We start from the raw sequence: 72,089 nt of genomic DNA, 5'->3' as shown, positions 1-72,089 counted from the left end.
AACGTAGAGTTATTGTTATTTAATTAATCCAACGCTCCCTCTGGCTCAAGTCGAAAACTTAAATCAGTAGCAGTAAATGCGTTCGCTTAATTTGAAAACAAACTCACCCTCTTCATTTGTTACTATCCCGTGATCTGTTTGGTTAACAGTAAATCTAAAATTCATGGAAACCTAATAATATTTAATTTGTCTACTCGTCTGCCTATCTCTGGTGATTACAGGCCTTGACAAGATCAATATGAGATAAAATAAAAGAAGGAATCTGTGCAATGCGAGGGGTGTTCCGGTAAGAAATGATACGGTTGCAGACAGGAGTTGACTGAGATATTTGTAGGATCGTGCATACAACCCTGTTTTACTGTGCCTTAGTACACTATCGTAGCATATATCGGGAAAGTATTATTTTAGGAGTTTAATATTAGTATGTAACTTTGAGACAGTTGACTTTGAAATATAGCACAAACAACACTAGCCCACTCTAGAAATGACACTAATGCAGCGGTTAAATATTTTCTCCGTTTTAAAACTCTCACTTAGTTAAGTTTGTTGTTTTTTTCACTAAATAAAATTTATACGGTTTTTAATGAACAAAAAATTGGTTTTTTAATGCTTTGATTATGCTTCTACCAGTATCGAGTATAGAATAATAGACTTTTCAACACAAAAGGAAAGCTCTTATTCAGCAGAGCTTGTTTCAATCGTGGGACAATTACATATATTAAATTGTCAGTTGGTGTCCTGATCTAACCGATTAGCCAAAGGCGCAGCGTGACACCGTATTTAGAGAGCTTTGTGCTTTAATGAAAAGCAATGAAAGTAGTTCTCAAATCCTTTAATTGCCGGTACACTTATAAAGCGTTTTTTTAAAATAAACTTCAAACTTGTGAGAAGTATTTTTTATCTTCATACAACAAACCTTTGATGTGTAGATACATCAATACGTTATTTAGTTAGAGTTCAGTAGGTAATGACTTTTAATCGTATTAAAAGTAATACTCGTAAAACCTCCATTTTGCCAGATTTGTCTGCGAAATGCCGCAAAGATGTATAATCGCATACATCCCTTATTTGTAGGAAATGTAGTAATGTGCCAGTAATAACCATGTATTTATATTGGTAAAGAGAGGAGAAAGTAAGAACCACCATGAAATAAGAGTAAATTATATTTTAAACGAAAAAATAGTAAAAAATGAAAATCAATCGGTTAGTACAACAAATCTTCATTATAGCACTAAATTGCTGTCTAAAAGTTAAGGAAGGACTTGAAATTTGCATCCACTTATAGCTTATAAATGTGTATTAGTTTGTTTAGTAAAATCAAATTCATATCTTTATATGAAATAAAAAACTTCTTTTTATGAGTCTGAGTAGTCTCAAACAAGGATCACATTTTAAACGTATAATTTATAAAATTAATATGTTTAAAAAAGTACCTAAGATAAATGAATGTAAATAGTAACTCTAAAGCCTTCACATAGTGTGATTGTTTTTCTAAAAAAATGAAAAATATTCTACACAAATGTTTAACAAAAAATAGTGCTCACAGCAAAGTTTATTAAAAAATAGTTTTGGAATCTTATACAAATGTATAAAAAAATCCAACATTTGACTAGAGAATAAAATAATTAAACGATCCATATTCAGCGCACTATATAACAGAAGTGACAAAAAGTCTTTTCAGGTCATAGAGACTAATAACGTTTTTCATTCACAGGTGGAAAAGTATAATTAATGATAGTATATTTTATTACTAGTACCAACTAGTATTTTCTAACGTTAGTAGTAAATATATTAGTAGTAACATTATTAGATTCATAATTGTATTATACGTCCGAGGCGGTCGCTTACATGCAAATTCTACCAAGAAGAAGCATTGGTATGAATTACTAGACAATGCACATTATGACTTAAAATTTATCTAAATTAAATAAAAACTATTAAATACTTGCATATACGCTTCTAACTAACAATCATAACTGTTATTGCAACTAAATTAACTCAATGAACATCCTGTATTTTTTGGATATTGTTAGTGAACTCTTTATATTGAGCCCATTCAAAGAATAGTTTTTTGTAACTCTTCTTTTAACTCAATAAAGTATATCATTCAGCAATAGTTCATGCATTCCATTCTCGTAACTTTTAAGAGTCTGGCAGATTTCCTTCGATTAAATTGGTAGCCGTTATTCGCCTAAGAATGTGCCAGTTATACCCTGTGAAGTTTTAAGGTTTTATAACTTCACATATTCACCTATATATTTTAACAATGCATTTATTGCAAAATCCGACATTTAGAGACACATTTTTACCTTTCTTGCAGACTACTAACTGTGTATTTAGAAATTAAGTAGCAAGGACTATATGGACAGCTATCGCCAATAATCGAGAAGCTTCTTTTTTGATATCTTTTGATAGCTGTAATAAAAACGACAATGAAACTGCCCCCGTCTTGAAAAACATTCACATTAATTTTTAATATATAATAGGTGTCGACACACCATATATTCGTAAAGTTAAAGTAACTACATTTTATAATCATTCATTATGACCATTATTAGTTCTTATTTCATGCCAAGTGAACGTCTTGAATCTTTAAATATGTAGTCGGTAGGATAAAGTTCCAGAAATACAGGATTTGGCAAGTATAGGAATGGTAAAATAAAAATAACTGATGATATTGCAACTAATCTAAATGTTTTAAATAGGCTGATTCATTAGCACTGAATTATATTTGATAAACTAAATGTTTTCAGCTTTAGGGTAAATCTGAAAATTAATTAACTCTTCTTCAACTATTTTATTTGTAGATCTTTTACTTAATTTTTCAACTCTGCACTATTCAAATTTACTTTATTTCAGTCCGTATCTAAAATGTTGTTATACAAATACGTTTAATGGTATGTTTTATGCTTTATTGATAGCTAATTTGGTACGTTAGAATTAAATGTAGTGCTCCGTGTTTGTATCAACAACACCGGTTTCCCAATCTGTAGGGAATTACCAATTGCAATATACATATACATTGAAAGGTTTACCGGTCCTGTATCAAAATGACTCTCAGATTATAGCACCTATATTGCTAATTGAAATATACATATTCATTGAAAGGTTTACCTGTTTTGTATCAAAATAACTTAGATTTTAAGACCTATATACCTAATTGCAATATACATATTCATTGAAAGGTTTATCTGTTCCTGTATAAAAATAACTCTCAGATTTTAACACCTATATTCCCAATTGCAATATACATATTCATTGAAAGGTTTACCGGTCCTGTATCAAAATAACTATCAGATTTTAACACCTATATTTCCAATTGCAATATACATATTCATTGAAAGGATTATCGTTCCTATATATATATAAAATAACTCTCAGATTTTAACACCTATATTTCCAATTGCAATATACATATTCATTGAAAGGTTTATCTGCTCTGTATCAAAATAACTCTCAGATTTTAACACGTATATTTCCAATTGCAATATACATATTCATTGAAAGGTTTATCTGCTCTGTATCAAAATAACTCTCAGATTTTAACACGTATATTTCCAATTGCAATATACATATTCATTGAAAGGTTTATCTGCTCTGTATCAAAATAACTCTCAGATTTTAACACCTATATTTCCAATTGCAATATACATATTCATTGAAAGGTTTATCTGCTCTGTATCAAAATAACTCTCAGATTTTAACACCTATATTCCCAATTGCAATATACATATTCATTGTAAGGGATACTGGTCCTGTATCAAAATAAATTAGATTTTAACACCTCTATTGGCCGTTAGATTATTCTCATTCATTACCAATCTTATTCGCTCGTCACGGCTATAGAATTATATATTTTAAAACGATATAGCACATCTAATTGCAGATGAAGGCTTTATATAGTATATATATAATATGTAATAATAATAATACTAAATAATTGAATCGTAAAAAAGGGCTCTGTTGTGTACCACAAAAAAGGTGTAGTGGTAGCACACTCACCCGGCAAGTGAGAGATGGGGGTTCGAGTCGAGGAGAAAGTAATTTTTGTGATTCAATGTTTATTGAAAAATTAAATTATTATTTTATATTATACTAGCTGTTTCCCGCGGCTTCGCACGCGTCTCTTAAGCTTTGCCCGTATATTTCTTTGCCTTCAAATAGTGTTTGGCTATTTAATATACGTAACTGTGTCGTAATTGCAGTTTATAATGTGCAGGTGCTTTGATAACTTTTATATCTTGCAGTACAGCCTGGTGGTGAGTTACATCAATGGACATTGCATATAAACCTTCTACATAGAAAAATACAAATAAATACACATTTTCATAGTGATCGGTCCAATAGTTTCTGAGTCTATAAAGGACAAACACACAAACATTCATTTATATATATTATTATTGATCATTGGTGCAATCTGAATTTAAAATTAGGCAATGACGTCTTCTGTGCAACCTGCATTACACTACTGATCAAGCACTTTACAATAAACATTTTCTAAATTTTAAATGTAAACAAATGTTTCTGCCTCTTTGATGAACTTCAGCTGAAAGTATTAACAGCTGTTAAGTATCAGTTCCTTTGTATTATGTGTCGTAGCGCAGTCTGTCGGATCCAATATAAAACACTCTAACATCAACAACGATTTATAATTAAAAAAATAATTAAATAAACTATTTAAATTGGACCAATTTACTCTAGTATGTATGCCTATGTTACTTCCAGGAACGTGTAGAATCACTGTACAAAATTTCACGATGTTTCGTGCATTGATTTCAGAGTTATAACGGAACATACAAACAAACATTCGCATTATTTATTTTATATTATATATTATAATGTTAATCTAGTGGTTATATACCTCATTGTGTCTAAATCATTTAAGCATTCAAACAATAATGGCACTGTAACTATACTCTTTAAAATCTGTAACAATAAAGCTTTTATTTAATAGAAGGTGATTAAATATTACTAAATGTTAATGAAAACACTACTTTTCCAAATTATTTATTTTTTTTAGTTATTTGTGGAGTTACCTGAAGATGAAACCTTTGGTTTCGAATGGCCTCGTCCAAAAAATAAACAATTTGGAAAAGTAGTGTTTTTATTAAAATTTCGTAATACTTAAAGAATTGTCCAATTGCTCCAAGAGTCTTCAAGAAGGTGATTAGTTGATTTTAAAGTGTTACCAAAATTTAACACTAGAATTGTAAATTGAGACCGGCATAAATTAATTAGAACATAATGTAAAATAAATTAGACGTACTCGTAATATAAGGAACATTATTATTACCATTTAAGAATAAATAAAACATTTAATTTTAATTTTGTAAATTTGAATCTTAGATGTGCTAAAGTTTATTTCTCATTTCAACACTGAGAAAGAATGTCATTTCGTTGTTACGCATATATTTGGTAACATATTTGATAACGAGAACGAATAATGTCCTGTAACTACCGAATAAGATGTCCTTGTCAGTGTTACTGTGACGCACGAGCTCCTGATGTACCAATTACTGACTCTGTTATCATATCCTGTGTCAACACAGCTCTTGAGCCGATCGCAATTGATCCTGAGTCCTTCATACAGTAACTCTATTATCCTTTACAACATAGCATTTACACTAGGAGAGTCCTACTTATATTTTATATACCTTAAAGATATATTTTTCAATCACAAACATTTAAAGAATTATATAAGATTTAGAAGTGTTCTACTCTCCATATTAGAAGCATATATATGCCTTCAGAACATTTTCTAACCGGTACCATTTGGAATGTTTTAAGATGGAAATTTTAATTTAAAAAGTCATAATCCAAACGATTTGTGATGAAATTCGGCAGATTTGTCAATTATATTGAAGTTATAGTGTTCTCAATAAGAACTGTATATTTCAAGAAGTTTATAAATAATAAAAATCACACACAGAAATGTGACTTTTGAGAATAAATATTTATTGAAATTGGATTAGGTTTTAGCAAAATGTACAAATGCATTAGCAAAGCATATTAGCTTTCTCCATTCTGTTTACTTAGAATTGTAAAACTGTTTCCAAATCTCTTATTATGGATCGTGACAAGTTTTACGTATATAATTTTTAATGGATTATACTGGGGTTTCTTTTTATTTTTAAATTCTCCCTGTTTTCCATGTTTTTCTTTTCCATTTGTCCTTTTATTATTAAATGTTTTTAGTATACGTAATGCTTCTTATTCGTACATTTAAAATATATACCATAAAAAGAGCTAATTAACCTTTTTGTAAATTTTTATGAAAATGCAAGTATTAAAAATTTACTTTCATCATCCTTATTTCTCAGTAATTTTTATGAGAAATTTATACGAGCGTATGATACTATATTATAAATGTTATTATGGATTTAAAAAAATTCTTACATTGCGATCCTTATATTAATACATTAAATTAATATACGAGGCCGTTTTTTCACACTCAGATCTCAAGTGACCTCCAAACACGTTACAGGTCCTCAGTGTGCGCAGTAGACGATCGCGGCAAGTTCATGAAAAAAGTGATGTTGTGGATGTTGTGTAGTAGGTGTAAAGATGGCCGAACTGACGTGCACGGTGAAGGAGGTCAAGGACGCAAGTATGTCACTACAGACGGCCTTGAGAAACTAATTGACAAAGTTACGAGAGCAAACTGTATATTTACAATAAGGTCTTTATATTTTAAATTTTAAAGTGTCTATATCTTCTCTTTACTCCATTGTTATAGAAAATTTAAGTTACAAACATGTTTGTTCTCGCTAGGTGCCAAAGATGTTGACTAACACCCACAAAAATCACCAAATGGCTTCAGCTTTGACGTTCCTTGAATTTGACATTCAGCCATCTTGAAACCCTTGACACGATTCGCACTCAACGCATTCACTTATGACGTTTTCTCAGTAAACACAACACACTCTCAGATGGATCTCTACCGTACTATTCCCTTCTGCTTGCAGAAAATGAATAACAGTCATCAGTTTATAAATATAAACTGATGACTGTTCCACCAAATGGCGGAAGAATCGGAAAAGGCGGCTGTGTTTATGCGACTGCAACTCAGCACAAACTAGTTACAAACTCAGCAATGAAAAATGTTGTAGTGGGAAAGATTCATGACCGACTAATAAGCACACCACTGCTTCGTGTCTGGGCCACCAACAGATTTTAGACCAAGTGAGGCAATACTAGAATATTAGTAGAGGCACCAAAAATATGGGAATGTCTTACTTTTCCAATTTACTTCCGTAAATATGTAGAGAAAGACTATCCAAACAATTAAAATATTTCCCTTTGATCCCTAGCAATGTTATAACGTTTTTTACAACTATTTGTGATTTTTTATACAAGAAATGTTACACAATACTTTAGTTATAGCAATACAATAAAGATAAAAACTCCCTCCCGAGTTAATACACATATTGGTAATTTATTCTCATTTATGCGATGAAAACTTAAAGATGGCATAGAAAATACTTTATTTTTTTCAACTTTGTTTATTTTTATTTTTTGTCTATTAATATATTTTTAAACGTCACAAATTCGTTATTGGTTAATTAATATAACTTATATATAGAGACTAGATAGGTAACCAGTGTATTATTGTTACAATAAACTGTTAAATGATCCTTAGAAAGTCATTAATTCTAGTGATTTGAGAAGGTAAATGTCTTACAGTTGAATATGACTGAAGGGAATTACCAACATACTAATCTGGTTTGATTAATTTTGTGATTGACAAATTCGAATGTCAATTCTCACTTTTGCCAAGGTTCTATTGGCTCCTCCATTCAGTTCTGAAAAATAAGACCACGTAACTGAGAGTAGCAGGTGGACATAGAGACTATTTGAGTATAGAGTAATTAGGAATGCTCGTCATCTGAAACCACATATCTTAACCAACAACTATCTGGTTGTATTATTATTGATCCAAAGATAATAAATGCGTTAAAATAAAATAAACTGGTATATTTTGAAATAAAAAAGTAAAAATTACCTCTGGTTTAATTTTCCACAGTATTTTCACAGTTGTTTTAATTACGATGATTTACACCTCGACTCTTGTGAAAACAGTAAATTGTTACTGTCCGATACACAATGGTGCGTTGTACCAATATAAACGAATGTCCTGTTATGAAGTTGGCGTTAGTTTTATAACCGTTACTCGGAACTGACAACTGATGTGTTTAGTTATTTTGTTTTACGAATATGTCAAATGTGAAATTTTTAAATGTTGTCGTAGAAAAGCTTAGTTTCCATACAAATGTGGTAATAATAAAGTACTTCCAACGTGTTTGGCTCGTTTTATTTCATACCTTTAATCAGCTATCATCAGCAATTGATTGGAATATTGTCCTCTTGATTTCACAGAGTATTTTAACGAAAGCATCAATCTAGTTTATCAATATACGGTTAATAATACTCTTAAAATTTTCTCTAAAATAAGAACCAGACTTTTATGGAGGTTTGTCAAGTTTAAGTTTATTAACTCAATTAATTTATTTGAACATAAAATATTTCAAATAATCAAGCGGCAACAACACATTTCTAACACAGGACTCTAAAGCCGAAACCAGAAAACGTTAACAATTTGTGATTTGTCCTCGACATCTAACATAAGTTGTGCAGTTGGATGAAAAATACATCCAGAGTCATAATTGCTCGTTTAGTAACACCTTCACTGCGGCTCAATCTTGAGTGATAATACAGCAAGACCACTAGGGCGCCTGTGTCGACGTGTTAATGTAAGCAATACTATCGAATTTGTTGCTTTCTATTTGGTTTTCACGACCTTGAATCTGCATTTTCTTTTAACTCATTCACTTTACAAGTTTTGTAGAGTTTTACCTACTATCCACGACGGTGTTTTAATAATTTTTTCTTAAAAAGAAATAGTTTATCTATACTTATTAGGTAAATACTCATATTTTTAATACTTTTGTATATATATATATATATATATATATATATATATATATATATATATATATACTAAGCATGTATAAACTAAACTGGTATATTTGTTTACAAATAAAAAGTATAACAATTTCTTACAAACAGCTAATGACACTCAATATTTGAATATACTTTTTTATTACAGGAAAGAAATAGAAACTTTTCGCTTATCTTTTTAAATCAATGTATTTCAATTAGTTTAATTTTTTATCCGATTAAATTAGATCTATAAAGTCTGAAATAGACATCCCTAATAATGTTTTATATATTAATCAACAATGTAATCACATCTTTTATTATAATTATGAACATTACAATTAAAATGTCTAATAATATTTCTTCTTTGTTAAGTTGTTGTGCAATCAAGGAAGTGCAAGTGGAAGTGTTACGTTTAAACTGTTTACCATCTCTTCTTTGTTAGGCTCACTTTCTCGTCTCCAATCATATAATTTTATGAACTACTTATAAATGTTTACTTGAGTCACCTTGTTTATTAGCACTGGTTTCAACTAGTCATAAGGGGGTAGGCCTATATAACCAAATGGTAAATTTAATGGTAATATATCACGTACAATATAAATAATGTATCTGTAGTGCAAAACAACTATTTAGTGAATTACGACAACATTGCGCTTTATTACCAAGGTTAGCATTTACATTCCAAACCTTATATATTATCAATTAATAAATGAGACTAAAAAATAAATAGTTTAGTTGTGTATAACACTAGAAAAATGGAAGAGATAAAAACATTAGGGAATTATTTTCAGGAAAGTTTCTTTCCTCCTAGCCTGAGCTCAAGAGTCACATTGTGGAAATACTTTATAATTGGTTCATGTGTGAACACAGCCATTCTACCACCTGGGATAACATACCTCCTCTTTATGATATAGTTTCATTAGAGATACTATTTTTTCCAACTCTGTTGTTCTTGCAGAGATTGTGATATTGTTTCATGCACAGTAAACTAAATTAATTTAAATTATAATGAATATTAACATGACATAGGCCTTTAATTACATAATGTATTTTACAATTCCAGACGACAAAACAAAACACAACAATGCCAAATAACAAAGTGTACACGTTATAATAACTAATCGTAAAATGTTTGTACTAATTTCGATTTTATTTGAATTTGTCCACAGGTATAGAAGGCTCCTGATATGAAAAGTTTCCTACATGTTAATTTTATTATTCTTTGCTCTTATATATTTTTGTAGGGTATACTGAGGAATATGTTTTTTCTTCTGAAGGTTTTCTGAATGAATATAACTTTAATTAATGTCTGCCTACTTTATCACAGTAACTTTCCGTTATTCCGGCACAGTCAGGACTGGAGGCATGCCGATCTATCAAATATAACGGAATATGTATCAGAGAAATAATGTAGACATAATAAATAAGTACACAATCACAGTAAAGTAGGTCCTTAATGTAGGTGGATCTGTAAGAACTATTTTTTAAACGGTCTACTTAAACTGCGTAATCTACGCATCACATTGCGCGGAACAATTGTGTGTGTGTGTGTTTTGTTCAACGTCTCAATGGTTCACAGATCACCTAAATCTTTACAAATAATATATAAAAGTTAAGGTAAGGTATCAACATAATAACATGTTAAATAAGCATATAGTTTATTTAACAATTATTAGTGTATTAAAATAAACCTTTGATATTATCAACGCAAAGTACATTCACAATTATTTGTGACAAGCCATTAATTAAGCACTGTAATCTGACGTTGTGACAGTTCGACTTCTACATTATTTATCATACTTCTGCCTTAGTGTATGAGACTTCTCTGATAGCGTTTTTGGTGTAAATATTGCATCTGCTACTAACAAAAGTGTTTATTATTAAAACCAAAAGTTTAAAATATACTAGAGTGTTATACCTCAGTTAGAATGTAATAGGTCACATTCTATACTCGACAGTGTAGGTGTTACATTTAACATATTACATAGTATTCTCGGTTTCAAGTTCACATTCTATGTGCCAAGGATTGCATGAGTTAAGTAAATTCAACACGTACCAAACTAAATAAATATTATTTTTTCATTAGAAACATTCAAACCTTCATCTCTGTGTATCGTATAATGTTCCATAGATGATGTAGTATAAATATAGTAGTAATAACAAGATCACTGGATATCAATATAAAGTAGTAGAGTTTCTGTGTGGGACCAACATAACATATGAGTTCCTACTACCTGTTATTAGTGCCAAGAGAGAAGACGATGTGATGTATTTGGGAGATAAATGAACGACTCGTTCCCTCAGGACAACATAATTTCCGGGACTCAGATCTTTTAGAAATTAACGATCTTGCACCAGACTAATGTATTGATTACTAATTGTAGGAGTAAGCAAGTACTGAGCAAATGGTTCTGTTCTCATACTGAACATTCTGTGCGTCACTCACAATTATATTAATAAATTACGGAATAGTGGATATAGGAACAGTATTATTTATCACTACAGTCCTCTTTTGTTATTTTGATTGCAAAATATTATTTAACAGAAACCTTTACTTATTTTGAAAAATTCTAAAAACCTCATATCAGATTAGATGCATTTTGATGTCTATGGTGTTCTTTCCGCAGAGCTTTGAGGAATTTCCTATATTTCGATAGAATGTGTCCAGAGATGCATCTTTATTCCATGGCCAATACGGACCAATGTCGATTACGGTACAAGAAGTTTGAGTCCTTTTTCAACGAACATTGAAAAATAACGCAAATAAGTCTGGTATGAAGGAAATAATATTTTTTCCGGAAATTTTCCATCGTTCTATAATACAAACGTAACCAATAAGGGGTCATATTTTACCTATAAGATTCCGAGGTTTCTCTTGACCCTTGACACGTTATCAAATTTTACTACTTGTTTCCTCACGGAATATTAATTAATTTTAAAAACACATTTAAACCATATTTTCTGAGTTAATCAATGTAAAATCATTTGCTTAAATTTCAAGATTATAATATATTCGATTTTAATTCTATTCAAATAATTCAGATTCAAATTCAGATTTCAGTATAATTAATCAAAAATACAAAAAAAAACATTAAATTTGTAAAAGGACGACGGATGTTAAAGATGTGAAGTGTTCCCAGTCATCACGTATTTATTGTCCAAGTGAGTTATGAAATTTTTATACCTTAAATTTGTATCACACATCTTTAAAATTACGGTATCATTTTTGTCACATTATACAAAGGGACATTCATCCTTATATCTTTCCGTATTACTTAAGTTGAAGATATAAATTAATTATTTCAGCAATACTTATATACAAGTATATTACGTTATCTAATACGAGTATGAGAAAAGAGAAATCTACTTATCAGTAGGTTTGTATTATGTTTACTATTTATATTCCTTTTGATAGCGAGATCGGACTTCCTGTATTTAGTTTACGTATGTAACGTATAAGGTTTATATCCGTTACACTCCGTTACTGCTACTTGACTTAATGATTCTAAATTAACTTTTCACGTATTAATTTACATGTTTTACATATATTTGTACCGATTCCATAATAATATACTAACCAATTAAAACCTTGTTTCTTGTAGTATGGATTTGTTTATATTAATTTAATTATTGAATTTGTATTTCAATATCAGCTTCAAATATACTATTTATTACTCCTTTTAATAAAAGGTATCTTACTATTTTTTAAAGTTATACTGGTAACGTATCATGGCAATGCAGTTTACATAATATTCTTTTATAGATGCATAAAAAATATATTTTCACATTTAGTCTGCAACTATAGTTTTACTGAATTAATCAACCATAAATTACCATTTTATCGAAGTACCGATTTGTCATTAATGCATATGTTATTAGATCAGATTGCAGCATTTAATAACTTTACAAAATCATTTGCCTCTGTAAAATCCTCTTAGTAAACGTATTGTTTGAAAAAATAAAAATATGAATTCGTGACAGAATAAGCAAAACAATATTCTGATCGCAAATTTTTATTTGCGGTCTTCATTATTTGTTTCATTTATTTACAACACTTTTAGTTCTCTCTGCATACTTTTGTACCCTAATTTGTAAGATGTGGAAACATTGTTTGGTTGATTTTATTTTGATGAAGGGGATAAGGGACTTTCCACTGAGTTACTTTACTCAAATATAATATTTTTTGACAATTCCATTAAGAACTATACGCAATTAAACTATAAAACTAGCAATTATTTAATTTGGTTAATCCGTAACAGCTCAGTATATCCATATAGGCATAGTCATATGTGAAATATTTACAAGGAGTTTCCCATGGGACCACACCCTATCACCAGGTTCCTATATCCATATAAATCACAGGGCAAACCTATTCTGGATATCTCCCATACAATCCTTTAATTCAATGATGATGTAAAGGACATCACCATTGGCTTAAGGGTTAACTGAGTGTATCTTGAAGTCAGGCCTATAGAGGAATTACTGAAGATAAGGATTCGTTTTTACATAATTTATAAGAAAGAATACTTAAGAGATTTAGCAGGAGGATTTCGTATTCCTCTGAAAAAAAAAAAAAAAAATGGTTTGCTTCTGAGATATTTTGATAAGGGTCCCATGTTATGAGAATTATAACATGTTTTTCATGTATTAAAGTGTTGTTTTTTTTAATAAAATTGTATTTAAAATATGTAATATTCCTAAATTGTACTTTATGAAATGTAAAATCATAATTCATTTATATGAATGTAAAAAAAGCCAAACCCTAACCTGAAACCATTATTCGTTAGGGCTGGTAACAAAATTGCTTAATCTGCTGATGTTAGGAAAATGTAAGTACTAATAATGCCTTAGTGTTGAGTGGTTATATTTGTTATGGTGAGAAAGAGCTTTTGATTTCCAAGGACGATTTAGTTGTGGAAAAATTTTGCCTTTCAGTTAATCCCACACTAGGTGCAGCAAAACCGATATGTCTCTTAAATCTGGACAAAACCCACGATGTCCAGTGAGGCACGTCCCTAACCGCAAATATTGAGATATGGGGGTAAAGGGTGATCGATAAGTCTAATTTACAGCGCAGTATGACTGATGGAGTGGGTTTCGCTCCCTTAGTATTAAAGGCCTTTATTAGCCTAAACGTGAATAGCCCTTCACCTACCCACTTTGACTGAAGAAGGCTGGAACAAAGCTAGCCTTTTCCACAATGACATGACGTGACATTAGTGCCTCTTATCTCTAATCATAGGAAAAGACCAGAAAAGTGAAGAAACTTGTTTTTCTTCGCTTAGACATTTTTTTTATTGAGTGCAAAGTTTAAACGTTTTACTATATCCTAGGTATTTCAACATAAATGTCTCCTGTTTGACGTAGAACTTGTTGACTAAACAAATATGGTGGTGGTGGCTGGCGAGTTTAAATCACCACAGTAAATTTTGGTAAATTAAAATTTTCTTTATTAAAAGTAAATTAAAAGTTCCAACATTTATAATGCAACTCAAAACTCACTAAAGAAAAGGAAAAAAAGAAACAGTAAGCCTTGTGGACTAAATCAAGAACACATCACCATTATTCAAACCATTGTAAATATGTAGTGTTCACATAATATTGACCTCTTCTTTATGTGTATTAACACTTAAAATAACAATTACTCTTAAAAAATCTTGGAAAAATAGTACTTCAAAGTACTGTTGGGATTGAAAGGTAAATGTTCATCACTCATTATTTATTAAAAAATAACAGACAAAGTATAAGATGCTTCGCTTGAAAGTTTATCAGAGGGCAATTACTCTGTAACATTACGGGTCTCGTTGTCTCTGCTAGAAGAGTTAATTGGTGGCCAAGCAATTACTACGTCTTAACAACCTCTTGCTACCGTAAAGTACACACTTATTACTTAGTTAAGGATTTACCATATCAAAAGCATTGTTAAAGTGTTTATCTCTTTATTTTATGTTAGCATACTGAATAAATGGGGCTCTTCAAATAATGGCGCTTAAAACAGGTGTGTACATATTACACGTATTACAAAACTTGAATAAGGCGTACCTAGGCTTCATTACGTGAATTAGAATAAATTATTCTTAAGAAGTTGGTTTTCTAAAGGCTTTATTTTCGACGTGTAAACGGATGTTTTTATTAGAAGTGTAACTAGTTATAATTTATTAAGTAGTTTTATTCACAACAACTGGTTTGAGAGAACTGGAATCTCAAAAACAAACTTAATGTTGTTTTTTTTATATGCGACAGGTCTGCAGCTACGTAACCAAGAGATCACTAGTTCGATTCTCTGAGAGGCATATATAGATTTTCAAACGCATTTAGGCCGTTTTGCTTACAAAATTTGAGTACAATCGATTTCAAATACTAAAGTCGCTAATGAACCCTCTACAAAAAAAATGAAAAGAAATTTTGTTCATTTTGTTCATCTTAGTCAGTTTTACCATTATACATTATTCTGTTTCTGTAATACTTGAAGTAAGCAGTATTTATTTAGAAAATCTTAGAGGTAGTACTATAAAACAAGCAATGCAACTGCGTTTCTCTGAAATTAAAATTATTTATGGAATTGATGAGAATAATAGAAGCAAACTCAATACTAAAAATATTATATTACAAAGATGAGCCGTCATAGTGCAATACGAGTATAATAAGATTTTCACTGAACAGAGAGGAAGCCAACCCAGTAATCTTTTCTTTCTCCAACTATTTTCTCAGGATATCCAGCTCAGACTATTGTGTAATAGAGCATGATCCTTCTCTCGGGCGTACCATTAGCTTGTGGCCTGTTGTATTCTCATATGTACTTTATCCTGATCCAATAATAGCAAATTACAATATTATACTCTACAAAAGTGTCTGTACCCGATTACCTGCATTTTACTGTGAATTTAATGGTACAACATAAATATGCATTATATGCAAATATGCATCTATATTTCCTCGGAAAGTTCAAGTTCTCCTTTTTGAATATTAGGGTTTCGTATAGGATTATAGAATAGGACATATCGTTGCATGATCGCTTAGATTTATTATTTATTAATAATGTAAAGATGTGTTAATTATTGATGGGTTTCTATACCATGCGAAGATTAACCAATATCAGGTCTAAATGCATTAAACAACAGTTTGATGATACAGTAATGATATATTTCGTACTGTAGTGTTATTATATATCTCCAGTATCCAAAATATAGGTGTCAATATTATATAGCACTTATAGGAATATTTTAATAGAAACATCACCAACTTTTCAGAGATCATTACAATATATTAATTTAAACTTCAAACGTAAGCTAGTTTCTATTATGATGGCGAAAATTCTAATAAAATACGTCACATTTAATTAATATTTTGACTTTTAAATGAAAATTTTAAGCTTTTTTCCTTGACTTGTTGCTTAACTTGCTCAGCCAAATATAAATTAATGTTGAAACAATAAGCATCATGTATTATACTCTACTGCAGCTGCTCGCTTATAAACTTTTAGAATGAGCTTGGATTTAATATAAAATATTTGTGAGCCCCTAAAGATCAATATTCAAACTATTAGTAAAAAGCTATTTAAATAGTTTTTAGTTTGTGATGGATAAAATAAACACGATCAGAAACAATATACATTTTGAAGTCTGGTGGCAACACTGTAAAATACGGAATGGGCCTCTAGAGGCTTATGTCGGACAGGTGTCATAATTCCTATTCAACTGTAAATGTTTGTTGAGGTCTACGACATAAAATAATTCATAAAACACCTTTTTCAGATTATATTCATTATACATTATAAAGAATATAATTTTTTTCAGTTCTAAAATCAAAGTTTAATTTGAAAAATTTCATAGAGTTAAAAATATTATATGTGAAAAAAAAACAACCATCTAGTGTACGAAACTTTTACTTCTCTTCCTAATGGAGATATTAGATAATTGTGAATGAAGACTATGAAGACCAACTTCTCATAAGGAGTTTACAGCATCTAAGCTATAAATGTGTTAAACTTTTTAGTGAAATGTTCTAAAAAAATAATCGTCTAGATTATATTAATATTAAGTATTCTAAAGAAAATCACACAAGGTAAACTTACTGTTAGTATTTTCCAGAATAAGAAACGAACTTTAACGGCCCATATACTATTTAGTTTTTCTAAATTTGTAAAGAAATTAAAGCGACTAGTTACAAAATAATTATTATTGATAGAACGTAAGTGTTTATTAGAAATTTTATTGTGTAACGAAAGTTAACTAAAAAATACATTATTCTTTCATATTTTCAGCTTCATTTGGCACAATGAGTCAACTATTATTGGAAAAATGTTCGTAAAAAGAATTCTTTTTAGAATTTAAGAAGAATACGTTACATTTCTATAGCGTGATCGATTTCAACAAAAGAATTATGTTGTGTACTATGAATTGCTTACTTGAAATGTTATTGTTTATAAAAAACGGATCTATCGAAGCTGGTTGAAGCCAGTGTTCACCGACTAAATTGAATATTACTATGTTAGGAGTACGCCTCGCCACTTGTCGCTCAATTCATTCTTGAGTGTCCTGCAGACGTATAAGCAGGCAATCATAAATAAATTAAATATTTACATACCGCCGCTAGGAAATTAAACAAATTGTGTATGTCTGCTGACGCATATTCGATGACTATCAGCCAAGTTCAATAGTAGGGCATATATAGAACTCATTATTGTGTATATAGAATTGAAAGTTTATGGACAATTAAAAATCTAGAGATGAAGAATCTACTCAAGATATCTTGCCACATTCATATTTTGTTCATTGGGTTAGGTTTTAGCAGTTGTTTTGAATTCATACTTAATTAGGTGGGATAGGGAATGTAATAGAACGTAAGATTGCGCTCAAATCAAATCTTGCCACCAACTGTTTAAAATTGAATTTCTACTCATACACTCTGTGAATACAATTTTAATATGTTAAAACCTTATATGGTTGTATCCAGTTTGCAAAGTTATTTATTCTGCTATTTCCTAGGTTACCCATAAGACCAATGTAAAAATATTCGGCAACACTCAGCCAAATCTCACAGTATGGCAAGCACTATTCAGTGTTTTCTATATACAAGTGATGGTTCGTGTATGATTTTAAGTCTATAAATAACCTTTTCCAGTTCATCGAGTGACAGGCTTCACTAACACTCAGCCAAATCTCACAGTACGGCAAGCACTATTCAGTGTTTTCTATATACAAGTGATGGTTCGTGTATGATTTTAAGTCTATAAATAACCTTTTCCAGTTCATCGAGTGACAGGCTTCACTAACACTCAGCCAAATCTCACAGTACGGCAAGCACTATTCAGTGTTTTCTATATACAAGTGATGGTTCGTGTATGATTTTAAGTCTATAAATAACCTTTTCCAGTTCATCGAGTGACAGGCTTCACTCTCAGCCAAATCTCACAGTACGGCAAGCACTATTCAGTGTTTTCTATATACAAGTGATGGTTCGTGTATGATTTTAAGTCTATAAATAACCTTTTCCAGTTCATCGAGTGACAGGCTTCACTCTCAGCCAAATCTCACAGTATGGCAAGCACTATTCAGTGTTTTCTATATACAAGTGATGGTTCGTGTATGATTTTAAGTCTATAAATAACCTTTTCCAGTTCATCGAGTGACAGGCTTCACTCTCAGCCAAATCTCACAGTATGGCAAGCACTATTCAGTGTTTTCTATATACAAGTGATGGTTCGTGTATGATTTTAAGTCTATAAATAACCTTTTCCAGTTCATCGAGTGACAGGCTTCACTCTCAGCCAAATCTCACAGTACGGCAAGCACTATTCAGTGTTTTCTATATACAAGTGATGGTTCGTGTATGATTTTAAGTCTATAAATGAACCTTTTCCAGTTCATCGAGTGACAGGCTTCACTCTCAGCCAAATCTCACAGTATGGCAAGCACTATTCAGTGTTTTCTATATACAAGTGATGGTTCGTGTATGATTTTAAGTCTATAAATAACCTTTTCCAGTTCATCGAGTGACAGGCTTTACTAACACTCAGCCAAATCTCACAGTACGGCAAGCACTATTCAGTGTTTTCTATATACAAGTGATGGTTCGTGTATGATTTTAAGTCTATAAATAACCTTTTCCAGTTCATCGAGTGACAGGCTTCACTCTCAGCCAAATCTCACAGTACGGCAAGCACTATTCAGTGTTTTCTATATACAAGTGATGGTTCGTGTATGATTTTAAGTCTATAAATAACCTTTTCCAGTTCATCGAGTGACAGGCTTCACTAACTCAGCCAAATCTCACAGTACGGCAAGCACTATTCAGTGTTTTCTATATACAAGTGATGGTTCGTGTATGATTTTAAGTCTATAAATAACCTTTTCCAGTTCATCGAGTGACAGGCTTCACTCTCAGCCAAATCTCACAGTACGGCAAGCACTATTCAGTGTTTTCTATATACAAGTGATGGTTCGTGTATGATTTTAAGTCTATAAATAACTAGTGACTTTTCCAGTTCATGACAGGCTTTCTCACAGTACGGCAAGCACTATTCATCTATATACAAGTGATGGTTCGTGTATGATTTTAAGTCTACGCATCGAGTGACAGGCTTCACTCTCAGCCAAATCTCACAGTACGGCAAGCACTATTCAGTGTTTTCTATATACAAGTGATGGTTCGTGTATGATTTTAAGTCTATAAATAACCTTTTCCAGTTCATCGAGTGACAGGCTTCACTCTCAGCCAAATCTCACAGTACGGCAAGCACTATTCAGTGTTTTCTATATACAAGTGATGGTTCGTGTATGATTTTAAGTCTATAAATAACCTTTTCCAGTTCATCGAGTGACAGGCTTCACTCTCAGCCAAATCTCACAGTACGGCAAGCACTATTCAGTGTTTTCTATATACAAGTGATGGTTCGTGTATGATTTTAAGTCTATAAATAACCTTTTCCAGTTCATCGAGTGACAGGCTTCACTCTCAGCCAAATCTCACAGTACGGCAAGCACTATTCAGTGTTTTCTATATACAAGTGATGGTTCGTGTATGATTTTAAGTCTATAAATAACCTTTTCCAGTTCATCGAGTGACAGGCTTCACTAACACTCAGCCAAATCTCACAGTACGGCAAGCACTATTCAGTGTTTTCTATATACAAGTGATGGTTCGTGTATGATTTTAAGTCTATAAATAACCTTTTCCAGTTCATCGAGTGACAGGCTTCACTAACGCTCAGCCAGCAATAGATAATATCGTTATATTTTGATATATTAATTTTTTAGTGAACGTATCAATGATTTATATCACCTGAGCTCATTTAAAGTTGGAAGAATAGAACTTCTGCGGTTTCCTTCTGTGACATGGCTTACAATTCAATATACTCCCAAAAATCTTTTTCGATATGTCCGGCTTTAGTCGGTATAGAATGTGGAGATATATTTTGGTCTCTTATTACAGAATAGAGCATTCTTAAAACTAAATATTGGTTTCCCAATAATTAGTTTAGTACTCATAAAAAGTATAATTAATTATCCGGTGGTTTTCTCGTACTGTATATATTTTTCTACATGTAACGATCATACTTTACATAACGTAACTATGGATATCCGCATAATGTATTATTGTAGAGGTGTAAAATCTCGAGCGGTAGCCACTTATTTTCACAGAACAACGAATTATCCTTATTTTAAGAAACGAACTTACTATTTTTTTCGATTTACGGAAAGTAGGCATAGACTTCCCTTTACAAAGAGAGAAAGTACAAAAATTTAATAGCAACTTTTAATAACAATAAAATTAGGAGATGAAACCCATCATATTCTATACTTGTAGAACGAGGGAGTAGAACGAATACTATTAAATACTCAAAGTAATTAAAGCAGGCTCGGGTAAAATTGATATGCCGTTACATGTACTCGTAGCCTGTGAGTTATTTACAGGGAAATAATTGCACAGAAAGTTATACTATGAGTCAACTGTAACACACTACGCACTCAAGGGAGGGTTCACATTTTCGTAAATTATTAACATAGTTACAATTTGCTACCTCAAAATTATAGTATAATTTTAGTCCCGTCGCTTTTATTACACGCATTACTCATTATGCCAATTAGCTAAATCACTAAAAAAACTTGTCTTGTCTTGTACAAGTCATCTTTATAGAAGAATGTGTCTCATTAGATTGTGTTTTTATATCATATTCAAATAAACAAAGTGATTTACAGAATTGTTTTTAAATATTCATTAATAAGTGCAAACACAGTATTACACAACATGAAAGTAAATGAAAAAGAACTTCATTAACAGGCGAAATTAGGAATATAAAGTCCACTTACTCACTTAGCCAGGATAAGATAATTTATAGGAATGATTACAAGGGATCAGTGAATTTGATAGTCAAGTTCAGTGGAGTGCTTAAGTTCAATAATATTTATTCGTAAAGTAACCTCTCGACCAAGTTATAAGGTCAGGTTCTGACTTTAAGAACAATATTAGGATTCACATCGTCTTGTCCTGCAAGATCACATGTTCTGGATCCAGTTATCTGAGAGTGTGGATATTTTGTTAAGTCGATCCTTACATTTTGGTCGCTAAGAGAACCATGATTAGTATAGAGTTTTTCAGAGGCATTCATTTAAAATGCAATAGAACGATTAAGATTACACTTATTTGACCGTACCTACAACCTATCGTTGAAGGGGTTACGCGGAGTAAATTACTTCAGGCCTTTCCCACCCCCAAATTTACGTCTAAAGGTTGGATGGATGGAAAATGCTAGTATACTATTTAGTGCCATTAAAATATGATTTTTCCACTCATTTGAATAATTATTTTATGAGATGAAATCTACCGTTTGTTGGCGTGTCATTTTTTATTTGTTTTTCCTTTTTTGGAGTATAAAAGATTTTAAAAAATTAGACGAAACCTGACACATCCAATTATATGATTAACACGTGACTCAGAAGTGGTATGGTTTCAGCCTTAGTTACTGATTAATATCAGCATGTGTAACCTCTGGGAATGTACGTGTGAAATGATACTTCAATTAGAGTATTACAAACTTTCATAGTAACATGTGAAGAATAATTATCAATACCAAGAATAAATAAACCATAAGGATTATAAATCATACATTTTGGAGTATTGTAAATTATTTTTACACAGAATTCAAATCCAACCCTCGTTGATGACCTTAATAACAGTGTATACCAAACAAAACAAAACAATACTGTATGAAAATACGTTACTGGAAAATACGTCTGAGGAATATTTTAAAATCAGATTCATTTTTCACTGTGTGCTGTTGTGTAAATATTTTATCAATATGTTGTCGTGACAAAACATCATGAATATATGATATAGTTTTGTATTATTTTAATTTAGTAAATCCGTTTCTGCTGGCAATTTAAGAACATATTAAGTACATGAATTATAGCAAAATACCTAATACAAGAGAGCTATTATAATAAATAATATTTCGTTGTAACAAACTTGATGATTTGAAACTCTTCCTAAATATATCACAGTGGCAACAAAATGGTCAGTAGATATTTTGTACAGACTGATATATGATCGAGGAATGTACACAATATATGAGCCCATCGATCGTTCATCAAACGACAGCTCCAAGCCTGCAGCTCTCTGGACCCAACGTGTACGATATTTTGTTACTATCAGTTATAAAACTGGAAAACATTCGTTTTCTGTGGTATGTTTGGATATGAAAACATTAATAAGATAATATTTTCTTTTATACCTCATTTATGATAGTATAGATTTCAATATAGTTTTTATGATTTAAATACAAAACAAATAGTAGATATTACTAGTGAGATAGATAGACAATTGAGAAAGTTTAAAATGATTGTAAACAAGTCTAATTCCCTTATTACATACACTTTAGCCGTCTAGCATGTAACGATCTAGAGTATTAAATACATATCTAGAGTATTAAATACATTTAATTTGTAGAGTACTAAACAGTACTCTACAAATTAAATGTACGTTCTTCAATAAGTGTTTGATACAACATAATAAGTTCATAATAACAATTAAAATTGAGTAAGTCAGATATATTTATCGTCACCAAAGTAAACAATCCATATAGGTTTTGTTTTTCTGTAGTCACGTCACAATAATAATTTTCATTTTTTTAACCAACAAAAACGTTTGCTTCTCAAGAGAGTTAATCCACTCCTCTTTTCTCTCAGCTTCAAACGAATCTGTATTTCAATTTGGTCACGAGACAATTTTAGGATGAAGGACATACTCGTACAAACAAACGCAGAAAAGGGAAGTTTTCTCAGCCCTCTGAGTGATAAGCTTCGCTAATGCTCCGCCAATAACAGTACAACTTTCTCAATTTACATATCCTGACCGTAAATGAATGCAGTGGTTTAATTAATTTTTTAATATACTGGGCTTAACTTAAAATATCTATAAACGTATTTTAAATTTATGTTAATTTTTATACTACACGTATTATTTTTAATCGAAAATAATATTTATGAACCATAGTATCAATTAAATAACCATTTCTTTATAATGTATTTAGTAAATGGTATTAGTTTTAAACGAACTGGAATTGAAGAAAATTTAAGTACCATAACGTATAACTTTGCACTATCTGTTATTTCATTCACCTTTTTAAGCACTGCAGAAATATTTATCAGAATATTATGGTTTTGTATATAATTAATTAAAATACATCCTTAGTTTTATTACATATAAAATATGAATTATTGACGAAAAATATTCTTTGAATCAATAGATCACATTTTTCAAGACTATATCATCAAAATAATAATATATTTTCAATAATGTTATTAAAATAATACATAATGTAATTTTAACATAGTAACAATTAAATGTAAAATTTTATATTGGTTACTCTGTAATGAAGTACAATTTATAATTGTTAACTATTCCATTAGATAAAAAGAACTGTGGTAGTGGCGGTTAAAGCCCAGTATGCCATTTATCGCCAGAACCGAGCGTAGATATCCAATCTGTATGTAAATACTCTGAACCGTTTTGTTTACGAAACGAAATAGACCAATTGATAGTAAGTACTTGCTGAGCAATATATAGAGGGGTAGAAGTGTATTAGGTAGGTGAACTTTATTTTTCATCGCTTGTTTGGAGACTTTCCACTTTAAGTTTTATTAAAAATAGCATCCTTGTGTAAAATGTTTAATAATTCAAAATTGCAGAAATACTAGCTTTAATGGAAGTATTTCTTATAATTTGCCACACTTTGGCTCTTAAGCTATACGCAAGGAGCCTACATGTACTCGTAGTAGCATATCAAGGATCTACTGACAGTTTTTGAACATGTTTGGACATCACACCTGACTCACTTCTGTGTAAGAGTAACGTAAATCGAATAACTGGATATTACGTAGTGAATTCGATTGAGTGGACCTTTTAGGATATTTTCCACCAAAAAAGTTTATTGTGTATATAAAATCCTTAAACTAAGTCTTTCAATGCACAATTCTATGTGTTTAATAATGAATAACAAGAGTTTGTTTTTATATTTTTTTTGAAATAGGAAGAAGCGTCATATTTTTATTTAACGCCTACAAAATGCAAAGTTTTAAAACATTTACGCCGAATTTTGGCCACTGTTCATAAAATTATACACAACTGACTGGTTAATTAGAATTCCGTAGTTTAAAAGAAAACCGATATGCAGCTTGAACAAAACAAACATGTTTCTAACTATGTAATTACTATCGTTGTACGAATGTACAATATATTAATAATAAGATATCCAATGGACTGCACAAGAATGAAGTTTTCATAAGAATTCTTGGGTAATGGTTTCACTAGAATAAAATTCTGAGCCTATTCCTATTAATTATTTTGTGATATATTAATGCAATACGTAAATGCATAATATAAACTTTGAAATTAGAATATTATACTACGTTACGTCACTATCACTGGATTTATTGAAGGTCAGATTAGGTTTTTAGATTACGTGATCGCAGAACCCAACCTTCTGTATGTATAAACAAAATATACTTTCTCAAGTATTCCTAACTGAAATAAAAGTAAAGGTTATACCACCTATATTGTAGTGAACAAGACAGATTTGGCATCTTACGTTCTGTTTGTTATCTTATCTGCTGTGAGCGAGTTCAGTGGGTCGGAAACGGGGATTGACAGTGATACATCCTGGAGCATATTTCCCACAGTGACACAGGGTGGTCTTTAAGACGAAAATTCTGTTCTAAATCGAATAAACATTATTAAATGGAAAGTAATCGTAAATACTTATGTAAAGAAAGACTTTACATAAATACTCGATTGTAGTATCACTCGATCTTTTACTGAAAACAAATCTGAACAACGATCTTAAATTCTGTGAAATACTGTTTCAGTTATCTCTTTATCTACATTAAACATATATTTCCCAATTACCCCAGTAAATATTTGAAGATTACTTGATTGCCTCAGATAATCAGGTAAATGGTTTAACATATTATATAGTAACAACGGAATCTAACTATTGCAGGTAGAATACAGGTTTCACAGGTGTAACTGCCAGCATTCCTATCGATCTTCTGCAAACTTACTGGTTATTGTGAATAAGAGTGAGACATGTTAATGGGTGTTTTTCTGTTTTTGTATACTTTATAACTATAAAGAGCACTCTGATAAGGTAATAAAACTCCTTTTGATTTAAAAATTGTATTTTATATTGTTTATTTACTTCTAAACTATAATTTATACTTGCACTCGCATCTATAACAGTTTTATCCAATTTCTTTATTAGGAATTCATAAAATATCAAACAAATTTTGAATTTAGGCAGCTCCAGGATCGTAGCATCCAAATTTAAACTTTAGACTACCTTAATCCTGAGAATCATGTTAATGTACGAAATCCATACTTAAAAATTATAAAAATTGTTTATGCTTACTTGCTGATCTGATTTTCATCCATAAATTTCTCTGATTAGCATCTATTCTACAGAATGTTTATCTCAACAAGGATGTATTCCGTGTATCTATAAGATGATTAGAGTAGTTGTGTTGATATAAATTGTATACAAAAACACGCCTCTATTAGCATCAAAAAGCACTAAAAATAGCAATTGCCGGGTATTGGTTTTGCTAGAATCCATTCTTGGATCTTGAGCTATAATGTTCTTTAAATTTTCTTTTCGATTCAAATTTCATGGAAATTTGAAATATGAATACGATAATGTATGGATTAATAAGCAGTCCATGGTAGTTGTATTGAAAAATATATTTTTCTTGTGGCTATGCCTCCAGCATTTTGTTATAAACCTTTTCCTCACTACACTCATATCAATTTGGTTCAAATCCATGCATCGATTTGTTCAGAAAATATTTATGACCCTATGTCTCCAACCCCTTGTGAAAAAGTTCACTTGTGATGTGTTATTATATATTCCGCTGAAATGACCATGACAGTTTTAAGTAGAAACCACGCACATCCAGAATATGTATGAGGAAAAGTTATTCATTTGGATACTTGGAACCCATGGCTCCAAAGACGATTTTAATTTAAAGAGATCCATTCAAACGTTGCTTCATGTAGTGGCAAGGAGTCATTTTAAGCTCTGGAGCTCATCTACTGTACCTGATTAAATAAAGAGATATAACAGACTTTAATCATCATTAATTGTGAAAAATATATGGCAAAAATTTAATCATAATTTTAATACAACAACAACAATTAACATTAATTTTATACAATTTTCTAGGCAATTTTGGTTAAAACCCAAGGATCTCTAAAACGCTTAAGATTGTTTTATAAAAACGGCTAATGCCCTAGGATTCCGCGTATTAGTACAAATCTCTCTGACATCTGTTAACATTTATACAGAGAACATATTCGTACTTACCTATTTCGATTAAAATATATGTAATAAAAAGTGGCGTACAGTAGCCGTATAGATAAGTACATTAGTTTCACCACTTCCAACACTTCTCCTCCAACAAGATCTACCACGTTAATTTTATAAAAAAAAATAATCTGAAGCTAATTTTGAAGCTTCGTCTTTGTACTTTGTCGTTTTCTCTCAGAGCGCCAGCATATTGTAGTCGGAGATAAATCAGTTATCTGAATCTGGCGAAGGAAATGAGAAGTACCATAATACGATCAGTCTAAGATACAAATATATAACAACAGCAAATCTCGTAACAAAATGTAGACCAAATGAATATATTTTATGAAAATGTTGATAGAATTTTGAAGTTTTAATTTTCACCCAACCTACGGTATTACCGTCCAACGTAGTCCTAGGTATTCAACAAAGAATATAATAAAAGATAAAATTCTAAAATAACTATTTCTATTTAATAACCGTAAATATTTAATTTAATTTGAAAGTATAATGTATTGTAAAAATAATCCAGACAATTTTAAATGAAATAAAAGAAAATAATTATCCTCCAAAATATCCCTAGATTACATTACACGTAGTTTCTTAAATAATTTTAATTTGGATTTACAGATTGATAAAACTACTTATTTAAAACCTTGTTGTAATTGTATTTTCACAAAGTTAATGGATGATTGTAATAGGCTAATAATGGACTAAATTAGGAGTTTCCAAAATATATGAGTCGGCACGATATATTTGTAGTGTCCTTGCAGAAAGGTCTTTGACAAATAATGAACCAGGCAGGAACCACTACGATAGAGCTAAACTGTGTCTTTAACCGATTTGCTACAATAAAATAATAATTAAATTATACAATACATTACACATTACATTGTAATCAGTCTAAAATGTCAGTCGTATGTGTCGAATAATGGTTAAATTACTGTTACTTTTATGTTGGACAAAGCCACAGTGATAAACGATGCGGATAGAAGTACTGGGGATGTGGTGACACAATTAGAAGCCGAGTGATAAATCAATCACCACAGGAACCATTACGAGTGGCTTAAATATTAGTGGGTCTTTTATTCTACAAAATTTCAAAATGTTCTTCTAACATGAAAAACAGGCATTAGATTCCCCCATTAATCAAACAAGAAAGCTATTTGTTTCGTTTGAATTATAATTAAATGTTCATTTTACTTATTACCTAGAAACATTAATTGTTTGTCTAGGGTAGTAAAATAAGGCAATTTTATACTGTTCTTTATATTTACATAGCATTATTGCCACATGTAAATCCAATTAACATAATCCAGTCACTATATTGAAATATCAAAAATTACCAGTATTAATAACTTTATCAACTTTTTTAAGTTTCCGAAGAAAATAGCTTTGCTAGCGTTTAAACCCCAAACTCAAGGGCGTTTAAAACTCTTAGGCAGATACGTGAAAATAACAGTAACATAAAAGTTATATAAAATAAGTATACAAATAGCAGCTGTAATAAATATATAACGATGAAACGAATAATAATAAATTGTGATAACGAATACCTAGTTACAACAAGGTAAGAGTATCCCACACCACGTTTCTATAGCTCATTTCATTACTGACAGATTAACGATATAAAATCACACAAAAAAGAAGTTTTTACATCCCCCGACATAGAAAAGAGAAATTGCATCAGCCAATTGAGTGGCAGGTTTTAACGGCGACGGCCATCGTTGGAAATGCACCATCACAAATAAATAAAAATATGGGTAGCTCTCAGGCTGAGGCACGTCAGCCTTGCGACTCATTTTTCCAACCCAATATGAGTTCTAGATTGGAAAGTTTGTGACTTCAATATTATCAAAATGGTGACTTCTTGTCTGGTTGATTTTACATCCTCCAGAGGTTGAGCTTCCACCAGTCTCCTTCTCTTATATGCCAGCACTACACAATCAATTAAGATATGTTCAGCAGGTCCAGGATCCTGGCTGCAAAATCAATCCAGTTGATGTTTTATGATTGCAGGACTTTGGTTGCATTATTTGTTTATTTCGTTAATTTGTCGTATCGCATTCCAGTATGAACGGAATACAGTTTTATGAAGGCAAAATCAGTCTGCATGGCATCTGGTGTCATGTCCGAGATTGAATTTGGAAGAACTTTATTGACCATGGTAAGTAACAGACCAAATCAAGTACAGATCCTCTTCAAAAGCCGGCAGAAATCAATCTTTAAGATTCCTTCCTAGCCATAAAGGTGGATATCTAAGCGAAATAGGTCCAAATAAACATTTAGTGCGTTGGTTGACGTAGTAGTAAACGCCCTTGAAATGCTGATGAATGCCATTCTCCGAAGGCCTGCGTCTTTTTGGTATGACCTTGACCACAATAGCAGAGCTCCGTAAGTGATTTGTGGCGTAGTGATGCAGTGTAGATCCATCTGACTGCACTTGGCTTCAGACCGTGCTATGATGGTGCGAATTCATTATTGTTGTATGAATGAAATTTCAAAAACATTTAAGTCTGCCGATGAAAAATAGTTCTTAAAATAATCTGCCACATGATACATTCCCATTTTTGTTCATAAAATCAAGTTTCATATCAGCGTTTAAATAATAAAAGCCTACACACCAAGTCAACATAAAATTATGTTGCATGTGTTGAGATAGTTAAGCTACATTTGTTAATATGTAACATGTGAAAATTCTTATGAGTGTACTGAGTGTTTTTACAAATTATTCTATTTTGCCGTTTATTCGGTGCCATTATAGTTACGCCTTAGACCAAGTTAAAAATATTTAGTAACCTTTCAGCCGAATCCTATGGCGTGACATGCAGCATCATCGAAGTCAGTGTTCCTCGTAACTAAATTAAGGTTCATGCACAAGTCTATAGGTCAGTTCGTTTTCGATATTTCGTGTAGATGGTTAGCCATATAGATATACAGACAGGTACCAATAAATTTTTCCTACTGAAATGAGTTTAGATTGTTGCTTGTTATTATCTTTTAGTTAGACATAACAAAGCAATCACTATTCAAATTTAATTTAGTTTCAAAGTAAATCAATCTGTGAATGGATTCGTCTTTCTTTTGTGGTAATACCTAACGTGTTAGAATTTATGAAAAATATATTACATAATAAGTTAATTAACAATGAAATAATAACAAACAGTAATATGTTTCAATTTTGTATATACTATTAACAATTTTTATGTTTCCTTACATTCGGTAAAACTAAAGAATCAATTATAATACATACTGGAAGTCTTATTTCCACGGAAATATAATTATTCAGATTAAAAGTATAATATAATATAACTCAAGATAAATAATTAAGAAGAAAATAAATTGTCCCCTAATAATAAATATAAATCTTAGATAATAACTCAACAAGGTTAAAAATTACTAACCCAGTTGTTGGATGAAATAATTCATCAATTAATGCATAACATTGATTTATAGATTTAGTTTTCATCATAAATTACCAACCGTTGTTCAAGTTTCCATTTACCATGCATGAGATTCTCTTTCAAGTTGGTTTAAAGTGGACTTTTTTGGTCAATACTACAATATACTTAAAAAGTCACTGATTTAAATACAAAATACTGTGGATAAATTGTAATATAAATTAATTTGTAAGAGTTTGTCCAAACTGAAAATATAAAACCATTAGCCAGTTTGCCCAACCAACTGTTAACACCTACAACATTGGAGAAATACTGAGGGGAATGTACAAGCAAAGCGGATGCTCAAGGGACCATCAAGGAACATTGCAGCAGATGCCCTTAGAATGAGTAGAACGGAGATCCGAAAGGTGACTGGTTTTATTACAGGTCATTGGATATTCCGAAGTCACCTGAACAGAATAGGTATTCCAGTTCAGGAAACACTGTGCAGGAAATGTGGCGAGGCTGACGAAACAGCCAAGCACGTCATATTTGAATGTCCGGCATTACAGAGCAAACGCTCAAGATCCCTAGGTGTTCTTATGGATACGGAAGAGGAGTTGGAACAGGAAAGCATTGTTCAGAAGATCTCATGGTTTTGTAAAGGCCTGGGATTTGATACAGCTTAAACCTGGGAGAGGGTGCACAATAAGCCGGATGGCTGAGAGGCAACTACCAGGCCTAGAAAACCTGGCCCTCTGTTACAAAAAAAAAAAAAAAAAAAAAAAAAAAAAAACCAACTGGTCGTTAAGCATCAACTTATCACGACACAGCTCCGCCAAATGACTATTTATTATTGGCAGTTTCGGTTTTACATGTCTGTGGACTGAAGATGGAGAAGGTATCTACAGCGAGGACAAAATATGTCAAGAAGATAATTGTGTAAGCAATGCTTCGATGTTGCTTGAACCGGAAGACTTTAATGTTGGTTATGTGTGAAGAAAGCTCAGTAAGCCTAAGAACTAACCTCAGATAATGTCTCTATAAAGTTATAAAATATATCTATAAAGTTGATTAGAACTGTGCTTTAGATGGATGGGAGCTCAGCACGGTATAACATCAATTTTAGTGCTAGTTTGAGACAATCCAATAAATTGGAATTTGCACCAGTTCGTTTTTGGATCAGAGAGAAGTGCATAATGTATAAAACTCAGTCTGTTTCACTCTAGGGGAGAGTTAATAGGCACGTTAATTCAAATAACTCATAACTTATGGTGGCTTTAATTTATTTCAAACGTACGGTCAGTTCTTATTATAAAATGTGCGATAAGTTAATATCTTATTAGAAGACAATAATTGACTTTGTATTTTTCATTTACTGATGGAAAATACATAATATAAGCGTTTGATCGATTACTTTATAAAACCAATAATCCCTGTCAATACCATAGAGTAATAACAATGAATAAATATTAACCACTGACAAAATTTAAATTGCTGGTATTATTTGCTTGGTATAAATTACTATGCCGCAAGTACTGAAAGACGCAAGTATAAAAGGTTAAATTTTAACATAGCAATAATAGTTAACCTTTCTGCCAATTATTGTATGAAAATAAATTTAATTTAAGTTACTTTGTACTTTTGTGAAGTGTTGTTGATATTCCATGGCGATTGTGTTATTTCCAAGAAAACAAAAAAGCTAAGTATTCAATGTTTTCAATGTGGAATTCGTCACGTGTTACCTTTCATCCTATAAATGCTTCATAACATACGTGTACATAGTGTGGTGTAATAGAGATTGTCGATGTCAGTTTTTACATATTCATTAAATTGATTGTGCTCAAATTTATTTACGAAAACCTCTCTGTATATCGAGTACTAGGCAGCTCTTGAAAATGGGCATATGTTTATTCCTTAATTGAAAAGTTTCATAACTTTAAAAACGAAATTCATAAGCCAAAAACATAATCTGGAAACCGACAAAAAAGTACCCGCTTTTAGACGGGTTGTGGTTGCATTGGCTCCAAATATGTGCATGTGGTAAAAACCGACTGTCTTCCAACACCAACATTCTTGTTGTGACCTGTCGTAATGTGTGTTTCAAATATTTTTTAAGCGTATGTGGTATGGAAGAAGGCAATTCGGTAACATTTCGTAAGCTGCCCACAAAAAAAGGAATGATACCTTAACCACTAAAACTAGTAGTATAAAAAAAGGATTCAACCAATAAATGTCTTGGAAACTCTACCTGTTGAAGTTTCCTGAAACTCGAGTAATTTAATAAAACATCGTTTATGACCCGTTCTATTGACTTTGTAAACTCAAGCGATGCAGTCATTTTACTTGGCTCTCACTTACATCTCAGTAAACAAAACTTTGATTCGTTTGGCGATGGAAAGCGTTCTCCCGCTCCACTAAAACGTTCCCAAACAAAGTCGCTCAGAACAACGACGTCACAATAAAACTTTACGCTGAATTAATCTAACGGCTTCAAACCTTGTTTACACTTCACTCTATGTGTCTTCTGAGTTGCCGGTAAGCTTGTCTTAATAATTCAAAAGTTTGTTTTGAATCAAAACACTCTTTAGACAGAATTTCCATTAGCCAATCTTAAATGTTATTATATTCCTAACAGTATTTATTCTATAAGATATTAAACTTTATTACGTATGCTTTCTTAGCTCCAGCATAAGAGAAAGGGATAAATTTACTTTGATAAATATTACATAGCGTTAAAAATCTATTGCCCCCAATTTATTATCGTTTTTATCTACCATCTAAATTGATTTTTTTTAGTTTCTTGTACTCTATCAATAATAAACTATGTTTATTGTTGAACAGGTACCATACACCTGAGGTATACTAATATAGATTTGTCAGGGAAATATGATGTCATCCATTTGACATAGTTGACATTCCTCTCTCTCGGAGGTTGCAAATGCTGTCTCAAGCCTCAGAGAGTATCCCGGCGGGTTCGAATATGACCAATATTGGTTTTATGTTACTTGTAGAATAAGTTTGAGTTGTACGTAAAAAAACTTTTCTTGGCTTTTGAACACTTAACTTGAGACGTCCACTTTGAAAATTAATATAATATTTTAAAAACAAATTTAAATTTACGCATTCTTAATTTTATTAATGTTTTTCCTGTTACTTTAGTGCTCTTGTAATATACTACATTAATATTTTCATGGATAAAGGTAAGTTTATTTCAATTTTATAGAGCTGTGCGAGAGTGACAAGTTTATTATTTGTAAAAGCCAGGAACGTGTCTCGCCTCCGTATTTCACTACTGCAGTCAGACGCGAGGTGGACATAAGGGTTTTATGTCCCGACAACGATTGTTTATGGACTGACCTTGTGCCTTGCTGATGTTATGTGAGCTTGTTCTACCTCCATTCTTACAGGTTACTGTTATAGTAACATTCTTTTATGTGTCCTCATATCATGCAGCTCTTTCCATGAAGAAAATGTGTATTAGAATCAAATATAAACCTAATAAAAATGTATCAAGTCAATTTTATAATATTTTGCTTTCTACCAACATTTAAAACTATTCAAATAAGATATTACCTTACAATCTATAATAACACCAAGATCGTGCAAGTTTGTCCAGATAAAATAACGATATGCACGTATTGAGAAGCATTGATTTGCATCATTTTGGTATATAAAGTAAATAAGTTGTTTAAACTCAAGTAAATTGTACAAAATAAAAATTTATTGCATTATACTGGAAGACTACTGTATGATTAAAGAAATTCTTACCAAAGGATACTGCACTAAGTCTAAGTATATAATAAAATTTAAGTCCTTAGGGTAATCTAACGTACTTTCGGTTGGATTTATATATTTTTTAAAAGTATTTCAAACGCATTCCTTTGTGATATGTTTTCTGAAGATAAGAAACTTTTTTAGTGTTTTGGTCTTTCATGCCATATTGTAAGCATTACGTTATAATTTAAAGGCATCTTATAACTATGCCAATTAAAATGTTTAAATGACAATTGTGCTTTTTTGTGTATGAAATTCTTACTGTTTAAATTCACATTTTTCCTCAATAGTTTTATTTGGATTTGGTAAAAAAGCAAATTTATTATTTTAACATTTAAAACTATAACCAGTCAGTCAACGTTATAAAAATCTTTAAGTACCAAATATTTATCTTATCCAAATAATACAAATAAAAGTGAACTTTCTACAATATATTTTCTAAAAAGACGTATAAGCTGCAAAAACAGTATATTAAATAGTTTTTGTATACCTTAATATAAAGGTAAATATTTTTGTATTTTTGACAGTGTATCCTATTATGAAATAAGAATAAATGTAACAAAAGCTGTAATAGTATAATTTTTAGAGGCAAAAAATATCGTAGAAACGCAAATTTTGGTCTTGACGATGGCTTAGAGGACTGCTCACTTTCCCACCTGACACTCAAACAGTTAAAATTGACAACTATACCCAGTCTGACAACGTTATACAAAACTGTAAGTGCCGAATAATTATCTTGAGTCTTGATGGTGGCTCTGAGGACTGCTCACTCTCCCACCTGACACTCACAGTTAAAATTGATAACCATACCCAGTCAGACAACGTTATACAAAACTGTAAGTGCCGAATAATTATCTTGAGTCTTGATGGTGGCTCTGAGGATTGCTCACTTTCCATCTGATACTAAAAGAGTTCACAGCCTATAATTTTTCATAGAGAGATCAAAACAAATTTTTGAATGCAGTGAAGTTATTCCCTACTATTGTGGCCATGTAAAAAGCAGTTTATAACTAATGAAATGAAGACCATTGCTATTATACGACTAATTTTGAAAAGCATACAGTACAATTCAAATTGTAAAAATCGTTTAGAACTTCTTTGATGTTTATAAATGTTTATAGATAAAATAATGTTTATTAAGACTAATAATTTCAATGTACAGTAGAATAGGTTAGAACTTTGCTATTGTATGAATAATCTGAAAAATGCATAAAATACAATCTAAATAATAAGAAAAATAAAACAAATCATAAAATTACGTTTCTATCTAAATAAATATTGTAAATGAATATTCCATTTTGTGAGAAATAGGCCTTGAGCCCACAAAGAAATATTCACTTTGTTGTGCAAATAAATAATAGTTTTAACACTAAAAAATACCACCTCATTAACTATTTATATATAAAACACATTACAATACTACTCTAAGTAATTCTTAGTAGTATATTAAGTAAACAAATACATTACTGAACTTCAAAAATGATTATAACTGGCGTTACCAAGATGTCTAGAACGGCAAAGTATTTGAACTCCCTTTGAGGGAGAAATTACTTTCAATTTCGTTTAGAAACTGTTGCCAACCACACAGCACAAATGTCTTCTTGACAATGTTTTTCCTAATAACATACTCCTAAACCTTTTACTAAATATCAATAAGATATGACCCAGCAGCGTCTCGGTGGTTAACGATGTTGGGACGGATGTATTATTTTCCTAAATCCAAGATAAACATTGCCTTATACTGAACCGGCATGTCTCTCTTTTATTCATATATTTTACTGAGCCACTACTTACTTATTGTAAATACTTTCTTAATTGTAAGAAACACCATTACAGTTGTAGGCTTTCTTTCCATAAATACAATTGAACAACTTTACAACTATGTTTGTAAATTGTATGCAAAATACGATTTGTTGATACAATACAATATAGTATGTTGATAACATTCTAAACGAAGTGTAAATTTCATTTTGATAATATTTGGTAGAATTTACCATTAATACTTATATTGATGGAATAATTCAATAAGTGAATAAAGATAGGGAGGTTCTATGTTTATAAAAGTGGGGCTCCGTCAATACCTGAAAATATTGGCAAGTCAGAGTCCACCTGAGAGACATTTCCCTCCGTCGCAATCTATTTAGTACAAGGCAGAGAACATCCAGCTATCCTTGTTGTGTATAAATAACGCCCTCACGTATGATTGTTCTGTGAAATTCCACCAGGAGACGGCTACATTCTCCTCATACCCATTCTGTGTTGTCACTTCTGAAGTATCGTAGAATACCTTTCGACTACAATATCTGAAAAGCTTATTTAAAAAATCATTATATCAATCTCAACTAATAATCTTGTAACCGGCACATTTTACACTAAATTCTGTCATCTTTTATCGGCTTCGACTCAATTTCGTAAGTTTTGGACGTGTATGAGCACTTCTGGTTTGAGTAAATTATATTTTCAACGCCAATTTGAGCTAGGCTTGTTGCTACGATAAAAAATTTTTAAATTTATGGTACGTGTAATGTATTCCAGTCTTAATAATATTGTCTCAAGTTGGTTTTACCTTGCTTTCCCGATGAATAAAATACGTTAAAAAGTATTTGTTATTCCCATTGTATTTTATTTCGGTATCAGTATAGATTTTCCATTGTTTCATTTATAAAAAAAAATATATATTTATATATATATATATATGTATATAATATATATACAGGTCTGAAAAGTCTTGTGTCAAAAGACAACTAAGATTGGTTATATAAGTTTTTATATTTACAGTAAGTATTTGTACTATATTTAAAAAAATACCATCATTTCATAAATATTCCATCATTACAATACGTAAATATTAACAATAAAATAACAATTTTGAATAACATGAAGCTTATAGCCAAATAAATTAACTATAAATAAGCGAATGTTAAATTACAATAACAATAAGAATAATAATGAATTCAAATAAATATTTCAACGTTATCAGTAATCAACGTATTATAACGTATTATTGTTTAAATAAATAACATCATATACTATAGTCCTGTGTAGCACTTATTACGTGGCAAATGAAGTAGGTGTATACAAAATCAAGATAGTATTGTATTAAAACAGATATAAAAATTATACACACGACATTGATGTGGCACCTTCAGATAATATGTCATGGTCCGTTCGATCTTCTTCAGCTTTGTTTCTACTTTTTGGTGAACGACTGAAGTAACAGTAGTAAGATATCAGGAGATCAACAGTTTATACTGGAAGAACAGAGTGAAGACCTCTCCGAAAATAGACAGACAGAAGTAAAAGTTTAGGTGATGAGAACAATTTAGGCGTTAACTATAACAATTAAACCCGTACTTGGGTCCTACCGACCTTAAGACTCTCTTGAATAGTCAGTTGTTTGGTTCTGAAATAAGCCTGATCTCATGATCAAAGAACTAAGAAACACTTCAAATAATACGCTTTTGGAAGTACATGACCACAATCAAGAAAACCATAAGTAGAACAATGATCGTCCTTGGTGACTCGATGTAGGATACCCAAACTCATGTAAGCTTAAACACAAATCTATTAAATTGATTGAACAGTTTCAACTTCCAAGAAATTAATTAAGTTTTGGCCATCAATATTATTTTGTTGGAAATAATGAAGTAATCTTTTGAATAGAACAATAAGACCATTTTTATTGCTGATGTTTATTTACTGTTAACAATAATAACCACGGAATAGATAGAAGCTTGTACAACATTTACTATTATAGTGTATTTATGGAAGCAAACAAACGTACTTTCTATTTTATACACAATGGGTATATATATATATATATGCATTATATATATATATATATATATATATATATTATATATATATATATAACTAGCTGAATAGTTTTTTTATATTGCCTGGAGCTTAAAACTGAAATTGCTACAGTAGCAGTCTTATACAACTAAATTAAATCTAAAAACTATAAACATCAATATTATTTATTAATAATAAAAAAAGAAAAATTAATGGTTATCATAGCTAATATTGTCTACTCTGAAATATTACTAAAGTATTTCTTAAAAAATAACTATGAACACAATAATTTGACACTCTATTTATCTATTTACACTAAGTTTTACACTAAGATTTCTGCACCCCGTGTGTTGTATCAAGTAGTCTTTGGGTATCTAAATAACAGTGCTCTAAAAAGAGTAATCTGGCAATATGTTCTACTAAAGAGTGTAACAAGTCACTAACGTCCAATACCGTTTTCGTGTCCTGAAGTACTTAAAACTAAATTCAGCTAGATCAAAGTTACATCAGAGACACATTATTAAAAATTATATCTAAATGCTTCTTAAGTTCCGAAATAACTGCATTTGATTATATACAATTTCATTAATTCGGTTTAATCAGTGATATAGATCTATGTAGACCCATTATAAGGAGTTCGATATCCATATACGTTATCCGTAACAATAGCTCTGCAAGTCATCAGGATTACAGTTATAGGATTTCTTGTGTCATGCGTGAATTTTAAGAAAAGTTTTTAAATATTTTATAAAACATACGTTACCCAAGAAAATTTGCAGTTTTAGAGATGCAGAAGTGAAGTTTCAGGGTTTAATTTATTTTCCATGGACTTGTCCTGAATTATACAGATTTTTACCAAAATTCGCACAAACATAAAAGCATTAAAAAAATACTCGTATTGGAGTAAAATGACGAATACATATTAAAATTATGCTGAGGATAAAAATGAAAATTTTGTTTCCAAAGTTAACACGTATAGTTACAAAAGTTTTAATGCAAGTTAATGAGCTTGGATATTTCCACCGAATGGCGTCTATAGCTTCTGACGGCTGGTTAAACCCACCCCCCGCCCTAGACCGCGCCATAACGTTAATCTTGACGAGGCATTGTTCAGAGCTAAACGTCTGAGGTAATCAGTGCTTCCGGCAAACAACCCCTCCTTCTATAAACCAATTATAGTGTGCGAACCGTTTAATTATGTTAGGAGAAGAAGCAGAACTCTACTGTCAAACTTTCTGAATAATGTCTGCCTTAGAAGTGAATTTTTTACTCCAGCAGAAATGCACAGATTTTACATATGAACTATTATGTTATATTTGTATATACGACTATTGATTGCCATGTAGGATAAGAGTGGGCAATACTAATACTGTTATAGTTGTTAGCCTATGTTCAATTACATAATAGCTAACCCATATTATCTACAGCTTCGTTTTCTTGGTATTATAATCTGTAAACCATCGAAAATAATTAATGATCTGTAAATTTATTACTGAGGTGAAAATATTAAACGAAACGAGATATTTTTGTATGCATAATGACAGCTGTAGAACAAAAACCACTGCTATATTTTGGGTGGAAATGTTACAGGTCGGATTTGCGGAATTATGTTCTCCTATTGGAGATATTTAATTCAAATTTCAAGAAAAAGATATACTGCTGTTTCCATATTAGCACTTAAGATAACTTTATTCCAATCATTCACATTTTATACTCATGTTGGTAATTTATAATAGCATTATTATTTACTGATTTTGACATGATATTAATAGTTCACTTAACAATAACGTTATTTGATTTTTTTATAGGTTTGAGATTATTTAAAAGACGTCAAACGTATAATTTGAAAAAATAGTACACTGTGACTCTAAAACAAGTAAACCATAAATCCATGATTGCAACAAAACACAAGGTGTCCTATAAAACGTTCTTCAGTTAGCCACGATATTCGAAATTGTCGGTAAAATGATCAGATTGTAAACTCGTGATTTCAATGAACACTAAAAATATATGAAATCCATTATTTAAACTTTCTTGAAAACTTTTTTAGTTTGTGATATAACTATGGTATTACAGTTAACATGAACACCCTGTATTCAATATAAGTAAGTATTTATACACACATATTCTATACATATGTATTTTTGGGTATTCCATTTTAAAACGAGACATAACAAAACCGTACAATGCACATCTTTGTCACATTAACACATTTTAGTTGCAACCCGTGTTAATATTTACCATTTATAAGTTTGTATGTGTCCTTACTAGGTAAAATATGTTTTTTTTCGAATAAAGACGCGTAAAGAAACGCACACAAATTTGTGTAGGAAAGTATAAATTTTAAATTATTGTCCCAGAATAATTAAAAAAAATTTTTTTCCCAGAATAATTATATTTATAGCCTCCTCAAGTTCACCTTTATTTTCAACTTAATGCCAGTAAAATTATGAGTCTATTGACTAATATCAAAATTTTTTTAATGATGATTAAAATAAAAGTGTAATAATTGTGTTTTATAGTTCTTTCTGCCTCTAAAATGCATCTCAAAAATATTTTATAGGGATATGACTATAAATTACCAGACGGATTTCTATGAATAAATTTCACGCCAGAAGTGCGGATGTTCAGAACCTAGGAACTCATTTTTGACAAATATTATGCATGATATTCACATATGCATCAACTGCTTCAGTATCGTGAATTCCCTGGTGGTTTTAACTAGTTACAAAATCATTAGTGGTATATTTCCATTACGTTTGTAGAACACTCGCAAAAACTGTTGTCACTTTTTCATTTATTTATTATATTGTATCCCACCGGTACAAATATTGTAATATCACATATTATACATACATTATACATCGACAATTATAAAATATGTAGCTATACGGAGCAATAGGTTAATTCACAATTCACTTCTAAATCTGTAACAGAACCTATAAGATAATGTAAAGGTAAATAATATATGTCATGTCTGTATAACAACATCCTATGCAATGTAACTAAGAAAATTTCCCAACTTATATATTGCCAACAAATGGAGCCATCGACAGATAGATTGCCTTAAAGTTGGCAACGTTCCTGAGCCTTGGGTTGGCATAAGATTAGACATTTTTTGTGAGTTAAACATATATGAACACTGTAATAATTAATTATTATTTATGACTACAAAAATAATTAAATTGTAAACTATTTAATTTGTTTATTTATATCATATAATTTCATAATAATAGATGTATTGTTTTCTTTGTAATTTTAGTCTTAACATGGATTTGGATTCACTTAAGTTACTAGCTAAAACTGATAAAATTTTACTCCAGTTGGACCACTTCAGAAAGTACGTATCTTTAAACCTCATGCCATACTTTGGACCTAGTTTTGAAGACTTGGACTCCTTAAACAATGTCAACTGTAAGAGGCTTCTTAAATATGCTTCAAAGGGAGTGATATTAAATACTTCTTTTTAGAAGGTACTCTGTTGTTGTAAAAACAGTAACAAGCACATTTGCATTTGAATGGTTAGAACGAAACTTAAACATGAGAGTTTAAAGGAACTTATAAATGAAATTAATAACTGTGGAAATATTTTCTATACCCATAACTTTCAAGTTAATGAGGAAAAGATATTGGTGTTAAAATTGTGGTTCATACATTTTTTTTATCTAAAATTATGTGTCATTATACATATACAGCTGTTAAGATATAAAACCATGAAACGTTAAATATTTAATGTACAGCCCTAAACAATCTAAGACCCTCATGAGTATTGTGGGTCATGCTATTTATGCTAGTAGCAGGGTAATATAGACTGCTGGGACTGAAAGTGTTATATTAACATTTTATATGAATCCTTAATTTTGAAAGCATGTCAGAACATAAATTTATTAGTGATTGGTGAAACATTTTACAATGAAATGAAAATTGTATATAAAACAAAATGAGATTTTACTGATATTAGTTATAAAAGTTATTGAATTTACTTCACGTACACAATGGTAATGTAGAAAATCAATTTTGAAATGGTGGGGTACCCTCAATAGGATGAAAAGGGTTTTTTGTAAAAGTCCTTTAGTTTATTTTTGTATATATCTGTCACTATTAGATTTCAATTCATTATTCATTTTAATAAAATATAGAATGTAATAACGTAATGTGTAAACATTATAATGGCTATTCACGTAATACTTATTATTAAAGTCAGAAATTTATGTAAATAATTAAAAAGTTAGTGATATATTTCGTGGTACAGAGTGTTTTTGAAACGGAGGGGTGGGAAAATAGCAATATAAACGTAAAGGGTTTTATCAGTGTACCAGAAATAAAGGCTTCTGAGAATGGTGTCACGTCCCCCATTCAAACACAAAGCTCTCTAATTTCCACACCACGCTGAGTCTTTGGCTAATGGGTTATATCAGGATATCACTTAATAATTGAAACCGAGCTATAATTAAATATCTACAATCAGTCATGATTAAAATAGACATATCCTAAATAGAACTTATCCTAATTGTAGTATCACTAGATAAAGAAATACAACATTTTCCAATATATAATTTTTTATTTTGTGCAAGGCCTTTCTGAATCAAAGATTCCATCATCAGGCACTTCATAAATTATCAAATGTTTACATTTTTGTAATAATAATTAATTTTATAGTAACATATGGTAAACAATTTGGATGTACAGTTAGCCAGTATAAAATATTTAATCAGAATTAAATTTTAATTTTTTAATATGACATTTAACGGTTACACCACACAACTTATTGACAACATACTTCAAAAATCAATCAAAAGAAAATTAAGAAAATCTAGAACAACATAACTACCACTTCAAGACAATAAACAAGAATTCATCTGTACAACATACAGTAACATTTCAAATCAATTGCAGAAAATCTTTAAAAAGCATACAAACAAATCTATCACTTATAAAAGAAACAACAAATTATCACAAATATTAGGAAATCCCAAGGACAAAACCACATTCGAAAACAAATCAGGAATTTATGAAATTAAATTCAACGATTGTGATAAATTGTACATTAGCCAAACTAAAAGAAACATTAAGACACGATTCAAAGAACACTTTGCACATATAAAATATGGAAGAAATGAAAAATCTGCTGTGGCGAATCACTGTATTGAATCTGGACACACAATCTCTAATAAAAATTTACGATTATTAAAAGAAGTTACAAACACAATACACTTAAATGCTTGGGAAACATTTTACATTAACACAAATCAAGAAAAACTTATCAATAACGAAGACGGACCAATTCAAAATTCAGTTTTACTCTCATCACAATTTATTAAAAAATTAAAATTTAATTCTGATTAAATATTTTATACTGGCTAACCGTACATCCAAATTGTTTACCATATGTTACTATAAAATTAATTATTATTACAAAAATGTAAACATTTGATAATTTGTGAAGTGCCTGATGATGGAATCTTTGATTCAGAAAGGCCTTGCACAAAATAAAAAAATATATATGTTGGAAAAATATATATTCCTTTATCTAGTGATACTACAATTACTCGTTTTTCCAATGCTCCAAGATTCTACATTCTACAGAACTTATCCTGTTACATCTACAAGGATATTGTCCTACAATCTTATGTAGTAGGAGAGTAATCAAAACATTTGGAAATACACGAGATCTTTTGTTTACGGAAAACCCCCGGGAAATACAAACATTAATAATATTTCTTGTTTTAATTTAGTAGGAAGTTTTATAAAAAAAGTATTTTTGTACATTTATATTCAGTCGGTTCTCATGGGACTGGAATAACCCATAGTCCCACATGCTGGTTGGCAGAGCGTTATCAAAGCCTATCTCATGTTGAGCTGTAAAACTTATATTTCTGTGTATCTATTTGTCTCTCTATATGTCTGACTGTTCAAAAGATATCTAAAAATGATCTGTCATATATGAGTGTGATAACTATTTGAATAAGAGTTTTGTATGTCAGTATAGTAAGTGAACAACAAACCAACTTTGCAGCGAGTATTAAGCGATAATAAAATATATCCTGTGATAAGAAGAGAAGGGGCTATGACCTCTGTTAGCGTAAACAACAAAATCAATATCAAGCTTATAAGATCAGTATTGACGGTGCGTTGAAACTGTGAGTGATATATGGATCTTTGTAACGTTCAACGACAAACTAGTATAGAAAATCAACCTCTGCTAGATGTCAAATGAAAAATTAATTAGTAAGTGAAGGTTAAAACATCTAAACACTACATTAAGAACTGCCCACTAGTCGTACAGATCCACGACTATGTACAGTATTGCCTACAAAATCATGAGAAGCTAACAATAGCTTTAGATATAAATGTGAATCTTAATGTAAATTTAGTGCTATTGTAATTTACAATATTTATTGTTTATTCCATATAATCTTTAAAGGATTAATTTACTTCATCAATATTTAATTTTTTTAAACTAAGTGAGTCATTTAAAAATATGCTTATTGTTAAATGATTTGACTTTTATCTAATTATCTAATTTCTAATATCTTCAATATTCTTAGCGTCTGGTCAGTCGTTGGTTGTTATTTGAGGAGTGCAGACCTATTACGAACTGTATTATGTAGTTATCTTTACTTCTCATCTATCTTCCTGAATCCTTTACTTTCACGATTAAAATTAACACGTGTTTACACAGAGAGTGAGCAAATGTAATTATACAATAAAAACATGCAGAGTAATATAACGCCAACAAAGCGGATGTAACTGGAATGAAAAGAGACAGTCGCGTCTGCTCATACTGAGAGTCAGCTGACTCGACAATGTGGCAACGCTGCATGTTGAGGGGGGAAGTTGGGTGCGGTAACTGCCTATACGGTCAGGCTTGCAATTATGTGTCTCGTACCATAAAAACATTTTAAGAAAGGATTACGGCACATTTCTTTGTATTAAACAATTTAAAGCCATTTTTTTCAATACTTTTATGGGTAGACGAGCTAGGATAAAAATGAAAATAATAAACATGTACAATATACAAGAAATGGTTTCTATAAAACACTTAATTATGCAACAAACACAAAACAATAATAGGGCTAGTAAATTGTAGCAAAAATAACGAAAACTGTTTGATCCTCACGACTGAAAACGTAAAAATTAAAATTAAATCTTAAAAAACAATCCTTTCTACGTAGTTTTGTTAAATATAAAGAGTAATGACATATTATTTTCGTATTTGATACGGCTATTACAATGAATGAAATTACCAAGATACAATTAAATAAATCAGAAAAGACACGTTATTGTTGTTTTAAATGTTAAAACAATGTAACTAATTGTGTTGTTCTTGATTTGTGGCAACCAAAAACAATCTTGTTCTTTAGCATAACTAACTCTGGTCATCTGTAATCGTCTGAGCGTTAGTTAACCTATTACTCGAGGCTCTGTGACAATGAACTATTTGCGTCGAGAAATGTTATTTACATCCACTCTACAGTCATGTTACTCCATACTATTGTATAATACACTGGTCATATTGTTCTTTATAATATTTATTGAATGAGAATATACAAGGAGTCGACTGGTTTGTGTCACGGCAGTAGGATTTCTGTGTTAAGGAACGCTATTTTACCTCTACATCTACTTACTCTTTCTCTTACAAACTACTCACTCTTATTGTATACTGCTCTCACATTTCAGTAAGTACTAGGACAGAATTAATAAAAATCGGCTGCTTAGTTTTATGATTCTATCATAAATGGTCATAAACTGCTATTTTCATAAATAACTATCGTTTTGTTATTTCATATTACTGATAACCTTTTACGATTGTTTGGTCCCTGTATTAATTCTAGCGAAATAACCATCCTGCAATATTCTATTTCCCTAGCACTATGTTGGAAATGTTCACATGGCTATTATGAATCAATCACAAAACCTTTTTATAGGTAAACCGCTAACAAAAAAACCTTGGTTGATTTGAGTTCACGCAGGGTGGGGTAAATATCCCTCCGCCGCCCCTCCAAGCATCCCCACCACTGCTCGGCGCTCACTCTAATTCAATATAATAAAATCAGCTGACTAATCCGGCTCAGTCGGTATCGTTCACTGCTGCGAACCGTTCAGTTGAACCGGTCAGTACAGAGTTACTAAGCCTTCCCGCTAGAGCGTGTTTTACCGGTCATCGTGTTGACTGAACAAAATGAACGAATGACTGGATGTAATGACCAAGTGAACGAAAGGATCTACTTGCAAAAATGTGTTCGGATAGAGGAAGAAACAACATATTTTACAGTGAATGGATAGATATATAACAATAAATGTATTGTTTCAGGAATCTAGTAAAATGTAAATATATATTATTAATAGAAATGATTAACAAAAATTAACTGTATGTATTAACGTGGGTTACTGTTGTTAGATGTATATATACTTATAGTCCCTTGTTATCGCTGAACTTCTAACCCTTCCTCTCTATGTATTGTTATTCGGTCTGTCCTTCATTATAATTACCATAACTAATACTTCGTACGACAGTGCAGCAAAACTAGATTTATACTCGGTTACGTATATCAATGTGACTCATCAATTGCCTGCGTGGTCACTGTTGTCATTGCCATCCAGCCGGATTAAAAATAAATTCTAAAACCATTAACAATATCAAAAATTACTAAACTACTATTTTTTACTTATAAAATCATTTGTTCTATTATTAGTTTTGAGTTCCAATATTCACGACCAGAGCCTATGCACAGGTCCTAGGCCCATGTAGGCTCATCCCGGTTATACTACTCTTCTCATTTCAAATTTTAATTGAATTAAATAGAATTAATGCAAGGTTTATTATAATAAGAAATAATTAACTGCGTATAGGCCTAAGTACCGTATTTTTACACTCTGATACATGATTTTAGACATTGTATATATTTGCTTACGTTTGTTGCAAAACGTGTATATGTGTTTTATTGTACTATTTTTAAGAAAATAAACCATTATCATTTCATTTTTCATTTCACCTGATTTGGAAAAAAGTATCAAATTTATTCAGTTGCCCGGCCAAATTGAACAAAACTTTCAAAGTGAATAGGTCTTTTGGAACACTCCGATCCGGATCACTCGTTCACCTGACTGACTCGTTCGAATTGAACGGTCCAAGTAGCCTAAGTAACTGCAGTATAAACAATATGGCGCGAGCAAGACAAGATTTAAACAGCTGACAAGAAGATGCTCCGCCCACTCGCCACTCCCTCCCGCCGGAGGGGGGCCCCTCCTGCGCTGTGCTGCTAAAATATTTGCTTCTGCGCAGGTTTCTTTATTAGCGGTTCACCTATAGTATCAAATTTGATTAGATGCATTATACAGCGCCTGTTTTAAGCTTAATCAACTCCACTACAGCAATCGTTGATTTAACTGTCAATGATACCGTTAAGATCCTTGTGTCTATGTTGTTTTTTCGGAACAATTTTTACAGGTTGATTGTTAAGTTAAATAAATTAACATGTAATTATAATAAAAATACAACATTAATTTCTTAAACGTATTATATTTTAGACACGTGTTTCTGCAATAAGTTAGTCATCTTCAATTTCCAATTTAATAAACTCTAAAATAAATAAATAAACAAACAAGTAAATATAGACATATGGAACATTTCTTTTTATATTAATTATAAACATAACTCTTCATTGTACAGTTAATAATATGACATAGTATTATTTGGATAATTTACAAAATCGTAGTTTCTAATACATAGGTTCACAAAAGGGTGTGAATTTGTATAACAATAACAACGGTACCTTTCTACGAAATTCGTCAAAAAATAAGAGAAGACTGCTACGTTTAAACCTATGCTAAGTTTAGTAACTGAAGCTTTAATAATTCTAGAGATATTACGTTTTTTATAAAAAATACAAAATGCAGCTAGCGCCTAAACGACACTTTTCTCGACCTATGTTTATACGAGTACATTAGTATTACAGTATTACATTTTTTGTTTTTAATAACTATCAGACACAGATATATGTGATACCCTTTTGTGAACACTCTGTATATACTAGTACAGGGAGGGGGAGGGTTCATAATATAGTAATATTTTGGTTTGATTGTTCTGTAAACACGATATATTCTTAAACTGAATGTAAAATTAAAAACGGAATTCAAAAATAATAATTATTTTAATAAGTATTCATAAGTGATGCATCAAACTGTTCTATGATATTTTGGGGGATTAAGTGACATTTAATTTACTTATAAGTGAAACAGCTCAATTAAATTAAACTTACGATTTATCAGTTCACTAAAATAGTCTCTGCTCGTAAATGTATAGAGTAAATTGGCAAGGCTTCAAATTGCCGCCAAGCAATGTTGTGTGCAGCTGTGTCTCGGCTAAAAGCTTTTAGTTGTTGCTCACTCTGTTATCCACGTTCCGCACCTTCACTAAGGAGGCGCTTAGATTATTTGCACTTTTGCTCATGTCATCCCGCTATCCTGGATAGCAAGAAAACATCCTAAAGCTTACATTAAACTTCTAAAACTTGTCGAAGGTCCAATTATTTCCTGTAATTTTGATACATGTTTTATGTATTTCTAAGGGATATAACAAAAACGTAATAAAGAGGGCGTCTATGAAATATTTAAAAATCCATTCATTAAGTTATTATTAAATAGATAATATCTGTGATAGATTAATATGCTAAATACTAATCAGCACATTGAACGTAATCACGCACTTTATATGTATACATAAATAGGTCCATATATACATGCTTGAATAATATATATAAATATGTAAATTTAGAAAATATTTATACATTCTCGAGTGATATGAATTGTAAGAGACTTTTTATTGAGGTAGGAACTAATGTTTTACAAAGTAAAAGTACTGAATTCTAAAAATGATAGAACTTACTCTCGTATATTTTGACGAATCGTATGATATTTTCACGTCTCACATATAGTTACTTAGTGAAATGAACAGATAGGTGCACCGATATGTTGCACACAGTCTCCGAAAAGACATGCAAAATAAAGAATTTTTTCAATATCGAAGGATGACAATTTGTTATGAGTCTGAGCTTGGTTTCATACATTATATAATAGCTGTTATAATATTATTAAAAGTTATATAGTATGATTGAATTAAAAAAATTTGGACATATTTTTTTCTGTAATCATTATTTCCTAAGATTTTTATGAGTACATGTAATTAAGTTTAAATTGTTCTGTATTGTTATTGTTTTCAACGCATAAGATTGCGTATAAACACACACTAAGGCGATTGATTGGAACCTAAGTGTTATAGAATATACCTGTATAATTGCTTTTACTTTCCCTTATATACAAGAATAATCAAATATGTAATGTTAGAAATATTTTGATCAAAACTTTTCGTCCTTGTAAGCAAAGGAGGTATTTTAATAGAGATTGTTATCGACATACAAAAAACTTCTTTGGCTAAATAAAGTTTTTCATGAGAATCGAGAATTCTGAGATAACACATAAAATAATTTAGTATCACAGTTTTACTGGTAAAGTGGGATAGAACCAGGCAAATGACAACAAGGACAAAAACCAGTCATTAAAGTGCTGCTTCATTCATTAGCATGCCTCAAATATTACAATACCCAAGAAAACGAGCTTTCTATTAATGATAGACATTTCTCCCTTCTCCTGACCATATTATTATCTTCTTGTTGTCATTACCATGCTGTTCTGGCTTTCATCATGTTTACATTTTCATAACATAGCGCACGCGCGCGCGCGCGCACGCACACACACACACACACACACACACACACACACACACAACAACATAAATAGATTTATATACTACTAGCTGTTTCCCGCGGCTTCGCACGCGTCTCTTAAGCTTTGCCCGTATATTTCTTTGCCTTCAAATAGTGTTTGGATATTTTAATATACGTAACTACTGTGTTGTAATTGCAGTTTATAATGTGCAGGCGCTTTGATAACTTTTATATCTTGCAGTACAGCCTGGTGGTTAGTTACATCAATGGGCATTGCGTATAAACCTTCTACATAGAAAAATACAAATTTTCATAGTGATCGGTCCAATAGTTTCTGAGTCTATAAAGGACAAACACACAAACATTCATTTTTATATATTATGATTGCAGAAACAGTTTAAACAAAATTTGTCGTTTCTCTTAAGCTTACTCTATGCTTTAAAACTATAAGTGTAAAGAAATTTATATATAAATATATTTTTTGTCGCATTATATATGTTTACAAAGAACAGCTGATTAAAAATTTGAAAAGACTCTTTCACTTAATAACATATGTTTGCTGCAATGCATTTCTTACGGGTATTTCTGTAACCAGTGGGGCGGAATCCTGAATCGGGAAAGGGATAAAAAGTATCCTATAACCTTCTACAGATCAAGACGAACAAATTAAAAAAAAATTAGGCGAATCCGTCCAGCCGTTTGTGAGTGATGCTGTTACACACGAACAGTTTCATTTTTATGTATATAGATTCATATATAAAATTAAATCCAATACAATAGCTATAGATTTTACTACATACTTGTATATTAAGCTTTTTGATGGTGATTGATGATTTAAACGATAATAGGATTTCGTGTATTCTCCATCATTATGTATTTATGTAGATAACCACGACATCTGTTGGAAATCCTTTCATAAAATGTTAACCCGTGTTTGAGGAATCCTAACATACTAGTAAAAGTTATTAGTAATATTAATTTGTTACTCTTTCTACACTTGAAATTTGAAAATCATAAACATTTTGACCTCCTATTATCTAGTTATTGGCCAATTTCAGTCCTTAGAATTACAATAAACTATTTATGATTACTATTTGAAACATTTGTACCAAACGTAAGTATAAAACGTTCCATTAAATTGAAAAAGACACAAAATGTTGTTATTGTAACAATCAGGATTCAATGTGTGGAACACACATCGTTTCAGGTCCAGGTAATGTTCTAGGTCCAGGAACATTAATGTCTGGAAGCTCGGTGTCTCGGAAATTAGTGTCCCTAGGGAACGAATCGACTATTTATCTCCCTAAACGTCGCATTGTCTTCTTCTCTCTGCTGAAACTAATAACATGCGGTGGCTCTTTACAGGAAGTAATACATTTCTCTTGTGAGTTGGTTTAACTTTAGAATTTGGTCAAGGCCAAATAACTTTCGTGTTATACCTTCCGTACCAGTTTTGCATACGTTAATTCGTACAAATTATGAACTCAAAAGTATAAGCAAGAGGCCAATTCGAATACTGTTCTGGTTCATGTTAAATCAAATACAGTATGGTTCTTATTACTTTGTAAGGAATATTGTACCCGTTGAAATGGTAGAACTAGGAATTATAGTCCTGCCAAGACCCAATTTTCACCGCATAAACATGCAACCTGAAATAAACAGAGAGATTCTTCCTAAAACATAAATAGATTGCCAGCCACGCTAATTTTGGTGAAGGCCGAAGTGGGAAGCCATCAAAAGTGTTAAATATAAGACACGATGTCTCAGATTATACTTTCCCTATCTTGATTAACTTAAACGCGATTATCACACGCTATATAATTGTTATATCACCTTCAGATAACTAGGTAAGGAGATTGAAGGTCTCTATTTAAGGGCATGTATAGGATTCACTGACGCATAATTAATATTTATTTACGTGTGTAAATTTCAATACAACATAATTACCTGCTGTCTAAAGTGAGTTGTAAAGCCTAAATTACAAAATCAGGTTGCTGAATATAGTCCTACACTATATCAACTGAACAGAAAATTATATTTAAAAAAATAGCATAAGATTTTAAGTATTCAACAGTATATCAAGTGTGTCATTCAGTAGTTTACGGGAGTTCTCGAGGTATCGATATATCAAGTCAGCGTGATTAATATGTCAAGAGCAATCCGTTGTTAAATGATGGGTCCGGATATTATGGTACGAAGTGCCAAAACATTGACATATTACATGACAAGTTATATGGTTAGAATATTAATAAGGCTGAGTACATCACATCCATTAACGTAATTACATATATACTTTATTGTAGCAAAGATAAATATTTATTTGTTTCTGTAAAATATTGATTGTATGTTGCACGTTGCAATCTCTACCAACAAACAAAACTGTAATAGCTTTTGCCCGTTTAGGTATAATATATTTCTCTAAATATATCCTACCTCTAAGAAAGAAAGCCATCTCTCAGGATTTAAGAATCGCTGTGTTCACACAAGAACCAATTATAAAAGTACTTCCACTAAGCCAGTCTTTAGCTCACCAACGTAGAAACGTATTTTCTCTTTGAAAATTACTTCGTATTGCCTCTAACTTTATTTAATTTAAAACCAAAATAAGCTTCTGTGTACTTTTAACAATGACACCAACATTTTCAATGAATTTTTTTTATCATTTGATTTTGTCAGTATGCACTTTATATTACTCCTATTTTTAAACGCCCCCGTCCTTTTACTTGAGATAAACAATAGTATTTCACATTATATTTTCAGAGCATGTCATAAATATGTCGTAATTAATTCAAATGTATATTATTCACAGAGTTATTATTTCATTTTGTAACGAGGCAGAATTCTATCCCCGTTAAAGGATTGCCGAGTAAAATTTGTATCACACGCAAAAAATAAAATCATAAATATTATTAAGGAATGATGAATTTTAAAAACAATATTCAGATATATATGGCAATAGCCTTACTTAATTTTTCAATAAACATGAAATCACAAAAAGTACTTGCTCCACCGGGACTCGAATCCGAATATCTCACTTGCCGGGTGAATGTGGTAACATTACACCACAGAGCTCTTAATTTTTACGATTCAATTATTTTGTATTTTGTTATTTTGCTTACGAGTCATTAAGAGAAATAAACAAATTTGTCATTCAGTTATACTTAGTGAAAAGTCAAAAAATGTTTAAAACTTAGAGAAAGTGTGAGGAAATGCATTGAGATCGATTCAAGTTACAAAGAGGCAAAAATTAGATTTGTGTTCGCTAGTGATCAAAGTGTCTTTGCTTTACTCGCTGGTTCTCTGACACCTCTTTAATAGCAAATACTGTGGTGAAAGAAAAACACTTGCAAAACTCTTTCATTTATCTCAAGTGGTTTATTATTCAGTTATTTTTTTACATCAAAAGTTTAATAATAATTTAGGGTGAATATTCAACTGCAAAAAACTAACTGAGGTATTATCTATGTTATTTGCGAGCTACAAAAATTAACAATTTTATAGATAATTTATCATATGATTTTATAGATATGTTTAATTTAGACAGTATTTTCATTTGAATTGTGAACGGTTCTGAAATTAGACCTGCAATGACAATAATTTCCTGGATTATCTACTTAATATATATGATTATGTATAAATAGTGCGTATGAATAGTGATTCTGAATAATAAATATGATCTTGTTTGAGTATTATTATCTACTTAAACATATTTTCTTTAATGGGATAACATCTTGAAAACCTAACGAGATTTATTAAATCCGTTTTAGGAAATTTAATATCTTGTTATAACATTGGTTTAAAATTAATATTAAAATGTTTGTTACATTATGCCCTTTTGTAAGAAATTGTATGTACTGTAGTGTATATTTATATTCATTTTACATATGCACAAAAACGCAGTATTACCTTTTTTATACGCTTCGCACGACATACGGGTTATATTTAGCTAGACATACGAAATAGGAAAAAGTGGGATTATAGCTAAATCTATCTTTTGACAATAAATAGCTCTGTAGTGTAATCAACAAACCACTGTTTAATTCACGTCCATTAGGTAGATTATAGTTGGAAGTTTTTAGATAGAGGGTTTATAAGTATAAAAGTATTGAATTATTAAAGAAAATCCCTAAAATATCGCAGTTGAAATAGCCTGAAAAGCATTAAATTCTTGCCTTTATAACCATTCTCTACCCACATTATATTACTTCTAAGTACGGTCTAATCCATTGTAAAACCAACCTAGTTTGCTGTGGGTGTTAAGATGGCGACTGAAAGTGGAGACTATATGTCTATTCTTGTGAAATGTTTACCCAATTTAATGTTTGTGTGCTTTAGATAATAATCCATAATTACCAACTCAATTGCGGTTATTTAAAACCTTTGATATACCTTTGAATACAAGTTATAGTGTAAACATAATCTGAACTACAGCAATTGGTATAGTATATATATTTAAGTTCTTGCTATATTCCTACACGAGTAAAAAAAAAAAAAACAATAATCTAAACAAACAAACATAGCAACAGACAGAAAATAAATTCCTAAGACGTCCTCCTAAAAAACTTTCTTCAATTCATGATTATGTCAATGTAAATATTAAAAATGCCTACATTATGGATTTAATGAACATAGTTATTTATACTTACACGTGTAATTGAATTATAAAAATCATAAATCAACATATCACTTTAAGGTTAAAAAATAGTAAATATATTCTTTTACTCTTGTAAATAATCACAACTTGCATGTTGTACTTGTGTAGTGGCGTAGAAAACACATATTTAAATTTTCTTTGCAAATACTATCTGAATACTTTGTGCACAATATCATGGCAATTCACAACAGAGCTCATACTTAAAATATTATACTATGAGGATACTAATGGTTTAGAAGAGATGAATTCGAAGACAATAATAATAGCCTTCCTTTCCCCCAGGCTTACTAACGGCAACTCAATCTGACACTATTAGATTTGAGGTACATGTACTGTGTGACACTGACAAGTTAAACCTTTGGTTGGACTGAGGTGCAAGTTTTGTTTGGCACTGAGATATATGCCTATGGTTGGGCTAATGTACATGTACTCTGTGACACTTACAGATAAGCCTTTGATTGGACTGAGGTACATGTACTGTTCGAAAATTAAGAGGTTATTTTGATGAGGATAATAAATTCATCATAAACATTACCAATCATGAGTGATACGAGTGTTTTTTTTGTGTGATTATATTGACTCATTTACAGTTATTCCCCAGAATCTGATTTTAACATTGTACGAAGCTCTAACGACACACACGTCTCAGTCTCACATTTTGAGCTTAGTTCCTACAAAATGTAGCCTTTCAATTTAAGTATATGGAAGAAATAAACGGAACCGATTCATGCAGTTTGTCTATAAATCCCTCCGAGAGTTGGCTGAATTTCAAAAGGTATTGTGTATTTCAGAGCTCCTTTGGTCCTTTTTCTTTTGCACGTCTATATTGTATTCAGTTGTTGTGTATGTTTGTTGTAATGCACTCGTATAAAATAGACAAAGCAGGTATCTTTTTCTTGTAAGTATAATTTTAAAAACTATTTATCAATACAGAAACTGGTCTTGGTTTGGAGCCTGGTCATGTTTGCTCGAATGGAAATTTGTATGTTATACTCATAACTGATTTAAATGTAAGTAAACTATAATTGGGCCTTCGAATGATTGTCAAATAAAAAACACAAATTCAATATCCAATTCTAATTGTAACATTAATTTTCGATTGAAGAGCTGTTGAGGGAAACAGTGGGTTTTAAAACCATACCTGATTTCTATTATATAAAAATTTATTAACAGTACAGTGTTATAGTTTATAGTCCATTCAGTCGATGTAAAGATATGTAGGTCACATTGATGAATAATGTACACTAGGTAAGGGATGGCGTCATCACATTATTGTTGTGTTAGCTTTATTGAAATCCCCGTGAATATTTTACCATCTGTTCGTGTCGCTAATGTGTCATTGCAACAGGACAAAAACAATTGTATACTATTAAATTTGCAGTAGCATAGTGTAATCTGCTAATGTGTGAATATCTGTTCATATCTTTATTCCTAACAGTTTTTATCGTCACATTCACAATGTCACAGTTTTCATAATATATTAAATTAACGCAGTTTAGAAACCAATATAAGTTTAAGTAAACAAAAACAGGAATCAGAGGTTATGCGTTTCAAAATATCTTAAATACTTCCTTTGTATGTACTTTATTTGATTTAATAAAGAATTGGTATAGGAATCTTGCCTTGTTGTGATTGTGTACATTCTGTAAAAGAATATTTGCAACTGAGCTTGTTAAAATCTGGAAAAACATTTTGAATGATCTTAAACATATATCTGGTAAATTATGTTAAAAAACACGAATTTATGAAACTTTTTGCTTACGAGTATTTGAATTCTAACTTTGTTACTGATTAAAAACCTATTATTTTTCATCTCCAAAAAGATATTAATTCTTAAAAGAAGTTCTCATTAGTAATAAAAATTGATTTTAATTTAGTTCCGATGGAAAGTGAACAGGGAGTTTATTAATTCCATGACTTGCACAAGTATTTCATAAAATTTGCAAATATTTAAATCATTAAACCAATTAATTTATTAAAATTTCATAATCAATAACGTAATGAAAAAAACAAAAAAATGTAATTACTAGTTAACAATAAATTCTTTTTGTATTTCACGCATTGCTCATAAATATTAATAAATTATTCTACATGAATAAACGCGTTAGAACTTCATAGTTGTGAATAAAAGGTTTTGGAAGTATTTAATGTATGTGGATATTTCTATAGTGATACTTAACCAAATAAAAATATAATTAACAAATAACAATAAACAATAACAATATACATCATGGAGTGTGGAGTATGCTCAATTGATGTGATAGTAGTCATTTTGTTTCTTTATTTGGTTGTCTGATAATATGACTATTATTTATGTGCCTGACGGTAATTTTTAAGTCTATGAACCTAGTATTATTACACATATACATAAAACCAGGATCATCGTGACACAATTGGATAAATAGACTAAAAATCACAACGTTATGGGTGGTGAAATAATATTTAGCTGATTTAGCATTTGCCTACATTTTTGACGATTAGTGTTATGTGACTCAAGCTGAAACTAATAAGGTTTGAAAAATTATATTTTATATTTTAAACCTTTTGATATCCTCGACCTCCATAATTAGTGGGGTTTACTAACGATTCAGTATTTTAAAAGTTCCTTTATCGATTTAAATAAAAACCAGGTTGTGTTCTTAACCAATACAAATTAGGTCTCGGACCATGAACTATAACGAAGCAAGTATATGTGTGCACGAATGTAGTGTTTTTCTCTGGTGAGTTGACCTTCAGAAGTTAATCTGCGCATGATATGCACGCAAGTCCCACGCTAATCCAGGTTTGTGTGTTCCTACCGTCTTGTAATAATATATATAATCTTATGTTCAGTACTAGGGTACCATCAATATTTTTCCTGGTATCCGATCTTGTTTCCCGTACGAGGTGACATGACAACTGAGCACAGGAATTCGATCAAGGATCGACAAAATTACTTGAGATACGAGCTATCAATTTTCCTTACTGCACGCTCTAATCAGCTGTAATAAAACAAGTATAATTTATAAACATAATTTATTTTATCAAAATAAATTTTGTTCGAACTTACTGGAATAGTTTATTATTTGTTGTTAAAGTATACTTTACCAACCTATTTAATAATTATAATGGGATATTTAAATTTCCATGAATAATATCACGATTGTACACTAATATCTGTTATAAAACATTAATATAAATTTGTTTCACATACTTTTCCCTTTTTACTATCACCTAAATTTATAATAACAGCTGATTTTACTTATTTTAAGGGGGTTCACGGGTGTCTATACTAACAATGTTAAATATAGGTAAAGACATGACCCGTTATCTCATAAACATTAATAGGTAAAAACTTGATTTTTTCCTGTATGGAGACTACATGATGCCTAACATTTTCTAGCACTTTATAGAATATGGCCTTTATAATTTTTTTTATTAAATTTTCTAGATTTTCGTAATTTTTTTCTAACAAATTGTAACAAAACATTTTTACTAGGCTTAATTATTTCTTTAAATGCTTCAAATTGCTAATATGCAAAGCAGTATAGGTACATAATATATGCTTAAATTTTCAAGTAAATTGATATTAAGGTTCCTGAGATAATGGGTCATATGTACTTGAAAATTGAGTTTTCGGAAAATTGCTATTAAACACAAAACTATTAATATAAATATATAATTTAATAAACTTTACAATATTACTCCCTTAGAACATTCCTGCTCCATACTCTGGGTTGTCAGGATCCTCTAGCCTTTCCTCTTCTCTCAACTCGGCACCTCTTCGAGCCTGTCGAGCTTTTTTGGTAACTTCGGTCACCGCTTTTTCTGCCCTCTTAATTCTCAAAGCATCAAGTTTTTTCATTGTTGATGTCATATTGTAGCCTGGACTTATACCTAATTTAGCCACCACTTTACATTTTCCAATGTTTCCCTCATTGAACGAGATCACAGCATCCTGAACACCTAAATTGAGAGTATCTAATCCTATAAAATCTCTCTTAGGAATCCTATTCCAAACGACACTATTAAAATACTCGTTAGGATTCTGAGTAAGTCCATGTAAACATTTCTTCAATAAATCTGGAGATGACAGATCCCTAAAGATTGGTTTTACAGCATCAAGAAATGGCTTTGGAGGTGAGTGTTTATTTGCACCAGGACTTGATACCTTTGAGGCAAAGACCGTGATGTGGATCCTCACTTGTTGAGAGCTTGTGAAAGAAAATAGCCCATATGTTCTGCCTCATGTTTTCAAGATTTCCTTTGTTTCTTCTTATAGCCTCCCCATAGTAATTTTGAAGGGTATCTATTTCTATTTTGGAAAGTCTACCCTTACCATATAACAATTTATTGTCCTCAAGTCGAACGTCTTTCATAGTTTTTGTCAGACCTCGCAATCGTGTACCTAAGCGGTTCTGAACATGAGCAACACATTCCCACTTAGGTATGATCACATCTTCACCATATGGTTTATATTCAAGAACACTCATGAAGCCTTTACTATCGCCATCACCCAAGTAAGTGAAGTAACGCACTCCTCGATCTTCCACCGATCGTTCAAATATTTTTTTTACTCCTGCAACTTCCATGCTGCCACTAGATCCTACAGAGTGTTTTTACAGTCATGGGCCTTGTTCTTATTTTTCTTGCAGGCAAATCAGAACTTTGTTAGTATTTCTACATCAATAATTTTTCCAGTATCTATGCTACTAGCACTTATGACTCCATTCAAAGAAGTATGTCCTCTTCTTTGCCAACTTCCATCACAAGCTATGGCCAAATCTGTGCATCCATTGTTTTTAAGAACGGCTTCTGAAGCTGCTAACTTCATACTGTCTTGACTAACCTGAATTATTGCTGGTAATAAATATTTATAGATTGGAATAAATTCTGTAAAAGGTTCAGGTAAATTCAAAACACCGCATAACATTCGACCTGCGGTTACCCCTTTTCCTACTACACGCAATCCATAAGCCATTCTGGTGTTGATCTCATATGGTTTTAATGGGCTAGGCCTATTAGAAGTCATAAAAGAAGTAGTGAACAATCATATTTTACATCTCACAGTAGTTTGCAAGCTAGACCATTTCTCTTTGTAACATCTTCTTAGATAACAATGCTTTCGGTGGAATCGCAGTTTTTACATTTTACAAAAGAACTAATTGCTACAGATGAAATATTTACACTTACAAATATATTTCCATCATTGCCAGTATTTATATAGTTGTCATAGTTTCCTAACCCAGGTCACAGTTTCTTTGTTGAAGCACTAGTACTTGTAGTAGGGATAGACTTGCTGGAATTAGGAGTATTAGACCTAAGCGTTGATGTTGTTGGTTGTAGACCTACACTAGTCAAATCAATATTTTGAACAGTTTTCTTAATATATTGATTACCCCTAAACTTAAACTTTTTAAATACACCTTTGGATTTAGTCATTATTTTATCACAAAACCAACATATTCTAATGAATTAATTTTAAAAAGAAAATTATGTCACTAACTTTAAATATGTGCACAATATTGTAGCAGAACTGACTAACAAATAATCAAAAGCACAACATAAACAAACTATAGTTGTCTGCTGAACATTTGGCTGCATATTATTTGCCTTATAGCCTACATAGAGTAAGGTAAAAACACAACACTAAACAATGATGTACTGTAACTGATGTTTTGGTGCACAAATCGGGACAAAATGTTGTGTAGCAACTTTTTTTTTAAATCATAGAAAAAAACGTATATTAATAGGTATATACATGAGTGTTTTTTATTTTATTAAGGAAGAAAAAAATAATTGTTTACACTAATAATAAAAAAAAATCTAAATTTTAAATTTGTCAACCCGTGAACCCCCTTGTAAGTACTTTACAGTGCGGTCCACGAGTTTCCACCCTACAAATCACTTTCCCCCTCCAAACGGCAAGGTACAACTATTTTATAAAATCAACATCTAGTATAAAATATAACCATTATATATTTGTTTTAATCTAAAACGTGTTTTGATTACTCTTGCAGCGCTTACATTTTCCTGTGATGATGAAAGTGAATATAAAAGTTAGATTTTGAACATACTGTGATGTAGGGGAATTATGGTGGGCATATTCTCTATCTCTCTTAGACTACCTCTCCTACTCGCCGAGCACCGTGGCCACACTGAACTAGTCTACTGATATAAGCAAGAACTGGTGTACACAGCACAACTATAAGTTAAAATCTCTGGATATTGAGTGCCATCTGGACCGGAAAAATGCCATTTTCGGTACTCACTACTACACTCCTCCGTTATTTTGAAAATTTTCCTAGTACTGGAGCTTTGTTATTAGTACTGTGCGTTTACTTTTCACTCATCATTTTGGAGTAGAACTCCACTCACCTTTGGCATCGTCTGTAGCAGTGGGGCTTGAAAGGAAATCGACCAACTTTAAGTGTAATTAGTTAAGATTTATAAACTAATTTAGTCTTGAATTTACATTCTAGGAGCATTAGAAATATTTTCATTTTATACCAAGTGAATTACAACACATTTTATATATTGTTTTAAATACATTAATATTGGAAAAAGTGTTGTTATTATATCAGTGATATTAAATAATTTAGTCTAGTAAAAAAATGAAAACATTAAAAACATTGCAAGTAAATGTTTAAACGATTAAAGTGGTTCACCAAATACAGAAGTCAATCAATGGACGTATAGGATGTATAAAAAAGATATATATATATATATATATATATATATATATATATATATATATATATATATATCATTCTAATTACACTAATTAGACTTATTAGACACTTATTTTTAATTAGACAATTATATATATATAAATAATTGGAAACTAGTTCTATATAGTATTGAGCTACTCAAGATTGAGCGTTTCACACAAATTATGAACTAAAATGCTTAGTAAAATTCATTTGATCATGAAATCAATATAGCTTATATTATTGGTTTATCAATAGCAGAGCCTATCACTTGAGAGGCCTGAAAAAAAATTAATTTCTGGCTGTCTATCCACACGATATGATGAAAATTAAAAGATCTGAAGACTAGAAGTATTGTGCGAAGCTTATTTTTAATAATACGTACATAGAGGTTTATGATGATCATGCATTTCACTCCATCAGATTGGGCAGTGTATCAGCGAACATTTTTATGTTGGTCTTATGTGTAACCATGATGACAATGAAAAAAATCATAGAACACACACACACACACACACACACACACACACACACACACACACACACACACACACACACACATATATATATATATATATATATATATATATATATATATATATGTATATATGTATACAGTATGTATATAAGCAGTAGTAATGTAAACACGTATCGTTGTTTAAATTATGTTGCCTTGGAAGGTAGATTTAGGTATTACCGTATCTGAGTATTAAAGTACTTAATTATAGAAGAAAATCCTTTCAAAGTTTCGCTCCCTATGTTATTCAACAAGGAAGCCCCAAAACTCACCTTTGAATGCTTTTAACCCAAGTTCTCGCTTTAATAATATTCTCTGTCCGCATGTTTACCTGAAAGTGCGGTCTTATTTACGCTCCTATTACTCAGGATAATGTCTCGAAGATCAATTAAATCTGAAATCTTGTTTATTGTTAGTACGTTTTATTATTCTTAGGATGGTTCACTTCTGGGTGGTTTATAATTTCCTGTTCAACCTAAACTGTATAAACAAAAACCGATGAATCACCTATATCTGGGCAGCTCAATAATTGTCCAGGAGCAACACTAACCGCACGTGTCGTGATATTGGGGTGCAAGGGTAGATCGATAAGTTTAGTCTGCTGTGGAGTATGACTTTTAGAGTTGGTGGAGCTCCCTAAGTATTAAAGGAAGTTGATAGCTTAGACATAAAGACGTGACACCTTAGTCAGCTTTAATTGGAGAAGATGGTACTGAGCTGCCCAGAAGAAAGAGGGGGGCCTTTCTTCCAATGAGACAAGACTGAGATAGTGGTACAAAGTCATTCTTCATAGATGTCGACAGGAGAAGGCCCCAACACAAAAACTTACTCATCCTAAATATTCTGTTACTCTGGAAGGATAGGACAAGTGCAATTTCTCAGCTTCTTGTCCCCAGAAAACTAAAAGTGTGCTTTGGCAAAATTTCTTTTATATTTGTTTATTTTCCTTTATATTTGTTTTCCACCATATATTTTAACAATGGATTGAGCTATGGGCTAGAAATTTTACATTTAATGTAATTTCTATTAAGTCAATGTCACATCATGTTTGGAGATGTGCAGGTGACTGAGCCTGTACATAGCCTAACTATCTGCAGGATATCGCAAGAAAGATTTCATCTGTACGCTTTAACATTTCCATGAACTTTACTTCTACAATAACATGAATTATTTCAGTGATTGTGAATGTCTATGGATGAAGTCGATTGAGCGTCATTGAAGTCTATCACTTAGTAGGTAATTGATTTTCTCTCCTGACTATTAGTACCTTCAAAATTTCTTTTATGTCTCATTTCCTGACTATTTACAGGATTTCTCAAGAATATAATAAGCTAAAGGCGCAAGTGAAACCTATTAGACGTCACTTGGTGTGGCGTACTCCTTTTTACCTATTTTAAAATCAGTAAATGTATTTTGACAATTAAAACTGTTCTTATAGTGCATTTACAACAAGGAATATAAACTAATGTGGTTAATCTTAAAGCATACTTTAGGTTGTAAGACACTTTTTAAATTTAGTGTATTATTGGCCAATGAGTTATTGGTATCTTATTTCATAACTATGTAGATTTAACTTCATGATATACGAGATTTCAATAAAAAAGTGTGAGAGTCTGCATATACACACAGATGGTACTTCGAGGCCTGAAGACGTTTTTGGGCGAGTCAAGTCTATTTGTTACTGCACTGGAGGTTTAGGGACTTCAGGGTTATCGTGTATACAATAAATGACTGAATCTTTGATGCGGGGGCCATGCAGTATGATATGATGTTTAAAATTGAAAAGCATTGAAATAATTCATTACTTTTGGTGACAATCTTCATTTCGTGTTGCTGGATACCGTTTATGTGAGGTTTTTAATCAAGTAGGCGATTGTTTGTTTCGTTGTCACACGACCATAGTTATATTTGACATATAGAAACATATAGTAATAACAGTTAATAAATATATAGGTTTAATTCCTATATATTTAATATAGTATTAAACCTGTATCCAAGATATAGGAATCAGATTAACAGTAAAGTTGAAAAGTATAGAAATAGAAAGTAACTTTTATTTTATTGACATATATTAACAATAAATTGACTGATAATAATATTGTTTTAGTACAATATTTTATTAATGCACTGTGAGTGAAAGCGAATAAGTAAAATACAGCTGTAACATAATCACGTATTCATTGCCAGTGTCGGATCGAGATGCTTTATTCACTAAACGACGGATGTTTGGTATTTATTTTTAAGGAAAGCCAAACATACTTTGCTTACGTTTCCACATCAACAAACATGGAACTTTGACATGAGGAATTTTGTCAGAAAATAGAATAGAGATACACTGTGCGTTTGTATTATTTGGTCATCAATATTTACTCGTATGCGTGTATATAATTATAAATACTTATATTTAATAAATATGTATAAATAATGCATCCCATGTAACTCAAACAAAAATGTCGCTTTTGTATTTAAAATAGCCTCTAACCTAATATATGCTAGGGTGAGGCACTTAACGCAAAATCTGCAGTGCATAAACAAGTATTAGTTGTGTCCAAAAAATAGACAGACTTTAAAAGTAGAGGAATCTAACCCAAACTGTGTCCTTAAAACTTTTGGACATGATATTAATTGTATTATGTTTATAATGGTAATTTATTGCAATGCAGATGCTAACATTGCTACTCTTCAGTTAAAGTTTGTAATAGACATGATGACACTCTTGTAGAATATACGGGGTTTTAGATATATATGCGGCGAGACGAGATTGGAATTTCCGTCAATGATCAGCAGTTGAAATTTGAAAACAATCATATGATAATGCAAGCAAGAAAACGTTTCAATTTCATTTTATATACAAAATATAAGGTTAGCGCGTGACGTTTATAGCACTTAACATTATTTTGTGAACAGATGTTATTTGAATAATGACATACAACAGTCTCCTATAAGTAAAATTTCAGCATTTGATGTCGTGAAACATAAGTAAAGAGAGATTTCAGTAATTTTAAATGAGTACCCATTGCATTTGTTCTTAAGAAATAAGTATAAGAGAGTCTTAGAAAATAGTGTTTTAGAATTTGTAGAATGATATAATCAATGTTATTTTTAATTAAAAAAATATATATGTGTGAAAACTGTTTTCTTATGATAATGCATGTCCACATGACGTAGCATTATTGCACGTAATGTGGTTTACCTACACAGAATCCAAGATAAAGGAAGATATTTGCGGCGATGACGTCTAGCCACGGTACTACCACGCTAACTAGATATTTTCGTGCTTCTATAGATCAATAGGAACATATATATTTACTGCACTCACACCTGGGCCATCTTAAGTATGATGTATTAGTGGCATTGAAGTCTGACTACGCAGTCTAGATATCTTCGTGATTATCTAGATCAATAGGAATATATAAATACTGAACGCAAACATGGTGACGTTGAGTATGAGATATTAGTAGCGGTAAAGTCTAACCACGTAATCTACATGTTTGCGTGACTCCCGGTCAATACAGATACTAAACTAGTCGGGTGTGTCAATTACATGGGCGTAGTTAGGGAGAGGCTGAGGGCGCTAGAGCCCTTTCCTCAAAGATATTGATAGATAAGCATTGAATTTTTTACCCAGTAGTTAGTTCTAAGCTTATGAGATCTTAAAGCTGAACAATATTCGGGTGGAAGAATCCTGAGCACCTGTTGTAAGGTATTTTGTACTTCCTGAACCACCCAGTGGGTCACAACCTTCAGAAATAATTTCCTGTAAACATAACTGGTCACTAGAAGTAAGTCCTAACTTTGTAGTTTATTACTGAAATCGTCTTCACCAAACATGGCAGTACTACACGACTTCTGTTATATGCATCTCATACAAAGGTTAGAATCGTCGTCTTTAATATAAGATGACGTAACACTATGGTTCTGAAAAAAAATTTCTTGATTACATACAAGTATTTATCCAAAGCTTCCGTTATTCTAATGATAATATAAGTGCGAAAGTGACTTTGTTTGTTACGCTTTTACGCGTATACTTTTCATCAATTATATTGAAATTACACCAGGATATTTTAGAATCCCTGATATAAGTCTATTCTTATTTCTAGAAGGTTTTCGAGCTACGCCTCACTGGTCTCTAGGTGGCGAAAAATTCTATCTTGGTCTCTAAAATTGCGAAATATTAATTGAAAGAGCCTGCTAAATATAGTAAAGAATGTTCTGTGTAAAGAATGTTTTTTTGTCAGCTCAACCATGTTTTTAATTTAATTTAGCCAGTATTTTAAATTTGATTACAATTATATCGTGACAGCATAGATATAGTAATAACATTTATTTCACCTTTTCTGTAACCGCTAAAAACATTCAAAGTGACAGTAAAAATAAACTTTTAGCTGTAAAATTGTAGACAACATATATGAGCAAAAATGCTATATAACTTTTACTAAAAATGTAGTTTGTTATAAAATCCGTATAAGTTGTTTTTTTAACAAAAGTAGGCATCTACTTAAAGCTTTACTCATTTTGTCGAACCTGCAGGGACATGTTTTACAATAAAAACAATTAAGGTATCGTATTTTATTAATCTTAATATATGTCTTCGTCGTGATAATCTTCAGGCTATTTTGTAATATGGTATTGACACTTGATCTTGACAATGAAGTTAAGTCACTTTGGATAGAGGCGAGGGTGCCTTGAGGCGAGAAAACTGGAAAAAGCATCCCCTGCTTATTTTGTAACACAAGAATTAAATTCACTTTTTCCATTTTATTATAGAATCATTTAAAAAAATCAAATATCATCAAGAGAAATCGATCTATTGTTCCTTTTAAAACACTACCCATACTGATTTTACGATTTGCAACCGTGTGGAAGTAGCAAAGGAGACCAAAAGTTTGGAAGCTAAGATGAAAGTAAAACTAATTTATTTAATACAATTATATTTAATAAAACCACCCTTAAAAGCAACCCTTAAATTTCAAATGTAAACCCCTGTAATAATAATTTATTTTGCTCAAATAAAATGTTGTATTCCATGTTAACAAATTTACCTATTAGACACTGAATACAAAGCAAACTTACTTTAAATTTGTATACAACTTACAGTCTTGATTTCATTAACAGTTGAATTGTAACCATTGTAAGTTTTCTTGTATTTATGGCCAAATATAAATAATGACATCACATTTACTAACATTCTGTCATCATGTAATGTTTTTTAATATTCATGTGTATACATGTCTGAACATCAGTGTTTATAAAAGACTAGAAAGAAGGAAAAGTAATTTTCACGTTACCACTAAGTTTTCCGGGATACAGGGTAAAGTTGGTGTGGGGACATTGAACTTACAGAGCTTCAACAAGCACTTACTCTACAGGGTGAATATAAAGTCAGGACCCCCCCTCTACTTTTTTCTATAGGTAATATAAAGAGATATCCTTTGGGTAGTAGTGCAATATGGAAAGGAATTTCATTTTATGGTATTGAAAAATGTTTCTGTCCCCCAAAAATGCGAAATTTTTGGGGCAACCCTTAAATTTCAAATGTAAACCCCTATCAAGTGACCCCTCATTTTAAAGAGCATGAACAAACTTAAATAGTGGTGAAAACCAGAGATCGCTATCTATTTTCCAACAACATAGCTAATAAAAATTGTAATTAAGTCTTTACACCTAAATTTATTTTGTTTGGGTACAGTTTTTGTCTGCGTGGAAACAGGTTTATTGGTTTTTTGTGTTCTCAATGAGTGAGGCATGCAATGGACGAAGAATCCAATATTAGAAAGTAAACTGATAAGGAGTTTATTGTCAATGAGTGACTGGGCTTTCCGGTTCGAAGTACAGTTAGTACAAACTAGTCCATTCTTTGTTTCAATCTTGTGAGAACAGGTCTTACTTTGACAGTAGTTATTATCTTAGTAGATCATTATTATCCATTGGTATTGTGTGGTTACTGTTCCGTGAAGTATTTTGAGAAGTTTTTATGTGTTTTAGTGTTATTACAATAATTTATTTAGATGCACTTTCGCATTGTAAGTTTTAAATAATGTTATCTAATTAATACTGATTAAGAATAAAAATGGCACGTAGTCATGAAGATAAAGTAGAAATAATATTTACTTTCGGGGCTTCGAATGAAAATTATCATGAGGCAGAAAGACGGTTTAATTTAGCACATCCTGATAGACCTGTGACAAGGAAATACTTAAGAGCTTTAGTAAATAAGTTCCGAGAATTTGGTTCCATCAAAGATGCCCCACGCTCAGGTCGGCCTGCTTTAGGTGGTGACAAACAGTTTGAAATTGTTGCACAATTTGTTGAAGATCCGCAGCAGTCCACCAGATTAGTAGCAAATCTTTGTGATGTTTCCCAAATGTCTGTGGTAAAGTTATAGAAAAAAAAATTTCACGCTTATAAAATTAAGCTTATCCATGAGTTAAACAAAGACGATCCAGACCGTCGTCTACAATTTTGTGAAGAAATGGAAGCACTAATTTCTGCTCATCCATTGTTTGTTCAAAACGTTGTGTTTAGTGATGAATGCAGTTTTTTCGTCAATGGAGATGTGAACAAACACAACTGCAGGTACTGGGACACAAAAAATCCCCATGTTTTCCGTGAATCTCGCACCCAGTACCCAGAAAAAGTTAATGTTTGGGCCGGGAATTTTGGGAATCACATTATAGGACCATTTTTTATTAATGGGAATCTCAATGGTCAACTGTATTTGGAAATGTTACAAGAATCAATTTTTCCTGCAATAAATACTGTTATCAGGGAGAATCAACATGAATTTGAAGAAGAAATCGTTCATTTCCAGCAAGATGGTGCCCCACCACATTATCATCGTGCTGTACGACATTTCCTGGGAACTAAGCTACGTGGTCAGTGGATTGGTAGGCGTGTTGTAATAGAATGGCCTGCACGGTCTCCGGCCCTTACACCCATGGACTTTTTTGTATGGGGTCACATAAAATCCATAATTTACAAAACACCAGTAGCAAACCTTGAAGATTTAAGAAACAGGATTATTGATTCTTGTAACCAAATACCACCTCAGGCTTTCCAAAACGTCAGAGAGGCGTTCACCCCTACGCTTGTCTCACTGCCAAATAGTAGGAGGGCTTCAGTTTGAACATTTGATTTGACTTCGTGACGTGGTGAGTTATTAAAATTATTCTGGTAATACTGGCTATTATTTCGGATTAGGACAGAGATAGCAATCTCTGGTTTTCACCACTAATTAAGTGTTTTCATGCTCTTTAAAATGAAGGGTCACTTGATAGGGGTTTAAATTTGAAATTTTTGGGTTGCCCCCAAAATTTCACAGTTTTTGGAGGACAACAAAATTTTCAATATCATAAAATGAAACTTCCTTTCCATATTGTACCACTGCCCAAAGGATATCTCCTTATATTACCTATGGAAAAATTAGAGGGGGGGTCCTGACTTTATATTCACCCTGTATAACTTGTACTGTACCAGAAAACAGTTAAGAGAGATTGTGTGTGTCCTATGTATATACTTGCAGTGACTCTCACCAAATATTTGCCTCCTTAAAGTTTTAGGAATAATTATATTTCTTCTTTGAGAAAGATTAAATTTTCATAAACAAAATCTTATACTTAGTTGCCCACTCACCTAGTTAAATTTTAAATTTGCTTATCACTGACAAACCCATAGTGGGTGGCAGGATAAAAATATACAGATTACACAGACAAGAAAGGAGTGATCAGAGAGGGGATATTAACAAAATACAAACATGTTATGACATACTCGGTATAATTCGGTGATATCGGAATAATATACATTCGGGACAGTGAATATATGGACAGTGTCATATTTTGACACTGACGGACTGTACGCAAAAGCATTCGGCGCTATAGGAATATTTGCTTTACAACTCGTTGCGGCGGAAAGTTCATTTTTCGACATTAGCGGAATATGTTTCGAGAATCGGACGATTTCGTTGTCGGCGCTACCAGGATAAAACAGTTTTCTACCCTGGCGGATTTAGCCCTATTTGAGCCATCTCTGGACTCCTACACATAGTATTATTAAAACGTATTTTTCAACTTCTCAGAGTACCCTGTACGAGTGATTGTCTGGTTCCATCTAAAGATCTGCATGTCGGTTACCACTACAAAAATGAATGACTTCTTGGCTCTCAGTCTGAAAGCCTTATACGTATTCGATCACCATCCAAAGCCAGGCAAAACAATGCTGATGACAACGGATCGCTCTGCCTTATACGATTAGCCGGTAAAGAAACACGCAAACTTTCTCTTAATATGTCATAAATTGTTTAATTTTCTCATATACTTTCATTACAATCCCAAACATTACTCTAACCCCATAGTTAAGAATTCAAAAGAGGCCGACTTTTGTCAAGTAAGCATATTTAGTTAAGTTCCTTCCCTTCACCTTCCGCTTAGTGCAGCGTCTGAAATCTGGCACTGGATGAGTTTATTCCAGTAAAATAGAGATAATAAATAATAACAAGAATGTTTTGTGCAAATAAAGGTGTGTACATGTAAAACTAATGAACACCATACGCACCATCGTAGTAAACAAACAAAATAACTCTAAATTATAAGTTATTTGCAAAAATATTAAGTATACATTTTTTGTTTTATGAACACGCCTACATGGGCGGATTTATGTGCGTAACCCTGAGTTACATCGTAATCTGCCTACGTTAATAACCGAGAATAATGTTTAGTCAGTTCTAATCTGAATTCCTAGAAGAGCGTAGTTTAGTTTCGGAAATACAAATTATGAAGTAACAGTGATTCAGCAACTAATTTACAAGAGTATAATTATTAACAAAATAATGTAAATGTAAAAAATGTAAAATATAAATGTGTAGATACCAGACTAATATTCTGTAATACATAATATTTCAAATTCTTTCTTTATATTTCATATTCTGACAGGTCTTTTAGGTCAGGTTCTGTGTTTGTTTATGAGTGGAAAAGTAAACAAAACTCGCCGCCGCGCCGTTCAGTGAATAAAGCGACTGAAACCGACACTGACTACTAATGGCGTATATTTACTTGGGTTTCAGATATTTTATTACTCTCTTGTTTCATTCAATACAAAATAAAAGCTAAATCGCATATTATATTAAGAAATATGTCATGTTCATTTTATAATAAATAGTATTTGTTTTGTTCCAACATTTTATTTAAACCAATCTGAATGTTATGTTAATTAGTTTCAAGAATAATCTAAATACATATCATCTCAAATTGTTATATCACTTGTTAAAGATACATTTAGGAATTACGTCCTCTATTAGACCGCTCAGAATAAATAATTTTTGCCATGCAAAATCTTTTTTAAACCAAGTAAAATGTGTTACAATTTGTCCGTACAGTATTTTAAAGTAAATGTTGTTAATTTATTTAACTTATAGTTTTACAATTTATGATAACATATTACAGAAACTGTAACTAGAGTTGTCTAATGACAACCAAAGTTTCGGAAATGTATAAAACACTGGAAATTTTGCGATGATTTTAACTGAAACCTCAATGATAGTAAAATTTTCTAATATACTAAAAAATTACAACAAGTAATTCTTGAAATATATTTCAACTTGTTTGATCTTGAATACTTTCTGTCCAATCGTAAACTAAAACAAAACATCAGCAAGCATACATTTCTCAGATCTTGATATTTGCGTTATATAATATAACACAATTTAAGACAAACAAATAGTGCAGAGCTGTGGAAATTAGCTGAACATCAAAACGTGTTCCTTCCTTGCACCTTGGAAGAGATGCAATCAGTAGGTTGTAACTTGTGACGTGTTTCTTACCGTCTTCACGAAGCTGGGGATGATTTGTTTGTAAATTTTTGGGCGTTTGTTTAAATATATAAAAGGACAAATTATGAAACATACCTTTTCCAGTTACATGCCAGATACGGTATTTTGTTATATCCAAACCACTTTAGAACAATTCTCAATTATTTATTTAAGGAAATATTTTGTATATTTCTAACGAGATATGGTTTATAATAATAAAAAAACAGTCTTATGCATATTGAATTAGGGACTTATTTAAACATTAAACAATCGGTTGTCGTTGTCAGACGAAAATACATATTCATTCAGTTTACGTATTATCATTATTCCATATTATTGTAATACCATCAAAATAGGGTGAAATCTACATATTAAAAGAATTTTTTGAAAATATAATGGCAGTCAGTACAGCAGTTCTGTCTGGCTGATTTCCTTCATTTTGATTTTAAATGAAAGGTATTTGTATACAAATCAGGCATCATTAAGGATTAAACTGTATTAAACTTTGGTACTTTTTAAGATTGGCAAAAAAATGTTTCCTAATATACATTTCTTATGTATATTTCAAACGTTTTTAAAAGGTTCTGGTTTTAATGAAAATACATACTTGGTTTTATTTCAGAACACTAAATGACATGTCCGCTTTATTTTGAGCTTCTGACTCTTAAATTGGTTGAGATAGAGGAGACTTAGTCGATTTAAATGTTGGTTTTTAAAGGATATTTTATGTCGTGAAGCCATTGTTAGCTATATATTAGGCATCTCAAGAGAGGTTTTCTTACAATTAGTGTAGGTTTGTTTAAATTCAAATCATTTGATCCTGTTCTTGTAAGTTTAATGTAGCTGTTGGCGTCTCCACTTTATAAATTTCTTTATTTGCTTGATAAGTTTTGTGAGTATTTTGTACTTTTAATTATGGGTGTTGGTAGGAAAACAATAGACTCTCTCAGGAATAGTGAAAAATGGAAAT

Source organism: Homalodisca vitripennis, chromosome 4 (genome assembly GCF_021130785.1).
Source record: "Homalodisca vitripennis isolate AUS2020 chromosome 4, UT_GWSS_2.1, whole genome shotgun sequence".
Lineage (NCBI taxonomy): Eukaryota > Metazoa > Arthropoda > Insecta > Hemiptera > Cicadellidae > Homalodisca > Homalodisca vitripennis.
Note: the sequence above shows the minus strand (reverse complement) of the source record.